Source organism: Camellia sinensis, chromosome 8 (genome assembly GCF_055761805.1).
Source record: "Camellia sinensis isolate YWXY chromosome 8, ASM5576180v1, whole genome shotgun sequence".
Classification (NCBI taxonomy): domain Eukaryota; kingdom Viridiplantae; phylum Streptophyta; class Magnoliopsida; order Ericales; family Theaceae; genus Camellia; species Camellia sinensis.
The window spans coordinates 9365923-9438011 of NC_138968.1; the positions used below are offsets into that span (position 1 = coordinate 9365923).

A 72089-nucleotide genomic window follows, 5' to 3' on the forward strand; every position below is an offset into this window, starting at 1 on the left:
AGGCAGCTTGCGCATGGCGGCGCGCTTCTCGAGACGTTTTACTGTTTTCCTAAATTAGTTAATTTGTTAATTAATTAATTTGTAATATTTAATTAGCTTGCGTAGTTAATTAATTTGTAATATTTATTCGGTCCCTCCGAGCGAGGGCAAATCTGTAATAAGTGTGCGTGAGTGTGTGTATGTCTTCCAACCTCACGTCTTTCTTCCCTTTTATTTACCTGCTTACAATGGTAGATTAAGGCATGTTTAATTTAGCATACCTTATGCTATGCATGTGTGCATCCATGCATTTGTATTGCATGCATTAGGCTCGGTACATCACGCTAATTGCATCAATACTTCAATTCCCAAACTGAATACGTGATAATTGTGCATTTTCACATGACATGTTTAGGATAGCCGAGCCTATTCTAGTAACACTCTGTATGCGATGCATTAGGCACTTCACATGGACTTGGATCATGCATGTTTGCTAACAAGTTCTTTGTTTTGGCACGGAGTACTATGTAAGTATTTCCGCTTTAGCATATCACATGAGTGTGAATGTTACCATGACAGCATGCTTAACATGTGGCTAGATGCTTATGTGTTATAATTGCTTGAATGCCTGTGGGTGAAGGTTGGATTGTTTGAGTTGGAAAAACTCGTTGAAATCCGCATTTTAGTCTACTTGCGAGTAGCAAATTCCAAAGCATTTTCAAACCGAACGGATATGCAATGTTTATTTCCAAATTAGGCAATCTAGTCTATACTTGTTTGCTGCGCGCATAACATAGTAATTCTAGGCTAACAATTGGTTTAAGAACACATAAAGTTTTCAAAAACGGATATCACGGTTAGTAGAGGCCGGTCTTCGGACCGGGCGAAAGGGGGTGCTCATAGCTGACCTTCCCCGATCGTACCCAAGCTCCCGAGCCGAGACAACTCCGGTGATGACGGACATGTGGCCTTCGGCACCGAGTCAGGGTTTCCTAAATTCTCCCATAAAAAATATTTAGGTGGCGACTCTGTATCTGGCAAAGCAGTCCATGTTTGGCGCTACTTTTTCAAAAATCTGTTTCTCAAAACGATTTGCCAGATTTGGACTCTTTGGTTCAGATTTGGAACCGTGACACAAATCGAGTCCGAACTGTAGCAACGAGGCCCACGCGGGCGCTGTTACAGTGGCAAGAGGAGAGTTATGGGACAGTGTATGAAGGCTAAAAGGTGGTTGTAGTGGTGAGATATTGGAGATAGGGGATGTATTGGTCCCAGGGGTTAAGGAGGGAGGGAGGGTGGTGGTGGTGGTGGTGGTGGTGGGTTACTATTGAGAAAAAGGGTTCATAGTGTGAGAGAGCGTCGTTGATGGTAAAAGAGGAAGGGGGTTTCTAGTGTGGGAGGGAGGTTGCTAACAAGGGAGGGGGGGCTAGGGATTGGTGGTAAGAGGTGGTGATTGGGGTGTGAGATTTAGGAATAAGAATATCTATGGAATTAAGGGGACACATAAAAATAAATAAATTTTGAAAAGGGAATATAATTTTTAAAAAGGGCAAATTACATATACACCCCTCCAGGTTTGGTTAAATTACAGATACCCCCCTGAGGTTTCGAAAATTACATCCCGCCCCCTGAGGTTTGTATTTTCATAACAATTTACACCCTGAGGTTTATATTTCATAACAAATTACCCCCTAATTTCTTATGCAAATATAGCATTCAGGGGGGAATTCGTAATTTCTCAAACCTCAGGGGGGTATCTGTAATTTTGTCAAACCTGAAGGGGTGTATATGTAATTTGCCCTTTTAAAAAATAGGTGAATGAAGAGTGTTTTTTTTTTTTTATTGGTGAAAATTGAAACTCCTGGAATGACTAGATGACGTCATTGTGCTTCACCTAGTGGATTGATAAAACACAAATTCCAAAAATGGAAGGAGACAGAAGTAAATTGATACGGGACATCAATTCTAAAACACGGATCACATTCATCCCAAGTACATGTACATGATTAATTCATGTTATAAATTTAATTTGAATGCAAAACTAGAAAATGGCAAGTCATCATCACATTCATCCCTAGTAAAAGTATTTAAAAATAAAATGTATGGTGTTAATTCAAATTTAGTTGGGAGATTTTTTTTTAAATCTTATTTTTAATATTTATATACTAATTAGTTCAAGTTAATTTCTAATAGCCCATTTACTTCTATAGTTATCCAAAAGAACAAAAATCCCAACTTTAGATTTAGCATAAAAAATATAAACTAAATCTATATTTTATGAGAAAATCACAAACTTTAGTAAAAAAAATAGAAACTAAATCTATATTTTAAGAGAAAACCACTTTAGTTTGAATATTTACCCATTTGAATAAGAATCTACATATATTAGGAGAAAATCCTAGAAGTTAATAAATATCCTATTTAAAATCCTACTCTTTTAAAATTATGGAAGCTAATAACTATTCTACTTCATACTTTCACACTTTTTTATAATGTGAAAATTGAAAAATAACGTAATATAAAATCTAAATGAAAATCAAAATACAATCTGAATGTTCACAGTAAATAACAAATATACAACTAATATTCGAAAAAACAAAACACATATCAAAGTACAATATGAATGTTCACAATAAATAATAAATATACAACTAGCCTTTAAAGAAATAAACTTATACCAAAATACAATCTGAATATTGAAAATTTACAATTAACATACAATTACCGTTAAAAAAACTAAATTCATACCAATTCACACTGCAATGTGAAAATATAGAACAAAATTGAAAAAAGTGAAAGTTTACTATTTCGATGGTTCAAAGATAACAAAAAAATGGGACACAAGAATACTAAAGGCTTATTGATTTATAAGTTTTCTAATAGGATTTATAGTTAAATTTTTTTTATTTTTTATTTATAATTTTATTATTAATTAGTGATATGACATTAAATTTTTACAATCTTTGGTAATGTAATCCCAATAGTGGCAGATGTAACAAATCTCTGTATCTTATTTATGATTAACCAACTACATTTAAACCCATCTCAACCCTTCACATTATTGGCAGTTCAAACGCTGGGCAGTGTGTCTACTTTCTTTTTTCTCACACACAGACAGACACACAGATGGGGTTGAAGAAATGGGTAGAGGAGTCAAGACCATTTTTGAGCATGTTAATGGTACAAGTGTTCGGAACGGTGTTGCAACTGCTGATTAGGGTTGTACTTAGTGAGGGTACCTTCATTTTTGCTCTCGTGGCCTACCGTCATGTTGTGGGTGCTGTATGTGTTGCTCCTTTTGCTTTCTTCTTCGAAAGGTATTTGTCTTGTTATATAGTCAGGTAATTATATATCATGCATTGTTTACACTTCCTTTGAATCATGAGGTGAAAAAAGAAAGTAGAGAAATTATTATAAATTTTTTTTTTTTGTGGGGGATGAATACTGATTGAAAGATGCTATATATGTTTTTTTTTTCCCCCAAAAATTATAAAAAAAAATAATTAAGATTTGACTTTTATAACAAAATAAATACTGATTTTTTTATTTTTTCAATTTAAACTCTTAAATTTTGATTTATTTTCAATATGAATCATTTTTTTTTTTTAATTTTCGTTAAGTAAAACAAAGAAAAAATGATATTTTAATCATTAAACTTAATGAAAAATAATATTTTAGATATTTTATGTATACTTATATTGAGTTTAATAACAAAAATATTTTTTTTCATCTGTGTTACTAAGGTTTAAATTGACAAAATTAAAAACTCATAGTTTGTTTTGTTATAATGCTTAAACCATGGGAATTTTTTTATATTTGTCCCTTCTTTTTTTGCTTTATATTTGGAATGGTAATTTTTTTTTTGTAAAGAGTAATTTTGATTTTCTTACAAATCTCATCACTTTTTGGTGAGAAAACAGAACTTAAAAGTTTTAAAAGATTTGTTTTTCTCACAGTTTCTTTTCTTTTTCTTTTTTCTTTTTTTCCCTTTTTACCGAGGCCCTCAATCCAAACAAAATGTTAATATATTTGTTTATTTATACTATTATATAAGTAACAACGTTGTGCTAGCATATTTTTCTTAATTTTAACCATTTGAAAATAAATTTACCATTTGAAATCCTAATCTATTTTTCTCAATTTTTAAAATTTTAAAAATATAAAAATACACATGTCAATGAATAATTGATCATTGGTAATATGATTAATGTGGTAGTATATTTGACATTTAAACTTAACTATTTAAAAACATTTTATATGAAAACTAACTTTTTTGCCAAAATTCAAAGTACCAAATGCATGTCATTACTGTTTCATTGACCACTAAATGTTTTTCGAATTCCCTTAAATCATGATATTTTCTAAAAAATAAGCTAAGTTATATTTTATAGAGGAGGATCCCTTCCGATCCAGATTTTGAATTTGAAGGTGTTGTTTAGGCATGTGGGATTCACTACAGGTTCCATTTTGATGATCCAAATCGGTCCCATTTTGATGATTCAAATCGTTCATTTTGTTATGCACTTTGTATAGCCATACCAAAAAATTGGTCTTTTTTTGGGTGAATAAAAAAAAAGCTAATTAGATCAATTCAATAATTGTAACTTATTCAATTTATTGTGTTTTTAACTAAGAAAAAATTGGTATTTTAAAAATAAACTGTACATTCTTTTTGATTAAAAATGCGATAAATTGAATAAATTACAATTATCGAAACAATCTGATTTTTTGTGTGGATGAAATACACAAAATATCGGACAAAATAAACGATTTGAATCATTGAAACGGGACCCGTGATGGCCCCACATGTCCGAACAGTGCCCCTCCATATTTTATAATCTAAAAATACACATGTTACAAAGTAACAAAATCAATCAATATTATTTTTTCATTATTATTAAATTTTATCAAACATAACATTTTCAATTTTTTTTTTATCAAACATAACATTTTTTTCTGCTAAAATTCATTTATCTATCTATTATTCATTGTCATATTTGGTGATCATTCTAAAAGGATTGCCTCAAATTATGTTGATTCAACATTTTTTTTTTTTTCAAATAGATTGCAATTTTTACTGGACATTAATTAACTATTTTAAACTCCCTTTTAAATCAAATTTCAAGAATTTCTAATTAATATCCGCTTGAACCTGCGATTCTTTTTTCACTTTCAATTCATAAGAAAAAAAATATAATATCATGTTTAACTACATATCATATAATCGCACAAAATAATTATATACCCCATTCTCATAAATTTAATAATGAACATTTTAAAAATATCTTACATTCAATATACCCCACCTAACCTACTAAGTTATTAATTAACTCTGAGTAATGTTAGGTATTTTAAATATTTTACCAATATTTTTATTAGATATCTCACATGAGTATGAGATTTACATGGAATCTATATGGTGTGAGTTCTACACCCATATAAAATATTTGATAAAAATGTTAATAAAACATTTGAGGTCTCTAACATTTTTCATTAACTATATGCCAACTTTTGTTTCATAGTTAATTTTCACACAATTTTATAAGAAACTTTTTTCTAATAAAAAATTATATATTTACTTTTAAAGTTATGTTATTTTTTTGTTAGTCATATTTTAATGGTATTGGCGGCCACGATAATGAAAATGGTAGTAATTGTGGTAAGATACTAGTGACAATGAGATGGTGGTGATATGGTGACGGATAATGATTTGTAATGATGATAATGATAGTAGTGGTGGTAAAAATTAGGACCCCCACAGATTCCCACCCCCACCACCCCCATACACACGTGGGGGTTGGTGAGTGGGGGAGCAGAAAAAAAAAATAATAATAATTTGACCAATCAAAATTCAAAGGGGGTCGTGGGGGTGGCTTTCAAAAGGGGTCGCAGTCTTTTTTCAAATAGTAATAACAATGGAGATTGTGATGGTGATGTCATAATATGGAAGGTCCCTATAACTACCATTGTTGTCATATTCATTGTTATATTGTTATTACATAGTGTGATATTGATAATATAGTTGCGGTAATTGCCAAGATAGTAGTAAAGTGATAGTGGTTGCGATGGAGGCAACAATGTAATGGTGGGTAGTGATAGTAATAGTGATGGTTTTGGTATTGGTTGTGTGGTAATGATGTCGATAGTTGTGGTATGGAGAGGATGGGAGTGTTAATATTATTAGCAACGGTAGTGATAATAAAGTAATAGTGATTGTGGCATTAATGATATTGTAATAGTGGTGTGGCTGGGATAATGATGGTGCCATAGTGATTGTGTGGTAGTGAAGTAATAGTGGCGATGACAGTAGTAATATAGTGGTAGTGATTTTGATAGTGTTGGTTGAGTAATAGTGATACCTCAATACTGACATAAATATAAGAACTTTAAAATTTTACCATCAAATATAAATAAAATATCTATTTTTTAAAATTTAAATCTCTCTTTGAGGATGCAAGAATATAAATAGTACAAATTCAATTATCAAACGCGCTTAAAATTGCGCATTAAATACATTTATCTTTAAATGATAAATTCGATTATTAAACTATTTTTAATGAATAGTGTTATATGCACTAATTAGTGTACTATTAGTGCACTAACACTAATTATGACATTATGATTGAACACATTCATTATACAAATTATAAATACCAAAAATATTTTAAATTATGCCACATCATCAATTGGTACACTAATTAGTGCACTAATTGATGCATATAGCATTAGTCGTTTCTACTAATCTCTTAAAATTATTAGTTGCATTTATTATATAGAAAATATTAAACACAAATATTTTTACGGTAGTGCTACATGCACCAATTAATGTACACACTAGTGCATCAACTAGTGTTATGCCATTATTACTAATTCCACCTATTAATACAAATTTCAAATACCCAAAGACTAATGTTATATGGATCAATTAGTGCACTAACTAGTGTACTAATTGATGATGTGGCACAATTTAAATGTTTTTAGTATTTATAATTTGTCTAATGAGTAGAGTCAATAATAAAGTCATAACTAATGTTAGTACACTAATTAGTATATGTAATACAACTCATATTCAAAATCTCTAAAATTATGCCATATCATCTGATAATATACTAATTAATATATATAGCATTACTCTTGTTAAGATTTTATTTTGTTTAATTTCCGTGCATAAACGAGTTCTCTGCTTACATGTACAAGTATTGAAATGGTGTGTCCTTAATCTAATTGCAGAGGCAAAGGAAAGAAGTTGAGCTGCTTGGTTTGCTTCTGGCTCTTCATGAACGCATTAACTGGGTAAACAATGTATTTTTGAATAATGCTACTATATAAATTAATAAATGTTATATATTTTTTTTAGTTATTAAATATGATACTTATTATATTATTAAATTGAAGAATCTCGTGTTTTGCTAACATTTTTTATTGCATAACACGTTTGAGAAAAGTTTCTAATCTTACAAAAGGAATTACTCCATTTATTAAAATTTGCTACAAAAAGTAATTTATAATCTAGATTCATTTTTCATGTGGGATTTACATAAAAAATAATTACTCCATTTATTTTTCATCCTCTATTGTATTTGTTTATATTAAATATTTTCATTAAACATATTTTTTGCATTACAAGGTCTAAAAATATAAATATAATTTATATATTTTTTTTAAATTTTTGTTAAAAATTATTTGATCAACATTTTATTTTATGAGTTTTATGAATTATTTGTACAATATTTATGACATTACCCCAAACTATTTCATATATCAGGTAATGTATTAATTATATTGATTTAATTTTTATAACTGTTTATTATTTATTCAATCATAAAAATCATTTAAGTATATTTTCTTAATTGTACAAATTATATCAACCAATAAAATTATTTAAAATAACAATCAAACAAATATTACACTATGGCTCTGTTTGTTGCGACGTAAAATATTTTACACAATTTTTTTTTCTTATAAATTGATTTTACACAAAAAAACAGAGAAGCTTTTGTTTTTGTTTTTTGGTGTTTGGTTGATACTTGAAACAAAAATATTTCATTGCCTAAAAGAGAAATTTTAATTCAATAAAGTGTCATTTATGACTTTTTAATGAGTTAAGATACTTATTTAAAAAGGCATTCTGAGAGTCAACTTTGTAACATTTGATTTACAAAATTTTTAAAGGTAATCATTTTTGAAAAAAATATTGCAAAAATATTTTCCTTAAAAAATGTTTTACTTACTTTTTATCCAACCAAACAACGGAAAATGAGTAAAATATATTTGACAAAAATATTTTATATCAAAACAAATGGAGCCTAAGATCCTTTTTTCCTTCTTTTTTTTGGTACTAAGATCGTAATTATATAGCTCAAAATTGTATAATAATTGAGTTAAATTAAAAAAATATTGATATAATTTTTTTTTATTGTTATTTTTCATAATGTTTATCGACATCGCCGATCCTAAGCTTGTGTAAAGGAGGAGGGTTGTGTGTTAAGTAGCTAGCAGTCAACACGTAAAAAAATCCACTCGGATTCTTTATGAATATGAATTCTACTTTGAATCGATTAAATGCTAAGTGGTTTTCTGTAAGTGACGTGTTGCTCCTACTTCTGATAGAGAAGAATTGATTCATATAGTTGATTCCATTTGATAGGACTCAAGCCTTGATTTGGTTTGGTTTGATTTGATTTGATTTGATTATTTTTTGTAATGCTTAGGTAAGAATTTATCATTTTTCAAAATCTTTTTATTCTACCCTAAATTTCTGATTTCATCTCTGTCCTCTCATATGCACTATTTAATCAACATTACCTCCCTCAATGTCTAATGACTTATCGGCGCAACATTAAGATCGATTGCAATAATATTATGATCATCAAATTTAATGGTAGTACAATATGACAATATTAGAAGGATAAAATTTATTACCTAAAGATTTTGTGGATGCTACGGATGATGCAGGATATCAATAACTATGGTATTCTTCTACTATGGATTACGGGACACCACAGCCTCGTACGCGGTAAACTTCCTCAATCTCGTCCCAATCGTCACCTTTCTCTTCTCCATCATTGCCGGGTGGGTAAGATGTTAGTAAATTTAATCTTAGCACATTATTACAGTTTCATTTTTATAACATTTTATCATATAATACAATTTTAAAATCTCTAATAAAAATAGTCTAATTTTCCATCCAATCTCTAAGCCGTCTTATTTTACTTGCATTACAGATGTTTCATATATGTTCCCGGATAGAATTCATAAATTATCTAGTAGGTCTGGTGCATCATGTATCAGTGTGTCCACCTATAATTCCACCATATTGTTTGTTTTTTAGACCATATAATTATTAGACCCCATATTATTATATCGGTACACAGTTAATAATAAATTTTAAGAATACAAGATATTTACTCAAGGGTTGGTTGGATCAGAGGGTGTTGTTCGAGTCTCATTTTGATGATTTGAGCTTAGAAATGGCAAAATTACCAGATTTGATTATCGGGCACGTTTTCATAAATCTCTTTTTACCTACTTATGTTCCACTTAGTTCACATTATTTTCTTATATTTCAATAAGTTCTATGGGTGACATAATTATCAAAATACCCTTAATAATATTTACATTTACAGTATGAATGTTTCGTGATGTGAATGTTCACACCGTCAATATGAATGTTCACATCGTCAATGTAAATGTTCACACCATCAATATGAATGTTAATATGTCAGTGTGAATGTTCATATTGTTAATGTGAACATTCACACATTACCAAATTATTAACCGTTCAAAAAATATTTGTAAGGGTAGAATGTCCATAAAATATTTTAAATATGAGAATTAAGATTTGGTAGATCAATTGTTCAAATAATAGGACTTATTGGAATACAAGAATATCTTATGGACTAATTGAGATACAAACATTTAAAAAAAAAATTCTAATAAATATTCCAAAAATAATTGTCGATTTTAATATTAACAAAACATTTGAGAGAGCATTGATAAAGAGCTAAAGAATAAGGATAAGTAGGTCAAAATTGTCAAGATAATGATAAAATATGAAATTATATCATTAAAGTTAAGTTTAAAATCATAAATACACACCTAATACCAGAACAAAATTAAAACAATAATGATTCATCCCATTAAAAATATCACCACTAATAGCACTAATGCATTAAAAAAGTAAAAAAAAAAAAAAAATACAACTCCAAGACCAAAACATCACATCATTAATGGCGAGACCTACTGCCACCTAATTAGTGCTCCCAACCATTTTTCAAATTAAAAAATAAAAACAAAAATGCCCCTGTTGCCATCCCAATCCGAGCTATTCATTGCATCATTTTTTTATTTTTTATTTTAAATTTTTTATTGATAAACACAATATGATTATCGAATCAACTTAATTTTTTTCATAAATAATAGGGCGAATTAAACTAACAGTCCCCTATAGTTTGGAACTTGTATCACTTTGATCTCTGACTTTTCAATTGTGACACATTTGACCTTGAATTTTGAATCTTGTTTCAAATAAATTGCTCAATTTCAAGGGCAAGTCGTCAATTGATAAAATATAAACTAATTTGACAAAAATAAATATCAAAAAAATATTTTTGAATTTTAAAAAATTATTTTTACCCATCAAAGATAAAATTATGTAAAATTGATAAATATTTTACACATTTATTTATTTATTTATTTTACTAAATTAATTTTTATTATGTGTTTTGATGATGATCATGTAATGGATGATTGTTTTTATTTTTGTTTTTATTTTCATTAAATTAGTTTCTATTTTTACAAAAGTCAAATATGCTGATAACTTTGTGTACGGGGGATAAGTATTCGATAACGCCCGTACTCCTTGCGTCCAAGCTCCGCTTCTATCTGATTAACTTGCGAACACAACGGTGGTGTGTTGTCCGACGGTCAAGTTAGCACACACTCAGAGAGAGAGAGAGAGAGAGAGAGAGAGAGAGAGAAAAGCTGGATCAATGTTAAAGTTTCTCTCACCGACTGATGTTCCATTGCAAGCATGGGGGGCACAGGCATGCTTATATACCTTCTCCGCTTGCCTCTGCATCCATTCGCTGTCTGATGCGTGAACCTGCTCTCCCTTTCCATTTCCCCACGCATCAGCTCAAATTCAGCTAACACCACCTAATTGAACCACCAAATAGCATTGGCACGAATGGACAGCCCGGCGGCCCTAACCCAGCCTCCTACGACCGTGCTACTATGCGAGACGACCAGTGCTCTTCACCGGGCTCCATTACGACCGAGCTTAGTACCACTCCGCTACGGTCGAGCTTGTGCTTCGTTGAATTGATCCGCGGAGGACCTCACTCGCCAATCTAAACGTGCGACCGATGGAGACTAGGCTAACAGAGAATCATCTCGGCTGGATAAGGTCTGGAACTTCAACCGAGCAAACTTTCCTCGGCACAGCCTAGCCCAGCTCGACCCAAACACGCTCGGACCTCCTTCAACTTGGCCAAAACTGTGACCCATGGCAGGATTATGAAATCTCCCTCTCAATTGCCCCTTAATTCCGTCCGCGCAAGCGTGACTGGGATTACATGCTTCGGCCGTGGTCGTCCTCCTGCCCGGCCGCATGCCACAAAACAATAACCGCGTTGAGCCCTATGCCCGGTCTTTGACTTGCTCGGTTAGCGCCTCAACTTACCAACCCGTCTTTTCAATACTGACGCTGTATTCATGACGGACACGCGTTACTTACTCACTGGCCTCGAACGGCCACCCCATGCCGTCTTTTCACACTGGAATTTTGGCGCTCCTTTTTCCTTCTTATAGTCGTTACTTGCCCCTTACTCATTTCTTCTTCGCTATTCATCTCATTCTGTAAAAACCAACCTGCGATCGAGAGCTCTCGCCCTTACTCATTCTATTGAGATCAGAGTGCCTACGCAAGTACGTTCCACACTGCCGTCGCCGCTGAGGGCCTCCGTCCCACTGCTTCGAGTTACCGTCAATGCCCTAACTAGTAAGTTCTCAAACTTCCATTTTTTCTTCATTTGTTACTCATGTCCTCTAGGTCTGCGATTGTCATAGTCGTGTTTAGGGCACGATAGCGAGTAGATTTTAGGACGTAATCCCCAAGATCTATCCTTGTCCCTTCTTCCCCGACTGTTCTTCATTTTCTGTGATGAACACGCGAGGATCTAGGGCAAACCGCGCTCCCCGACCTCATTTGATCCCCAAAAATACAAGAACCGAGCAAGTTTGCAGTCTGTTGGGTAGGAATTTGTCTGACAGAATGCTAGGTCGCTCGACCGGGCTAATATCTGGTCCGCTTGGGCGACTGAGCTTCTGGGTACACAATAGTGACCGAGGTGCTGCTACACTTCCTGCGACCGGGTTAAAGTGGAGCTCATTTGCGCAACTGCGCTGCTACTCACACTTGACTTTTACTGCAGAGTCCTAGGGGGCCAGACACCAGCACTAGGGCTCTCAACGGTCGAGCAGCCAATGCACTAAACTTTGCCAAACCAAAATCGCCGTGCTGAAACAGGCCGGCTTCACATGGGGCGTTACCGCTTCCTCGTTGACACGCCGGTCACACTAGCCGCGCTCCGGGAAGAATATGGCGTCCCTGCAGACGTACATCTCGAGCTCGATGCAGAGGACACCACCTCATGAGGCAGACTAGACCAATGCCCCTTCACCGTGCTTTCCGTAATTGAAGGCGGCCTACGTTTCCCGGTTCAACCCTTAATGTGTGAGTTCCTGAGGCGCACCAGGCAAGCGCTAACACAAGTTTCAACCAACACCTTCAGACTAATAAATGAGGTAACCGAACTGAACAACCGGCTTGGCCTGAACCTAGGATTAGCCGAGATTTTACGCCAGTACACCCTCGGGCATACAGGCGACGGGCTTAACTACTACCTAAAGATACCGGGCAAGGAAAAGCTTATAACCGGCACCCCAGATAAAGATATGCACGACAACGATTTTTTCTGAGTATCAGGGAATTACAAAACAGTTGATGTGCCCAGCTGGTACATCAGCAAGAACTTCGGTTCGACATGTAAGCCGTGCTCACAGCTCGATCAAACTACCTTGCTTTACTATTCTATACTAATGTCTTTTTTCCTTTGCAGCTATCGAAGCCTTGCAAGCGAACTACAACCTAAACGAGGCTGCCATCAGAACTGCCCTGCGGTATCGTAACCGAGATTGCCACAACCTTCTCGGCTATGTATCGAGCTATAGATACACAGCTCCCCGTCGGAGTAGAGTTACAGACTTTCTCCGAGCACTGTCTCCACCACCCGATCCGACACTACCAGTCGTGCCACTAATCTGGTTAACCGAAGAAGAAGAGATGGCCAAACGGAGATGTATCAAAAATCTGATCACCGCCACGTCCACCGAGGTGCCAAGCATACCTCACCGTGCCACTGTTGCCGGTCAAACATCTGGGACGGTGATTGCTTTGGTGTCGACTGCTGCGACGCAGACCAGCAAAGACAGTCGCAGAGCCGAGAAAAGGCCTCGGCCCACTGACCCAACAGCTGAGCTGTCACGACCCAAACCCGCCCCTATGGGTTTAGCACCGTAACCGGCCAATAATCTGTGATTACCGATGGCCTGCTTGACAGTAAAGACAGTAATACAGAGTACAGGGGCTGGCGGAAGCCAAAACAGTAAATAAAAGATGTCCAATGAGCTGTGAAAATCTGAATGCCAAAAGATTTTTCTGCACATATTCATATTCAAAACCATAACAGTATATACATACATCATATACAGGCATTCAGGTTAGGGACCAAATCCCTACCATGACAGTACAGTACAAGTCTCATACAGTCTATACAAAACAGAAACAGGGAGAATCTAAAACACCCCAAAATAACCTTAGCTTGAGCACACTTGGAACCTCGAGGTGAGGCACAATGGTTGGCTTGACAAAAAGGGAGTAAACCCGACACTCCTAGCATCGATCTGGTGCCTGAACACCTACATATAAATATAAACAGTAAGCTAAAGCCCAGTGAATAACAATTGTGTAAAGAGGTTAAGAATGAATGTCATTTTAGTCATTAAACAGTCATATCAGTCATTTAGAAACCATAGCAGGCATATGTGGTACATCCAATAGCAAGACAGTACAGTAGGTCTTAATAGACCGAACAGTCAGTTGATAGCCATCATAACAGTAAACAGTAATGGTTCCAAAAATGGGAATCGACAGAAATCTCTGTAACAATAGCAGTAACAGTACAATAATAGTAGATTGCTATGGATGCCACGAATTCAGTTCATAAGTAGGACAAACATTCATTTAGTAAGAAATATCATTTCAGAAAGTAGTACAGTTGATCATTCAAAAAATATTCATGATTGAACATATCTTTACAACATTGTTACTCACAGAGTACTGGGCTACAGAGACGCTAGTGAGCGTCCTCGGATACCAACTCTACACAGTTACAGAATGAACACACACTAAGTTACACACTTGGGAATCAATGACTTAGTCCCTATCTTGTCTTGGTGTGGTTCTACATCAATATCCTCATTAAGATGCCTTAAACATGGCCGAGGAATGCCTAGGATGGAAAGAGGATGCAAAGATGCATTTTAAAACACTTTTCAAAATTTTCAGAAAACAGGGGTCTCGCTCGAGCGTGGCTTTCTACGCTCAAGCGGACATGCAGACAAAGGATCTCCGCTCGAGCAGACATGCATTCTTTCGCTCGAGCAGACTATAAACTCAAGCAAAAGTACTGGATGCATAAAAATCACGCTCGATGGGCGCTCGATCCACGCTCGAGCGTGAGACTCAGGTCCTCGCTTGAGCATGAACTCTCTCGCTCGAGGGGACTGTAAACATATAAAAAGTACTGGATACACGCATTTCACGCTCGAGCGTTACTTTCCTCTCTCGATCGGGATGCATGTACTCAGAGTGTACGCTCGAGCGTGGAGTCTTACACTCGAGCGTGGGTCCAAAATCTGGAATTTTCAGATTGAACCTCCAAGCTCAAATTCAACATTTAAAGCATCAAATTTGATTCTTTTGAGCCAATTTTCTGGAAAACACTTTAAAACTCATAATATGACATATTTCAAAGATCAATTTGCAAAATCAAAGCCCAAAGGTAGTTCAATTAAACACAAATCCAACAAAACTTCATGAACATAATGTATATGTAACATGCAAGTAATCAATTGAAATCAAAGCTTCAAATACTTGATCAAATGAGTCAATTCACTCAAAAACATGATGAATTCATGAACTATAACCCAAATATGGACATGCATGTGTGGATTCTATGAAAACAACCTTAAAATCCAAGAATGTAAACATGCATGCATGGATTACTACTCAATTCAACATTTTGAACCAATTCTTGAATTAGATCACTAATGACTCATGAACCATGCAAGAACCAACTAGAATTCATAAACTAAAAGATAAATATCCTACCTTAGGTCCTCAATTCCAAGTCTAGAAGCTCAATTATGCAATCTACTCTTCAATTCTTCTAATTCTCAAGCAAATTTTGATGAACTCAAGCTTGCTTCCAACTCTCTAGCTCTCTCTCACGTTTTTGGTCTCTAGAGGAAATGAATGGCATATCAACCATGAGGGAAGTAGAAAAAGAATGGTCTAGGATTGTCCAGTAAGTGGCAATTTGGTAATAAAGTCAAACTAATGTAATTTAACCTTATTTAATCTTATTTAATTGTTCCAAATCAAATTTAAATTAAACCTACCATAAAATCACATAAATTCTAATTAGCATGAAATACCAGTCAATTTCTGATTCGGCCGCCGATAAGGCCTTCAATTTACAGTTTGAAACTTAAAACATGAACAGATAAATCAATGGCAAATAGATAGGAACGCACTAAAACAACATACACACACAATCAGTTCAGAATTTCAGTCTAACCAGTTACTTATCATGTTCAGTCACAGTTTAGCAGTAATCAGTGGCGAGGGTTGTCACACGAGCTCATTGCAGAGCTGAGCACCGAGCAACCTGTAGATACATTTGAGCCAACGCCACCATGGCAGCCGCTGTTGAAGCACCGAGGTAAGGAGATCCCGGCCAACGCCTCAGTCAAAGGCGACAAAGAATATCTCCTGGCTTTTGACCTAACAAAAGCCCTACTCTTGTCGAGTGACGTGACCGGCAGCGACCATGTGCCCGACACCTGGCTCATTAAATCCTCGGTTAAGTCTATGACCCGGGTAAGAACTATGCCTGTTTATTCAAATTGGTCCAAGTGTTTTCACGGTTATTCTTATCCTAACTCTCATCTTGCAGGCCATCCAGAAACAACACCTTGTGATGGACCGCAAAAGGTGACCGACGCCGCCAGCCAGGTCAAATACCTTGAAACCGAGCTGGGACGGTCAAAGGCTTCTTTGGAGATTGCAAACGCTAACAATTGCAAATTCCTTGGCCAACTTGGATCCGCCGAGAAGGAAAGAGACGCTCTCCGGGATGAGCTAGAAGTGTTAAAGCAATCGAGGAAAGCTGAAGTGGACGAGGCAAACAATCTCGGTTTCAAAGAGGTCGAAGACAACTACACCAAGCAGGTCGAGGCCACCAAGGACATATTCTTTAAGTCTGGTTAGAAGGCTACTTGCGAGCAGCTCGGCCAGGGTCCTGAAACCGAGGTATTTACCTCTCCCCCCGCTACCTTTCTCCCGGCTTACATGGTGCCATGTGCGAACGATGTCTTTAATGCTCTACAAGAGGAGGCCAAGGAAGAGGTAGAATATGACGCCAAGGAGAATGCGAAGGAAGCGGGCCGCCCAAAGAAGGCCGACCAGGTTGATTCCGGCGCCCGAGAAACCACCACCATGGTTGACTTTGAGGTAGTTGCGGAGGGCACCGGGGATGACTTTTCCCCCTGGTTTAGTTCTTTCTTCTTTTTTTTTGAAAATGTAACTGGGCTGCTTGCCCCACCTTATGTACATTTCTTCATCAATGAAAAGGTCTCGTTTTTCTTGTACTCTTGCAATGTTTTGCTGTTGTTAATTCTGCAAGCCTACTATTTCTTCTCGGCATGAAAAACATCTCGGCCAGAATCCTGACCTCATTACTTGACAAAAATTGCTGAAGTTGAACCCACCAACCGATTAGCCGAGATAAAACATCTCGGCAAAATGTAATAAAATAAATCCACTCGATTTTTTGAGATAAAACATCTTGGCAAAAATGTTGGAGTTGAACTAAACATTAACCCGATTGACCGAGCTAAAACATCTCGGCGAAAATGTTGGAGTTAAGCAAATCATCAACTTAATTAGCCGAGACAAAACATCTCGGAGTTGAGCAAGTCATCAACCCATTTAGCCAAGATAAAACATCTCGGAGTTGAACAAGTGATCAACCCATTTGGCCGAGATAAAACATCTCGGAGTTGAACAAGTCATCAACCCATTTAGCCGAGATAAAACATCTTGGCAGAAAATTCAAAGAACTAATCACTAGTCTTTTAACCAGGGTAATTCATCTCGGTTAAAAATTCAGAGTTGAACAAATCACCAACTCTTATAGCCGTGGTAATTCATTTCGGCTGAATATTTAGAGTTGAACAAATCATCAACTCTTTTAGCCGGAGTAATTCATCTCGGCTAAAAATTCAGAGTTGAACAAATCACCAACTATTTTAGCCGGGGTAATTCATCTTGGCTAAATATTTAGAGTTGAACATATCATCAACTCTTTTAGCTGAGGTAATTCATCTCAGCTAAAAATTCAGAGTTGAACAAATCATCAACTCTTTTAGCCGGGGTAATCACCTCGGCTAAAACGTGAAGCAAAAATGTCAAAAATGAACTTTCACAGCAAAAATAATTCACTTTTATTACATTTTCGAATAGAGTATTACATTCAGAAGTAAAGGGGAACAAGTCCTTTCACAAAAAATTACATATGAAAGACAAAAACTAAAAATAGTACATTTTGAGGTTGGCTGCATTCTATGACCGAGGTATGCTTTTGCCATCCAGGTCGTCTAAGTGGTATGCCCCCTTGCCCGCCAGACTGAGTATCCTGTACGGCCCTTTCCAATTTGCCCCTAGTTTGCCTTCGCCCGGCACCAGAGTGTTGCCCATCACTTTCCTTAAAACCCAGTCCCCGACTTTAAATGGTCTGGGGTGCACCGTCTTGTTATATTTCCTGGACAACTCTTGTTGATATGCAGCCACGTATCTCATTGACGAATCGGTTGGATGCTGTGGCCTCGAGGCTTCTTGCCCTTGAGACCTCGACAGCAGATCGGTTCAAAGACGTGCTATCAGATGTCCTAGCCATTTCTGATTCTTGGAAAGACAAGTTTCAAGAAATTGTGGATGAACAGTCCCTTCTGAAGAAGGCCATCTGTGGGCATACGAATTCTGAAAAGGCTCATTCGAAAATCAAAGGGTCAATTTCTGTTTCAAAATTCTAGCCTGTAATGGCACTAAGTTGGACACTTAGTCTCAGCCAAATATATGAATACACACACACAAAAGTGCTATAACAAATAAGAGAATAGGCAACAAGTGATTACAGGAAAAACTCCCAACCTTTATTAATTGTACCAGCAATACAAAGGATGCCTATGGAAACTCTTATCAACACTTAGTTCATTTTCGAGTTCCATGGCTTATGCCTAAATAGGCTTACAATCAGTTTCAACTTACAACCAGCATTACAAGGAAAGCATGCCAAGTGGCATGGCAGTTGACACCCCCAACTGCCTAGGGACTTAGGAACATTTCTGGAGCATAACTGCTCTTAACTGCTGCTATGTTTCAGCCTTGGTTCCATATGTCCAGACTTGCCTTGGCTTTGCCCATCATGGATAACTGCTGCCAACTAACATGCATAACTGTTAGAAACTGCCATGTTGTTTGGCTCATCAAGTCAGCCACAAATTTGGTTGTCTTGGCCCCCAGACCAAGTTTTGCCTACTGATTGCTTTGAACCCCCAAACATGCTGCAGCCCACATTCGGGTCATGTTAATGCCTTGCATCTGTGCAACGGCTGCACATACTTTGGCCAAGGGTTGTGCTGCTGCCTCAGCACTTTGGACAACGCTTCACCTTGCTATCTTGGCATGCCACCATCATGCCTTGGTCTTGGTTGGTCATGGGCACAAGGTGCTGCCAATGCCAACCATGCAGCCTTGAAGTAGAAGGTGCTAACAAACCACCCCCACCAGAAGAAGCCGACGTCCTCGTCGGTAAAGCCTCTAAGTAGTCCGTAATTTGCTTCTCAAACTGCCATAGAGTCACATTATTTTCCCAACTTGCATCCGCTTCAAGAGAACCCTTCCACTTAACCAAGTAAGTTTTCTACAGCAAATCATCCTCAGACGGATGGACAGACCGAGAGAATGAATGCGTTGCTAGAAGAATACCTCTGACATTATGTGACTGCAAGTCAGAGGAATTGGATTGACCTGTTGGATAGCGCACAATTTTGTTATAATCTGCATCGGTCATCTGCCATAGGAATGAGTCCATTTGAATTAGCCACGGGGCAGCAACCCCTCACTCCGCATGAAATGGCAAGGACTAGCTCAGGAGGTAGATGTCCCGCAGCATACCGGTTTGCAAGAGCTAAACAAGACATGCTAGATGAAACACAAGACAGTTTGGCTAAGGCAAGCAAGCGGATGAAAAAGTATGCTGACAAAGGGCGAAGACCCTTGGAATTCAAAGTGGGAGACAAGGTGCTGCTGAAGCTTACTCCACAGATTTGGAAAAAGATAAGTAGCAAGACAGTGCACCGCAGCTTAGTTCCAAAATATGATGGACCCTTTGAAATTCTAAAACGTGTGGGAAATGTTGCTTATAGGCTGAAATTGCCTGACCGGTTGAAGATACACCCAACAATCCATGTTTAGCTACCTGAAACCTTATAACGAGGATCAGGCTAACCTAACACGGACGCAAACTCGACGCGCCCCTCTGGTGATCAGGAAATAGTTTGACAAAGAGGTGGAACAGATTTTGGATCACAAGACAGAGGGGCAAAGCAAGAAAAATCGAAGAATTCATTACTTGGTTAAGTGAAAGGGTTCTCCTGAAGCGGATGCAAGTTAGGAAAAGGATGTGACTCTATGGCAGTTTGAGAAGCAAATTACGGACTACTTAGAGGCTTTACCGACGAGGACATCAGCTTCTTCTGGTGGGGTGGTTTGTTAGCACCTTCTACTTCAAGGCTGCATGGTTGGCATTGGCAGCACCTTGTGCCCATGACCAACCAAGACCAAGGCATGATGGTGGCATGCCAAGACAGCAAGGTGAAGTGTTGTCCAAAGTGCTGAGGCAGCAACACAACCCTTGGCCAAAGTATGTGCAGCCGTTGCACAGATGCAAGGCATTAACATGACCCGAATGTGGGCTGCAGCATACTTGGAGGTTCAAAGCAATCAGTAGGCAAAACTTGGTATGGGGGCCAAGACAAACAAATTCGTGGCTGACTTGATGAGGCAAACAACATGGCAGTTTCTAGCAGTTATGCATGTCAGTTGGCAGCAGTTATCCATGATGGGCAAAGACAAGGCAAGTCTGGACATCTGGAACCAAGGCTGAAACATTGCAGCAGTTAAGAGCAGTTATGCTCCAGAAATGTTCCTAAGTCCCTAGGCAGTTGGGGGTGTCAACTGCCATGCCACTTTGGCATGCTTTCCTTGTAATGCTGGTTGTAAGTTGAAACTGATTGTAAGCCTATTTAGGCATAAGCCATGGAACTCGAAAATGAACTAAATGTTGATAAGAGTTTCCATAGGCATCCTTTGTATTGTTGGTACAATTAATAAAGGTTGGGAGTTTTTCCTGTAATCACTTGTTGCCTATTCTCTTATTTGTTATAGCACTTTTGTGTGTGTGTATTCATATATTTGGCTGAGACTAAGTGTCCAACTTAGTGACATTACAGGCTAGAATTTTGAAACAGAAATTGACCCTGTAACAATTGGTATCAAAGCACAGTTTTGCTCTAATGGTTTCTGCCATGGATGCCTTAAAAGACAGGGTAACTCGGTTGAAAAATCTTGTTGGTGACCCTGCTGATGAGAATATCTCACTAACGGATTAGTTGGATGCTGTGGCCTCGAGGCTTCTTGCCCTTGAGACCTCGACAGCAGATCGGTTCAAAGACGTGGTGTCAGATGTCCTAGCCATTTCGGATTCTTGGAAAGACAAGTTTCAAGAAATTGTGGATGAACAGTCTCTTCTGAAGAAGGCCATCTGTGGGCATACGAATTTTGAAAAGGCTCCTTCGAAAATCAAAGTTCCAGACCCTAAAGCTTTTGGTGGAAATCGGAGCGCGAAGGAACTTGAGAATTTTCTGTGGGATATGAAGCAGTACTTCAAAGCTGCTCATGTGCCAGAAGGAGAGAAGGTTACAATCACAAGCATGTACCTTACCGGTGATGCAAAACTTTGGTGGCGTACTCGTGTCGGGGATGATGCTCAGGCAGAGATCTCAACTTGGGATACTCTTAAGAAGGAAATGAAGGAACAATTCCTTCCGTGCAACACATCTTGGGTTGCAAGGGACGCCTTGAAACGGTTGAAGCATGCTGGATCGGTGAGGGACTATGTGAAAGAATTTAGTTCTTTGATGCTGGACATCAAGAACATGTCGGAGGAAGATAAACTCTTCAATTTCATGTCTGGGTTGCAGAATTGGGCCCAGTTAGAACTTCGAAGACTCGGTGTCAAAGATTTGCCCTCTGCCATGGCTGCTGCAGACGAGTTGCTTGACTACAAGTTAAGCAAGGAACCCACTACTGAAACCAGCAAATCTAAGAAGAAAGGAAAAGAGAAGACGGGAGAGAAGAAGTCTGGTTTCAAGAAAGGGAAAGAGGGTTCCAAGTACAAACATAAAGGGGATTCTTCTCAGACCAACGGTGGGAAATCTAACAAAGGGTGTTTCATCTGTGATGGACCCCATAGGGCGAAAGACTGTCCCAAGCGTGAGAAATTGAACGCTATGGTCGCAGAAGATGGCAAAGGGGAGTCGGATTCTGAGGGGCCGACTAGGGTAAATCCCTTACAATTGCTCAATGCAATTCATGTGGACAAAGCCCTCACTACTGGTCTAATGTACGTCAAGGTGACATTGGCGGGTACCGACATTGCTGCAATGGTAGACACCGGTGCCACGCATAACTTTATGTCAGAAAAAGTTGTGCAGACCCTCGGATTACAAGTTACCCAAAGCGCCAGTCGAATCAAGGCCGTGAACTCAGCGGCTCAGTCGGTACAAGGAATGGCTTCCAAAGTACCCATCACAGTTGGAGATTAGACTGGACGGGTTAACTTGATGGTGGTTCCTTTGGATGATTTCGATGTCATCTTAGGAAATGACTTCTTTGTGACTGCAAAAGTGGCATAAATTCCATATTTGGGTGAGATACTTATTTCGGATGAAGACAAGCCTTGCTTTGTCGCTGGTTGCAGTAAATCAGACAAAGGCAAGGGCACAAAGAGGAAGACGGAGACCCTCTCAGCCATTTAAGTGCACAACAGTTTGAAAAAGGGCGCAGAGACTTATCTTGCTGCCTTGGTGGAAATCAAACCTGATCTATTAGTAGAAGTGCCGGATGAAGTGGTAGAAGTATTGAGGGAATTTGAGGATGTGATGCCTCCAGAGTTGCCAAAGTCCCTTCCTCCTCGGCGTGCCACTGATCATAAGATAGAGTTGATTCCGGGTGCTAAGCCTCCAGCAAAGGCACCCTACAGAATGTCCCCAATGGAACTTATGGAGTTGCGAACGCAATTGACGGACTTATTGGATGCTGGACTGGTTCAGCCATCCAAAGCCCCTTACGGTGCCCCAGTGCTTTTTCAAAAGAAGCAAGATGGAAGTTTACGCATGTGTGTGGACTATCGGGCTCTCAACAAAGTGACTATAAAGAACAAGTATCCGGTCCCTTTGGTAGCAGACCTGTTCGATCGACTGTGCAAAGCCACTTACTTCACAAAATTGGATTTACGTGCTGGCTATTGGCAAGTTCGAGTGGCTGAAGGAGATGAGTCAAAGACCACATGTGTTACGAGGTATGGGTCTTTTGAGTTCCTAGTAATGCCGTTTGGGTTAACTAATGCCCCTGCTACATTCTGTAATCTTATGAATGATGTGTTCAATGATTATGTCGATCAGTTTGTTGTTGTTTATTTGGATGATATTGTAATATATAGTGAGTCCCTCGAGGATCACTTGTCCCATCTTCGGAAGGTGTTCACTCGGTTCCTGATCACCGGAGGGGCGCGTCGAGCTTGCGTCCGTGTTAGGTTAGCCTGATCCTCGTTATAAGGTTTCAGGTAGCTAACATGGATTGTTGGGTGTATCTTTAACCGGTCAGGCAATTTCAGTCTGTAAGCAACATTTCCCACACATTTTAGAATTTCAAAGGGTCCATCATATTTTGGAACTAAGCCGCGGTGCACTGTCTTGCTACTTATCTTTTTCCAAATCTGTGGAGTAAGCGTCAGCAGCACCTTGTCTCCCACTTTGAATTCCAAGGGTCTTCGCCCTTTGTCAGCATACTTTTTCATCCGCTTGCTTGCCTTAGCCAAACTGTCTTGTGCTTCATCTAGCATGTCTTGTTTAGCTCTTGCAAACCGGTATGCTGCGGGACATCTACCTCTTGAGCCAGTCCTTGCCACTTCATGTGGAGTGAGGGGCTGCTGCCCCATGGCTAATTCAAATGGATTCATTCCTATGGCAGATGACCGGTGCAGATTTTAACAAAATTGTGCGCTATCCAACAGGTCAACCCAATTCCTCTGACTTGCAGTCACATAATGTCGGAGGTATTCTTCCAGCAACGCATTCATTCTCTCAGTCTGTCCATCCATCTGAGGATGATTTGCTGTAGAAAACTTTAATTCGGATCCCATCAAGTTAAATAGCACAGTCCAAAACCGTCCCGTAAAACGGGTATCCCTGTCGCTAACAATATCCTCGGGCAAACCAAAGTATTTCACCACATACTTATAAAAAAGGTCTGCCGTAACATCGGCGGGACAAGCATGAGGAGCAGGGATAAATACAGCATATTTAGAGAAACGATCAACAACAACCATAACAGAACGCATACCGTTCACCTTTGGCAACCCGGATATGAAGTCCATGGAAACAGACACCCATGGCTTCGTTGGAATAGGCAACGGTTGCAGCAGTCCAGCGGTCTTCTTTCTTTCTGTCTTGTCCAATTGGCACACCAGGAAAGTTTTGACGTAGGCTTCTACATCTTCCTCCATTTTTGGCCAGCAGTAGGAACGAGACAGTAAAGCCATCATGCGTTGTTGTCCGGGGTGACCCGCCCATTGCGGATCATGAGTTTCTCTAAGCAACTCCAATCTTAGTCCACCAACACTAGGGACATATAGTCTATCTCCTTTGCCGTGGAGTAGATCATTTTCCAACCAATAGTGACGCACAGTGCCATCTTTCACTTGCTGAACCAGCCTTCGATATTCAGAATCAATTGCAACACTTGCCCGAATTCTTTCCAACAGTTGAGTTTCAATGTTTGATATCGCAGCAACGTAGTCCACAATTTCCTTCCGACTCAAAGCATCAGCAACCTGGTTGTGGCGTCTAGGTTTGTGTCGCCATTCGAAGTCATACTCCTCAAAGAACTCTTGCCATCTGGCCTGCCTTGGAGACAACTTCTTTTGTGTTTTGAAGAAGGTATTTGCCACATTATCCGTCAATACCATGAATTTGGTTCCCAGCAGGTACACTCTCCAAATCTGCAGACAATGCACAACCGCTGTCATTTCCTTTTCATGGGCAGAATAGTTCTTCTCTGCATCATTCAGCTTCCGACTTTCGAATGCAACCGGGTGCCCCTCTTGCACCAACACACCGCCAATAGCCTTATCAGAGGCATCAGTATGTAATTCGAATGGAAGTTCAAAATCAGGTAACCGCAAAACCGGTTCACTTGCAACAGCCACTTTCAATTTGTCAAAGGCCGCTTGACAATTTTCATCCCACTTCCAAGGTCTGTCTTTCTTGAGCAAATCTGTTAGAGGTGCTGCCTTCTTTGAGTATCCCTCAATAAATTTTCTATAATAGTTGGCCAAACCCAAAAAGGAACGCAACTCAGTCACTTTGCTTGGTGCTTGCCAATCCATGATTGCATGCACCTTTTTGTTGTCCATCTTTACGTGGCCTTTGCAAATTACATGCCCTAGGAACTTAATCTCCCGCTGGGCAAACTCACATTTTTCCTTCTTGACATACAACTGGTGTTCTCGTAACCGAATGAACATCTTCCGAAGATGGGACAAGTGATCCTCGAGGGACTCACTATGTATTACAATATCATCCAAATAAACAACAACAAACTGATCGACATAATCATTGAACACATCATTCATAAGATTACAGAATGTAGCCGGGGCATTAGTTAACCCAAACGGCATTACTAGGAACTCAAAAGACCCATACCTCGTAACACATGTGGTCTTTGACTCGTCTCCTTCAGCCACTCGAACTTGCCAATAGCCAGCACGTAAATCCAATTTTGTGAAGTAAGTGGCTTTGCACAGTCGATTGAACAGGTCTGCCACCAAAGGGATTGGATACTTGTTCTTTATAGTCACTTTGTTGAGAGCCCGATAGTCCACACACATGCGCAAACTTCCATCTTGCTTCTTTTGAAAAAGCACTGGGGCACCGTAAGGGGCTTTGGATGGCTGAACCAGTCCAGCATCCAATAAGTCCGTCAATTGCGTTCGCAACTCCGTAAGTTCCATTGGGGACATTCTGTAGGGTGCCTTTGCTGGAGGCTTAGCACCCGGAATTAACTCTATCTTATGATCAGTGGCATGCCGAGGAGGAAGGGACTTTGGCAACTCCGGAGACATCACATCCTCAAATTCCCTCAATACTTCTACCACTTCATCCGGCACTTCTACTAATAGATCAGGTTTGATTTCCACCAAGGCAGCAAGATAAGTCTCTGCGTCCTTTTTCAAACCGTTGTGCACTTGAATGGCTGAGAAGGTCTCCGTCTTCCTCTTTGTGCCATTGCCTTTGTCTGATTTACTGCAACCAACGACAAAGCAAGGCTTGTCTTCATCCGAAATAAGTATCCGGTGTCTACCATTGATTCGACTGAGCCGCTGAGTTCACGGCCTTGATTCGACTAGCGCTTTGGGTAACTTGTAATCCGAGGGTCTGCACAACTTTTTCTGACATAAAGTTATGCGTGGCACCGGTGTCTACCATTGCAGCAATGTCGGTACCCGCCAATGTCACCATGACGTACATTAGACCAATAGTAGGGGCTTTGTCCACATGAATTGCATTGAGCAATTGTAAGGGATTTACCCTAGTCGGCCCCTCAGAATCCGACTCCCCTTTGCTATCTTCTACGACCATAGCGTTCAATTTCTCATGCTTGGGACAGTCTTTCGCTCTATGGGGTCCATCACAGATGAAACACCCTTTGTTAGATTTCCCACCATTGGTCTGAGAAGAATCCCCTTTATGTTTGTACTTGGAACCCTCTTTCCCCTTCTTGAAACCAGACTTCTTCTCTCCCGTCTTCTCTTTTCCTTTCTTCTTAGATTTGTTGGTTTCAGTAGTGGGTTCCTTGCTTAACTTGTAGTCAAGCAACCCGTCTGCAGCAGCCATGGCAGAGGGCAAATCTTTGACACCGAGTCTTCGAAGTTCTAACTGGGCCCAATTCTGCAACCCAGACATGAAATTGAAGAGTTTATCTTCCTCCGACATGTTCTTGATGTCCAGCATCAAAGAACTGAATTCTTTCACATAGTCCCTCACCGATCCAGCATGCTTCAACCGTTTCAAGGCGTCCTTTGCAACCCAAGACGTGTTGCACGGAAGGAATTGTTCCTTCATTTCCTTCTTAAGAGTATCCCAAGTTGAGATCTCTGCCCGAGCAACATCCCCGACACGAGTACGCCACCAAAGTTTTGCATCACCGATAAGGTACATGCTTGTGATTGTAACCTTCTCTCCTTCTGGCACATGAGCAGCCTTGAAGTACTGCTCCATGTCCCACAGAAAATTCTCAAGTTCCTTCGCGCTCCGATTTCCACCAAAAGCTTTAGGGTCTGGAACTTTGATTTTTGAAGGAGCCTTTTCAGAATTCGTATACCCACAGATGGCCTTCTTCAAAAGGGACTGCTCATCCACAATTTCTTGAAACTTGTCTTTCCAAGAATCCGAAATGGCTAGGACATCTGACAGCACGTCTTTGAACCGATCTGCTGTCGAGGTCTCAAGGGCAAGAAGCCTCAAGGCCACAGCATCCAACCGATCCGTCAATGAGATATTCTCATCAGCAGGGTCACCAACAAGATTTTCCAACTGAGTTACCCTGTCTTTTAAGGCATCCATGCCAGAAACCATTAGAGCAAAACCGTGCTCTGATACCAATTGTTACAGGGTCAATTTTTGTTTCAAAATTCTAGCCTGTAATGGCACTAAGTTGGACACTTAGTCTCAGCCAAATATATGAATACATACACACAAAAGTGCTATAACAAATAAGAGAATAGGCAACAAGTGATTACAGGAAAAACTCCCAACCTTTATTAATTGTACCAACAATACAAAGGATGCCTATGGAAACTCTTATCAACACTTAGTTCATTTTCGAGTTCCATGGCTTATGCCTAAATAGGCTTACAATCAGTTTCAACTTACAACCAGCATTACAAGGAAAGCATGCCAAGTTGCATGGCAGTTGACACCCCCAACTGCCTAGGGACTTAGGAACATTTCTAGAGCATAACTGCTCTTAACTGCTGCTATGTTTCAGCCTTGGTTCCAGATGTCCAGACTTGCCTTGTCTTTGCCCATCATGGATAACTGCTGCCAACTGACATGCATAACTGCTAGAAACTGCCATGTTGTTTGCCTCATCAAGTCAGCCACGAATTTGGTTGTCTTGGCCCCCAGACCAAGTTTTGCCTACTGATTACTTTGAACCCCCAAGCATGCTGCAGCCCACATTCGGGTCATGTTAATGCCTTGCATCTGTGCAACGACTGCACATACTTTGGCCAAGGGTTGTGCTGTTGCCTCAGCACTTTGGACAACACTTCACCTTGCTGTCTTCGCATGCCACCATCATGCCTTGGTCTTGGTTGGTCATGGGCACAAGGTGCTGCCAATGCCAACCATGCAGCCTTCAAGTAGAAGGTGATAAATAAAATTAAGTGTCAAATTAGTAAGCATATTTTGATCTAATAGTAGTTGTATTTTATTTAAATTAATGGAGAGATAAAATAAAATAAAATAAAACAAAGGGCATTTTTATCTAGGGTCATTTATGTTATGTATAACAAAGAAAAGAAAAGAAAAACCCTCGGTTCCTAATACATTCTATAGCAGCAGCCACGGGGAGAAAGAAGTTGAGAGAAAAGAAGAAAAAAAAAAGGGGTTTGCAAACAAGGAATAACATTTGGGTGTGTGGTTGGCCTCTGTCTTTCTTCTTTTCTTTGTTTTTGTTCTTTATTCTTACTCTATTATTATTTAGTTCATTGATGAAGAGGTTGTAGGTTTATGTATTTTGTATATATACATACTGTTAAGAAATCTAAGGAGTTAAATTCATGTATAAAGAATGGTGTAATTCTTAGTCCAAAAATTCTGCACAGAATCACAAACTTTAAAAATCAAGAAACCATATCAAACGGATGAATTTTATTACTAAATTTTTACAGTAGATTAATTACATATTGAATTGCATATCTGAATTTTTTCATAATTTTTGGGAGTCAAAATCCATATAAATTGAGGTATTCAAATCTGTCCAGGAAACCAGTCCGAAACAGTAAATTCGGGAGTGTTGTTCTCTTTGGGTATAAATCCAAAAATTATCAAATTAGTGTCATTAGAACCGGTTACGAGTCTAGTTTCGTACGTTTTTGGCCTTGTATTGATTGCTCTTGTATATCAAGAGAACCGTCAATTTCTTTAAAGTGCTGCCTTTTCTCGGCGCTCGTTTGCTAGGTCCAATTCCAGGGCAATGGCTTCAGAGTTCAGCTCGGACTCAAAATTTTTGCTGCGGATGGTTAGCATACCGATCTCCAATAGGATGACTGCCTCCATACCATATGCCAGGGAAAAATGGGTCTCCCTAGTCGAGTATCTCGGTGTTCTCCGATATGCCCAGAGGACAGTAGAAAGCTCCTCGGTCCATTTGCCTTTGGCCTTCTCAAGCCTCTTCTTCAACCCATCTAGAATGGTCCTGTTCGATGTTTCAGCTTGGCCGTTGGACTGAAGGTAGGCTAGGGTGGAATTGTAGAATTCTATCTTTAAGTCCTCACAAAATCCTCTAAACAACCGTCCGTCAAACTGGGTGCCATTATTAGATACCAAAGCCTTGGGGACGCCAAACCGCGTTATCACGTTTTGCCAAACAAACCACTTGACATCCTTATCTTTGATGGTCGCTAAGGGTTCGGTTTCAACTCATTTGGTGAAGTAATCTGTCATCTCAATGAAGAACTTCTGGTTGCCTGGTGCTGTTGGGAGTGATCCCATTATGTCCAGTCCCCACATTGCGAAAGGCCAAGGACTGGTGAGGGGAAGGAGTTCTCTTACCGACTGGTGAATTTAGTGAGCGAACTTCTGGCACCTTTCACATTTTCTAACATATTTCTGCGTGTCTGCTTGCATACACGGTCACCAGTATCCTTACGAAATAGTGCGGTAAGCCAAAGATCTCCTCCCGATGTGACTTTCACACACACCTTTGTGGATCTCATACAGGAAAGCTTCCACGCTGCTCGGATGCACACACTTGAGGTACGGACCGGTGAATGACTTCTTATATAGAGCGCCAAATGGAGAGAGTGAAAATCGCTCTGACTTCACCCGGACTTTGTGTGCTTCGTTCTTGTCGGCTGGAAGGGTCCGTTCTTTCAGGAAGAGGATGATAGGGTCCATCCAAAAGGGACCAAGCTCTGTGTAGAATACTTCTGTCTGTTCTGAGCCCTCAATACTAGGTCTTGGAAGAAACTTGATCAAGAGAGGATTGGGAGTTGAACTATCAAACATGAAAGCCAGACCGGCTAACTCGTCTACGCGACCGTTTTCTTCAAGGCCAATTTGTTGCACTCTTATCGCTTGGAATGCCTTGATGTGTTCTCTCATTAGAGCTTGGTACTTGGCCATTCTGTCATCTTTGGCCTCGTACACTCCAGATACATGGTTGACAACGAGTTGGGAATCGCTGTATACCATCAGCTGGGTTGCGCGCAACTGGAGCGCGCTTTTAAGTCTGGCCAACAATGCTTTGTACTCAGCCTCGTTGTTTGACACTGGGAATCCAAGTACGATAGAGTGTTCGATGGTTAGACCATCCGGCGAGATCAAAACTATACCCAGTCTGGTGCCGTGCCGAGCTGATTTGAGGCGCCATCTACGAAAAGTTTCCACATTTCACCAATGACATGTTTCCAACATTCTGACGGATCTTGGGAAGCTTGAAGGTTGATGAGATCAAGATCACTTGGCTGCCCGGCTATGCCTGCTGCAAGCTCGCCGCTGATCATCTCAACATATCAGTCTTCATCCCCCCTCGGCGACGCTGCGCCGGACCCAACAAGTTAACCTGTAATGCCCGAGTCCATCGTCGCATCGCCGGTCTGAGATAGGCTTTCGACTGAACGTGGTGCGAACGGGCGCGCAAGTTTCGCGTCGCCAACATCATTCCGTTGTGCAATCTCCGTTGCTTTTACACTTGTTACCTCGGCTGCCACGGTAAGATCCACCAGGCACGCTGGGTGAACTCCAGGCAAGAATTCGGCAACAAAATCGGCCAATGCTTGGGCTTTGATGGCGGTGCAGGGTTGAAACTTGATGTCGAATTGCCCCAATTCAACCGCCCACTTCAGAATTCGGCTGGAAAAGTCTGCCCGTTCAAATAAGTCTTTTAGAGGGAATTCGGTCAACACCATGATTTTGTGAGCATGAAAGTAGTACGCTAATTTCCTGGACGCCATCATTAGTGCCAAAGCGAGTTTTTCCAGCGGCAAGTACCTTGATTCTGCTGGCAGCAGGGTTTTGCTCACGTAAAAGATAGGGAGGTGCTGGATGCCTTTTGCCTGGACGAGCACCGCACTAATTGCATGTTAAGAGACAACAAGATAAAGGTAGAGCTCTTCGCTGGGCTTAGGTGTTACCGATAGTGGGTCGGAAGACAAATATGCCTTGAGCTCACCCAAGGCCTTGTCGCATTCTTCATCCTATGAAAACTTGGACTTCAAAGCTTGAAAGAAAGGTCGGCAACGATCTGATGACCGGTTTATGAATCGATTAAGCGCGACTGCCACACCAGCAAGATGTTGCACGTCCTTTGCTGAGTTGGGCCGCTTCAATCCTTGTATGGCTCTGATTTGTGAGGGGTCCGCTTCGATGCCTCGGTTGGTGACTAGGAAGCCAAGAAATTTCCTTGATCTCATACCGAAGGCACACTTGGACGCATTCAGGCGAAGCTTGTGTTGCTTAAGAATGGGGAACATCTCGGCTAGGTCGGACAAGTGGTCGGCCTGCTGCTTGTTTTTGGCCACCATGTCGTCGATGTAAGCCTCCATCGTGCGTTCTAGCAAAGGGGCGAACATCTTGGTCACCATCCTCTGGAAAGTTGCCCCGGCATTTTTCAAACCAAAAGGCATGACTCTATAGCAGAACAATCCCCTTGGAGTCGTGAAAGAAGTTGTCTCGCGCTCAGGTGCATGCATGGCAATCTGGTGATAATCGCGATAGGCATCCAAGAAACTAAGCCTGTTATGTCCGGCTGTAAGATCCACCAGCTGGTCTATTCTAGGCAGAGGAAAGCTGTCTTTAGGGCAAAAGCTCGATTGACTATCTTGTAATCAACGCAAACTTGCCACTTCTCATTCTTCTTGGGTACTACGACCGTGTTTGAAACGCATCGAGGGTAGTGCACTTCCTGGATTGCCCTAGCTTTTAACAAGTTCTTGACTTCCTCCGGGACTACCTCGGCGTGGTGAATGGCTGACCTCCTCGTTCTTTGAATAACAGGACGTGCGTCCAGGAAGACATTGAGTTGGTGGCAAATAAAGCTTGGATCAATGCCAGACATGTCGTACGACGTCCATGCAAAGACCTCGATATTCGCCACCAAAAACTCCACAATCTCGATCCTTTCTTGGGCGATCTGGCTAGATCCCAGCAAAAAGAACCTATCAGGTTTTTCTGTGTCAATTCACACCTCCACCAATTCTTCAACAGCCTTTTCCTTGGCCCTAGTGCCCACATCATCCAGGATACTTTGGTTTTCCGGACCTTCAATCATTTGCACGAAGCCTTTGGCAGCTCGGCTCCCGTTCAAACATGACTTGATCGCCTTAAATCTCCTCAACTTCCCCCGTAGCCGAGAGGAACCTCATAACATGGTGGTAGGCTGACGCTACCGCCTGCCTAGCGTGACGCCATTCCCTACCCAAGATTAGATTGCATGTGGACGGCACCTTCAATACCCAGAATTCCACCTGATTGAAAACAGATCCGGCTTTGACCGGTAAGATTATCTTTTCCATCGGCCACTCCGATTGTGAGTTGAAACCAACTAGTGGTGAAGTTGCCGGAGCCAAGTCTGTATCCCAGAGTTTGAGCTGCTTGAAGGCGTTGTTGTACATGATCTCAACCGAGCTACCTTGGTCGATTAAGATGCGCTTGACATTGAAGTCCTTGACGCAAAGAGTGACTACTAGGGCATCATTGTGCGGGGCTTGAATGCGTTCAAGGTCCTTACTTGAGAAGCTAATCACATTTTTCTCCTCGTTCTTGCCCATTTTGATTGCGGGCTGGACTGACAAAACTTCCCTCATATGTTCAGCCTTTTTTATCATCCCTCGGAGCTCGCAAACCCGCGTCGGCTCCACAATACCGTGGATCACATTAACCACTCCTTGAGGGGGTGCCTCTAGGTCATTCGAACCACTCGGTTCAGCCAGGGTGTTGTGCGCGGCTCTAATGCCCCCGTCGATGTAAAGGTCTAAATGACCGGCTACGACTAACTCCTCCAAGTGTTGGTTTAAGGGCAAACAGTCCTCCGTCCCATGAAATGTGTAGCAGTACCGCGGATTAAAGCCCTTTTGCACATCGCCCAACTTAGCGGGAAACCGGACGTAATCCTCGTCGTGGATTTCACTAAGTATGCGATAGATTGGAATCTTAAATACCGTGGTGATGCTCGTCCGAGCGTTCAATTTTCTGTTTGCATCAGCTGTGTCATCACGGGGATATTCTTCTCGGTTATTGCGGCGACCTCTACCCCAGTTTCTACGATTTGGACCACTGTCAGATTCCCCCGCGTGGTCATTTGGATGGTTCGTCTCCTGTTCGACAGCATGTATCTTGCCAACTACCCTTTTGTCTGTTGCCACCGGATTCGTCTTCGCGGTGGACGCCGCCACATCATGCTCTATTCAGATGTATTCATTGATACGTTGCATTAGTTGTCCCATGGAAGTCGGTTGATTCATCGTGAGTGAGTCCCTCAATCTATGTCCAACCGGGAGACCACGCTTATATTGGGTGATTGCCAGGTTGGTTGGGCAATCTAAGATCTCGTTGAAGGTTTCCCAGTACCTGACATTGTATGCCTTGAGAATGTCGCTCGACTCCATCTTGACGCTCAAAAGATGGTCCACTTTCTTTGGCGTTTTGGTGTTAGTTTTGAAACGAGTGACGAATGCTTCCGCCAACTGCTGCCACCTTGCAATGCTTTCTTCTGGAAGCCTCTCAAACCATTTCAAGCCCAGCTCGCCCAAACTTGATAGGAAAATAAGACACATGAGAGCATCATTACGCCTGTGTCTAGCCATGACCTGCTAAAAGTGGCTTACATCCATGTACGGATCGCTTTTCCTGTCATAAAGCGTAAGCTTCGGCTAATGAAAGCTCGCTGGGAGTGGTGTGGTCTCTATCTCAAGAGAGAAGGGGATGACGCTCAGCCTTGCCAAGTCTTTGTCCTGCGGGACAGGCACGGCTAAACGAGGTGATGGCATCATGACCTCTTCGCTGGCGTGACCTCCGTAGATAACCGTTGAAGCGCCAGCACCCTTTGAATCTCCCATCGGCGAGCTCGTTCCTTCAAGACATCCCTCAAGTCCTCTAAACGAATGGATTAGGAATATCTCGATGTCGTCGACGGATGTGAGGGATGGTAGGTATTATCTTGCACGCTAGACTTCTCTGCAAGCGTGTCTGAGTCTCCAACCCTGTAGCTTCTGGTGATGGAAAGGGAGGGCGTGTGCCGCTGGCTCTGGTTGCCTGAGTGGCGGAGTTGGGTGCGCTCACTGTGGTCTCCCACTCCAGCAGCACCTTTCCCTTTGACCTGCCGTTTGAGAGCTTCCATCTCTACCGTCATTCTCTAGATGAAGACGTCTTGGTCCGTCAACTTGTGCTCCAAGCGTCGGGCGTGCGACTCTCTTTGCTGCTGGTGTCCGTCTGGGCTCCGCGAGTGACCAAAGCTTCTGGCGCACCTATCACGTGCATCTCTTGGAAGACCTCTTGGGGAAGCCTCTAGGTCCACCATATTCGAAATGGCAGGAAGTCCGTCTCTCCGTCGGACTGACTCCGGGGTGACACCGTCGATGGTAGACAATGGCACTTCGTCGTTGTTCGCCATGAAGAGTGATCCGACGAGCTTGGAAGGTAAGGTTGTGTCTACTCAAAACTTTCCACAGACGGCGCCAATTGTACGAGGGATAAGTATTCGATAACGCCCGTACTCCTTGCGTCCAAGTTCCGCTTCTATCCGATTGACCTGCGAACACAACAGCGGTGAGCTACCCGGCAATGTGTTACCGGAAAATCCCTTCGACGGTCAAGTTAGCACACACTCAGAGAGAGAGATAGAGAAAGAGAGAAGCTGGATTAATGTTAAAGTTTCTCTCACTAACTGATGTTCCATTGCAAACATGGGGGGCGTAGACATGCTTATATACCTTCTGCGCTTGCCTCTGCATCCATTTGCTATCTAACGCATGGACCTGCTCTCCCGTTCCATTTCCCCACGTGTCAGCGCAAATTCAATTAACACCACCTAATCGAACCGCCAAACGGCATTGGCGCGAATGGGCAGCCCGGCGGCCCTAACCTGACCTCCTACGACCGTGTTACTATACGAGACAACCAGTGCTTTTTTCCGGGCTCCATTACAACCAAGCTCATGCTCGGTTGAATTGATCCGCGGAGGACTCACTCGCCGATCTAAACGTGCGACCGATGGAAACCGGGCTAACAGAGAATCATCTCGCCCGGATAAGGTCTGGAACTTCAACCAAGCAAACTTTCCCTGGCACGGCTTGGTCCAGCTCGGCCCAAACACACTCGGACCTCTTTCAACTTGGCCAAAACCGCGGCCCAAGGCGGGATTATGAAATCTCCCTCTCACTTTGATATTATTATTAAATCAATCCATTAAATCAAAAAAATCCAAAACTAAAAATATTTTATATATTAAAAGTCTAACAACCACCCATGACATGATCATCATCCAAACACATAATAAAATTTAATTGGGTAAAATAAATAAATAAATAAATGTGTAAAAAATTTATCAATTTTACATAATTTTATCTTTGGTGAGTAGAAAAAAATTTGAAAATTCCAAAATATTTTTTTTAAATTTATTTTTGTCAAATTAGTTTATATTTTATCAAATTGACAATTTTACCCTTGAAATTGAGCAATGATGTCTTCAATTGTTCTTATTTGGAACAAAATTTAAAATTTAGAGTCAAATATGTCATAATTAAAAAGTTAGGGATCAAAATGATACAAGTCTCAAACTATAGAAACAGTTAGTATAATTCACCCTAGATAATATAAGCCAAAGTACCTCTATGATTTAAATTACCAAAACAGAATCTGTGATTGACCTAGACCCGGACAACACTCTCCAATCTTTGGATTGGAAGGAAGCCGCCCATTACTTAATAGAATATTGGAGAAATTACAATTCGGTAATCTTTTGAAAAAATGTTTAGAATTTTAATTATGGAGAATTTAAAATTCAGTGGTAACCTTTTTTTTTTTTTTTTTTTTGTAGAAACATAAAAAAATACACCATTTTAATTATTAAGATTTATAAAGTTTATCACTGATTTATAATTTTTTTTTCAATACTTACACTCTGCAGTTATTTTATCTTTAATTATTAATATTTGTAATTGTAATTTTATTTTATTTTTTTAATTGTAATTTTCCTTGAAATATTTTGTTCTACGGTTGTAGGATTGAGAAACTGCAATTTGGTACAAAGGGCGGAAAGGTTACGGTGGTGGGGGCAATCCTGTGCGTCGCGGGAGCACTAACCATCAGCCTCTACAAGGGTAAAGCATTCTATATTGGACATCACGCCACACATCATCATGTGGTTATCCAAAAAGCTAAGCCCAACTGGACACGTGGCACTCTATTTCTGGTGTCTAGTTGCATATCCTGTGCTACGTGGTTCCTTGTCCAGGTATTGACTGACCGACCATTTTTTTTGTGTGTTCACAATCCATGATTCCATGCATCCAACGGCTAGGAATGTCACACTAAACTTTGGAGCAATTTATATAAGGGACGCAACTTAGGGATCAACCTGAGCAACCTGAGTTCATTTTGAATTTTTTTAAGTTGAGGTAAAATATTTTTAAATTCGGTATGAGTTTAGATAAAAATTTAGAAGACTAAATTAAATTTAAGCTGGTTTGAGTAAAGATATCAACCAATTTGAGTAATCCTAAACCCGAAATATATGGAAATATATAAAAATACATAAAAATTATTAGTTATTTGATGATATTATAGTAATTTAGATCGTTAGATCATCTTAAATATATATTATATATAGCAGTAAATAATACAAAATCTTACTCTTTTTTTGCTTGCTCATAAATTGTAAAGAACACCATAGCAGAATCTTTCTTACATTATATAAATTATTTATTTTAATATTATTAATGATTTTATTAAAAAATATAAATAGAGTCTAATTTTAATAAATTATTTAACTTAGATACACTAAAAAAGAAAAAAAAAATTGAAATTTATGTACAATTCATGCAATCCAAACAACTCGGGTTTAATTCGAATTGGGTTGGACAAATAATCTTGGGTTACAATTTAGACTTGGATGGGCCTGGACAATTCTTAGCACAATTTGAGCTGAATTTGGACAACCTCTTAACCCGTCGAAGAATTACACCCCTAGAAGCTCTTGAACTTTATACTTTTGCTTTTATTAAGTCTCTAAATTAAATTGGTTTAATTTATACATTTTGTTGTATTAGGTCCACTTTTGACAATTAAGTATATTGTATAGGATCAACTTAAAGGAAAAATTTATCCACCCAAAAAAAACTTAAAGCAAAAATTGATAATTATTCATTTTCTTAGGGTAAAAAAAAAAGGGTATGGAGCCAACTGGACTATCCTATCTGGCTTACTATGGGTCTATTTTTGGCCCATCTTGATAAGTTGAATCATTAAATTTATAGAGTTTGTTGAGCAAATTATTCATATAAAAAATTAAGAGATCGGATATCAATAACTATTTGATCAGAAAATAAATATGATCTCGATCATGTGGTTACCAATATTCGATCAATCCTATTTTTTATATGAATATCTTCTCGATGAGTTTTATAAAATGAACAATTTAAATTGTCAGAAATAAACCCAAAATGGGCCGATGATGGGCCCAACTGGACGGCCTATTGGTGACGATCTAATCCCATAGCTATATGTTATCAACCTAAGAAACGTGTACAAATAATGAAGGAAGGAGTGATGGTTCTAGTATTAAGAAAATGATATTGTGATTAATTTTACCAATTTTCTTTCATCCAAGTTCATATTAGGGGTGAGCATGGTCCGGATTGGACCGGATTGGGGTAAAACCAAGACCAATCCGTTATTTACGGTTCCTGAAAAATTGGAACCAATCCAATCCGTTTAAATCATGGAACCAATCCGAACCAATCCATTTAAATACGGATTGGATCGGTTTAGGACCACGGATTCACATAATTATATAACAAATATATATATATATAACACTTGAATTTCATAAAAATATAAACATAGCGCTATATTAGTTCCATAATAGCAACATGTTTTTCTATAATAATGACATACTGTTCTAGAATTTAAACAACCATAAGAAAACTGGTTTCACCATAAGTATTTAGACCATTGCAAATTAAAACTTAAAACTAACAAACAAAAGTAATAAAAGAAGATATTATACGGTTTTAGGTTTGAGTTTACATTTTACATAGAATAAGAGAATATACTATAGGGGAGGATGTATAATAAAAATATAGACTATTTGTATACGGTCCGGATCGGTTCCAATCCGGAACCGTGGGATTCAATCCGGAACCAATCCGTGAACTACGGATTTTTAATTCTTCAATCCGGAACCGAACCGCGGATTCAAAAAACCAATCCAAACCTATCGGATTGGACTGGACTGGATTGGATTACGGATTTCACGGATTCCTTGCTCAGCCCTAGTTCATATAATGTATTTAACAACAAAAAGTGAACTTTAATTGAATAAAAATAATAATTGAAGAGATTAGTTGAAAAAAATACCCAAAGTTCAAGATCTTTTGGCATGATTTACTCTAAATTTTGATAAAGTCTTATTTTAACTAATTGATTTCTTTCTTCTTTTTGTCAAATTTTTTTTTTTTTTTTTTAAACCAAACAGGTTAAATTGTGTAGGTTATTTCCATATAAATGTTGGACAACAATGCTAACGTGCATAATAGCAACAATGCAAGCGACAGTGGTAGGGTTGTGCATGGATAGAAGCAAGACTTCGTGGTGGTTAGGATGGAATCTCCAACTCATTACTATCATTTATTCGGTAAGAAATTGAAATTATCATCCTTCACACTACAAGTTTCCCAAAGTAATAAATTTTATAAAAAAATAAAATTACTTATAATATGACATATAAGGGTCGACATAAGCCCAATGGCCTACCAAACTTGCCTGAACCCGCCCATTATTATTTACAAGGTCTGTGATTTTAGTTTTGGACCAATTATAATATGAATTGGGCATGGGAAAAGTGTTTTAGGTCTAGCTTAGTGTTGCCCAACTGGCCCAAAAACTATATTATACAATATAATTATATTTATATGTATGTTTTTTATTTTGTTATAAGTATACATTATATTACTAGTTATGTAAAGAATTAGTTTTAAAATTTGAACTACTAGCCTTGAATAAATTAAAGAGCCATCCAAATGATTAAATTAATTATGATTTTTTATTTTAAAATATGAAAAAAATATTTATATTAAACAATATCGGAGCTACATAGGTGGACATGAGATTTTTTAATTTGTTTTTGGACAAATTGAGAATAAAAGTCCGATCTCAAACTAGGTCAGGCTTGGAAAATGACTTCAAGTGTTATTCTGCAATATGGGCATGACCTTGGTGAAACCCATCATATTATTCAAGTGGGTTATATTTCAAATTTTTAAATTTTTTTATTACATAAATTGTTAAAACTGACAAAATAAATAACTCAAATCATTTAAGTAAGACTAGTGATAAGCATGAGTAAAAAACTCCAATATAACGGTGATTGTCGAGTTGTTTTGGAAATTGGAACAGGGAGCATTGGCTACAGCTGCAAGTTTCTGTTTAATATCATGGACAGTTGCAAACAAAGGACCAACCTATGCCTCAATGTTCAACCCTTTGTCTCTAATTTTTGTGGCCATAAGTGAAGCTCTCTTTCTTGGTGAAGCCATCACTGTTGGAAGGTATTCTTACTTTGTTATCAGTTTCAGCAATAAATTTATTTTTCATTCATTTATAGACATCACTATTAGAGCATTTAGATATTGAGTTTTTTTTAGTTAAGAGAATTTATATTTTGATCCTTTGAATGGGATTTTTTTTTTTCCCAACCTTTGTGATTAAGAGTATTTAAATAGATATGGTGTATTTTTTTTAGATCTCAGTGTGTGTAAATCATTCCTGAAAAAAAATTATATTAGTGTCCCCCCTCCAAAAAAAAAAAAAGTTTATTTCAAAATCATATATTTTTTTAATCTATTTTTTTAAAGATAAAGGTGACAAAATCAAGTGGCTACATTTATTGAATCAATGAAATTTTTCTCAAAAATAATTTGCACACTAAGATTTAAATATGAACATAATAGACCCAATGGGTTAAACTAGAGTCTACTAATCCGGTCCTTTTATTTTTATTTTTATCTGTGTCTCTCTTTACAATTGAGGAGATTTTTAGACAAAAAAAAAACCTTTATTTTATCTTATTTTACTTTTTTGCTAGGTCTAAAGAGAAGATTTTTGGTCAAAGAACCTTTATTTTATTTTATTTTACTTTTTTTTGCTAGGTCTTGACATAAGATTTTTTGTATGGCTTTGGACAAATAAAGTATTTTTGGTTGAACTTTGCAGCTTGGTTGGAATGTTTGTGATTATTGTGGGGTTGTATTCATTCTTGTGGGGAAAGAGAAAGGAGTTCAAAGTTGCAGCAACTGAGGCATCAATATCAGAAATATCCAATGTTGAAGATTTTGCTGATCACAAGAGCCAAAGGAACTTAATGGGAGTATAGTACACCTATTCCAACTAGCGCCCTCTTTTTTAAAAAAAAAGAAATATCTGTCAATTTTCATCTGAATAAAACAAAAACAGTGGTGCCAGAGATAGTTCTTATCATCAAGTCAATGATACAGTTTAATTTAAGATAATAGAATGGTGGTGGTAATTGTTTATACCGCTATTCTCTTCTTGCCCATTTTATACAACACCCTAATTTAAATAGCCATTCTTTAAATATTTTTTGATACTTCCAGAATAGCATTATTTTTCGTACGAGGTAGATCTGAAATTTTTTATTTTCAAATTTCTTTGTCCTTTACCTCAAAACATTCACATCTATTAAATTGTTTTTTAATATTAGTGCATCTCTAATTTTTTTAAAAAAAACTACCTAAGTGAGAAAAGTTAAAACATTTGTGATGTGTGGTGTTGGTTATCGATTGTTATGATTATGCTACCCACATTGTTGTAAGTTGTATTAGACATGCCAATTTTAATAATAATTTTATTAAAATAAAAATAAAAAAAAATTATGGATTTGTCAAACGAGTTTGACTTGGAAGAAGCATCCGACAAAATGCCACCGTGCATAGGAATGGCAACGGGGCGGGGCGGGGCCGGGGATCACACTCCTCGTCCCCGATCCCCGATGGTTGAATTTTCCCCGGCCCCGGCCCCGATCCTCGACGGGGATCCTATCACTGCCCCCACCCCCGCCCCCAACGGGGATCGGGTTTCCCCGACCCCGAGCATTCCCCGGCTACAAAAAAAAAAAAAAAAAATTCAGATGCCTCACATACACAGATCTGAAACAAAAAATACTATGTTTTATCATCATCAACAACAACAAATACAGATTTAAACTTTAAAAAAAAAAAAATTTTGATCTAACACAGACACAGATCAGATCATCACTCACACAGAAAAAAAATTGATCTAAAAAAAAAAAAAACTGATCTGCGACAGATCTCGCACACACACACAGACAGATCTCACACACACACACAGAGACAGATCTCACACACACAGATCTGAGCGACGCCGTCGGTGGGTTCGATGGTGGTGACACAGATCGAGATCGAGAGTGGCTGGCGGTGGCTGTGGGTTCGGTGGTGGTGGCAGAGAGACAGACGTTGTGCGGCGGTGGTGGTGATGTCGCCGTCGGTGAGAGAGAGGGGGAGTCGGGGCCAGCGGTGGTGTTGACGTCGCCGTCGGTGACCGCAAGAGAGAGAGTTGACAGCGAGATGAACGACAGAGTGGGAGAGAGTTGAGATGAGAGTGAGGGAGAAGAGAGTTAGTTTATTATTATTATTATTATTATTATTATTATTATTATTATTATTATTATTATGATATATATATAAATATATAAATATAAGGGGTATAAAAGTAATTTCACTTCGGGAAAATTCGGGGATGGGGTCGGGGACGGGGCCGGGGCCGGGGATCGGGCCGGGCCGGGGATCAAACACTGATCACCGTCCCCGGCCCGTGACAGATCGGGGATTAATTTTCAAATACCGTCACCTCCCCGTCGGGGGTATTTTTCGGGGAAAAACCGCTTAAATCGGGGTCGGGATCGGGGATCCCCGTCGGGTCAGTTTCAAATTGCCATCCCTAACCGTGCAATGCTTAATAAGACAGTTGCCGACAAAATTTCGCGGTTTGCATACTCTACAAATTTTATTCAAAGGATTAACCAACAACATATTTAAAATTAAAAATAAAAATAAAAATAAAAAAATTGATTCCTTCAAGTTCATATGGAGTGAAGGTTCTGATGGTACTACTGGTCCTTGATGGATGGGTCGGGCTGATTCACGCCTCCCACACCATTGTCCGGTTGCTGGGCTCACTGAGATACCTATACAAAAGTTCAACGGGAAACGGGAGTCCCTCAGTGAACCCTCCGACGAGCAAGTTAAAAGAAAGAGATTAATGGAATGTAAAGATAGGGTGATGATAGGGAACTTAACATTTTTTTTGTCTTAAAAACCTGCTTATATCATTTATTCATCATTTCCTTGTCCACTCCAACCTGTTATGTTGGCCGAAAGTCTATGTTTTAGCCTGTCTTGTTCATGGTGAGACTGTTTTGTTCCGACGTGAAGGGGTTATCGTATTAAATGCTGCAAGGGACCTCATGAATGGCTGATGTATGGTGCAATAACTCTGCAGGATCTTTATCTGCTTACGTAGCTGGTTCTTCTCTTGACAAGTGTTTAGATGTCATTGGTTCTTGGTGCAGTGATGGGTTCCAGTAACATTAGGCCTTAGTGTTTGAATTGTGCATTGGGCTCTAAGTAGTGAGCCAAAAGCCCCTATGGGCCCACCTATATCAATAGTCCTCCATTCTCAAGTATAGTTCCAGTCCAACGAAGGGAATAAGGAAAAAGACGGGGGTTGTGGGTGGTCGAGTGAGAGAAGACCGACTGGGAGGAGGGTCGACCGCGAAGGGTGACCAAGTGGAGAGACCGATTGGGAGAAGGGCCGACCACGAAGGGTGACTGAGCGGAAAGACCGACTGGGAGGAGGGCCGACCGCAATGGGTGACCGAGTGGAGGGACCGACTAGGAGAAGCGCTGACCGCGAAGGGTGATTGAGTGGAGAGACCAACTGGGAAGAGGGCCAATCGCGAAGGGTGACCAAGTGGGAAAAATGGCGGCACACGGGGCTCAAGGAGCGGCGGGGCACGTGGTGATGTGAAATGGAATAAATAGGGAAGAAAAGAGGGTAGTGGATCGTGGTCGTACATGTGGCATAATCCCGTAATAAGGGAGGTGATGTGTTAGCGGGAAGCGAAGGGGTAGGCTAATATACGGCGTCAAAAAGGCGGGGGTGGAAGTTTTGGAAAATTTTCAGACTGGAAAAATTTAATCTCAATCCTTGGAATATAGGTAAACCGTGGGCATTTGGAGTTATTTGCTTTACTTACCTTTTCGCAAAAAACCAACACATCCCAGAGGTGAACTCATTTGTTTCGTATGACATTCCGCTGCAACACTTTGCGAATTTCCTTGTGCCAACGTCCGAAGCTATACACAGACACGTAGGAAGAATGGCTCGAGATGAAGTGTCAACTGTGAAACTAGACTCATTGCGAGAAGACAACACAGTGGAGTTGGTGGAACAGTATAAAGTAGAGAGGAGGGAGGGGAGGGGAGCTGGGCAAGCGGCGCGGGCTCGTTCGGCGACGATGATCATAGCCGCTAGGCCAATTAGCCTAGTGGAACCAGACCACTGGCACACCAAGGCCGACAAGTCCACGTTTACAGCGGAGGAGTTGGAGGAGGTAGAAAGGAAGTACCAAATTCTGGCAGAGATAGAGTTGACGTTGCCCACGTCTAAGGAGAGGGCATTGGATGCACGCCCGATGGGATTTACGCTGTACGAGGAAGCATTGTGGAGGGGGCTAACGTTGCCAATCCCTCAAGTAGTGGTAGATGTGGCGCCGGGGCAGTTGATGCCCAACGCATGGAAAATTCTAATGGCCTGCGCGATCGCATGGCCACGGGCGATCGATGGGGCGACGATGACAGTGGAAGAATTCTTTTCTTACTATAAAGTGTCCAGTCAACAAAAGACGTGGGTGACTTTACAGGCGGTGGCGGGCAGGGGGTTAGTAGCCTGGTTACCATTGTCGATGAAGGGGTGGAGACCGAGGTGGTTCTATGTATCGGCAAATGGTGGGAGGGGAGTGCGTACGACATGGAAGGTCCCCATGAAGTCAGTGGAGCTGAAGTTGGGGGCGGAGGCCGAAGGTAAGGTAAAAAGGATGAAGGAGTGGAGGGAGAAGGAGGGTGTGAGATGGGACGACCTTGTCCGTCTTTCAGCTTTGTATGCCTTGGGTTTGGGACCGCAGCCGACAGAAGAGGATCCCGCACTAAAGGAGTTGGAAGCAAGGCGAAAGGCGGAGGATGCGGAGGAGCGGAAGACCTTTACCAAGGCAGAAAAGTACAAAGCGTCTCAGCTGGGGCTGCTCCTAGGTTGGTGATGAGGAAGAGTCCAACCGCGTCCCAAGCCGTTGGGAGGCAAAGAACTAATTGACTTTTCCCTAGTGCCGCCCCCAGTAGACCCACTAAAGGAGAGGGGCAAACAGGAGGTGGATGCAGTGTCAAAGAAAACGAAGAAAAATAAGGCGGCGACAGAGGGGAGTAAAGATGCCCCTATTTTGAAGAAGATGAAGGATGGGAGGGCAGAGGAGGCACCAGGAAGAGAAACTGCCCAAGTGGCGAAAGAAGGCATGGGCCCAAGTGCTAAAAGAAGACATAGGCCCAAGTGCCCAAGCAGAGGCGACGGTGGGACCTATGGTAGAAGTATCTCCTAGTCCTGGTGAAAGGGAAGGCTAGGATTAGCAAACTAGAAACGAGTGCAGCGCTGAAGACCGCCATGTACCATGCGCACAGGTTGGCAGGTCGCTCAGCAGAATAAGGGGGGGAGGCCAGGGTCGCAGCCAACCGCCTCGTTGGAGTGGTGGAGGATGCGACTGTATAGTCGATGGCGTAGTTGACGGAGGCCGACCTCCTGAGAGGGGTTTGCTCAGCCCAGATGGAAACAGCGACCTTAGCGGCTGCCTTGATGAATAAAGCAGCGCGCTCGAAGATAGAGGTAGGAACGAAGGAGGGGGATGGGGGGGCTGGGCCGTCGGGAGTGGCCGCTGGAGGTAGGAATGAAGAAGAAGTGATCCAAAGCTTCTAACGGTCAGACTTCTACAAGCACGAGATGAGCCAGTACTGGGACAGTGGCTGGATGAGCTTCAAGTATAAGGCACAAGAGCTGTTCCCAGGCATGGACTTCAATCTCGTGAAGGTAGGGGAAGACGACGTTGCCCAGACCCCCTTGGACGAGGGGATTGAAGAAGAAGATCTTGCCTCCAGCAAGGGAGAGTGATCTTTGTAACTAAGTGTAAAAATTTTGTTTTTGTTTGTTTTGTTTTTTATATATGTAATTGCTGCTACGAATTGTATGAAAGCGTAAGTTTGTTAATAAAACAATGAGTTCTCTTATTTATTGTTGTTGTCGTTATGTCTCTGATTTGTAAATTTGGAATAATGAAAATAGTTGAGCAGAATTCAATAAAAAGTAGGTGTAAAGATGAAACTTGGGCGTAAATTGTGAAACTTGTAAGTAAATTGTGATGTAAAAATGGTAAAAATGGGTAATTAGGCTACCCTGTATGTTCACATTTGGGAATATGAAATTTCGTGAGTAAACCATGATGTAAAAATGATAAAAATTGGCAAACAGGCTGACTTGTATGATTAGTGAAAATGGATGGTCATGAACTTGGATTTTAACTAAGTATGGTAACAGCTGAGACTAGCTTTGATTTAGACTGGGAGAATTCTTCATGCTAGTTCTGACTAAGACTTGGAGGGCTCTATCGGGCTAAGGCTTTAATTAACTAAGTCTGGCTGAGCTCTTCATGCTTAGTCTAGCTGAGGCTTTTGTTAACTCAGTCTGGCTTAGCTCTTCGTGCTCAGACTAGCTGAGGCTTTAGTTAACTCAGTCTGGCTAAGGCTTAAGTTAACTCAGTCTGGCTGAGCTCTTCATGCTCAGTCTGGCTGAGACTTTAGTTAACAAGTTGTTATTGAATCACAATGCATATAATGGAGATATAAAGTCATTGTCATTTAAGGCACTGCCTGTTTATCACAAGTTTACACCATGTATGGAAAGGGCGAAAATGGACAAGTGTACAGATCGGCAAAAGGAACATACAACAATGGAATAGTACAAAAACAGGAGACACCATTTCATTGGAAATAACGCTTCAAGTGCTCGGCGTTCCATGGATGGGGGAGGTCTCTGCCCTCTATATCTTAGAGTCGGAAAGTGCCTGGGCGGGGTTGGGTTTTGATAATGTAAGGTCCTTTCCATTTGGCTGCTAGCTTGCCCTCGGTAGGATTTTTAGTGGCAAGGGTTGCTTCGCGCAAGACTAGGTCCTCCATCGCGAACTCTCACGGTCGAACTTTGCGGTTATAATGTGTTCTCATTTTCTGCTGATATGACGCCCGTCTGTCATCAGTTGTCTCTCGGAGCTCTTCAATCAGGTCCAAGTTAGCCCGACGCAATTCTTCGTTGAATTCTGGATCCGGGTGCAAAACCCGAGGGGTCGGCAGGCCGATCTCCACTAGGATGACCGCCTCTGCACCGTACGTTAGGCGAAAAGGAGTTTCGCTAGTAGGGGTGCGAGCAGTAGCTCGATAAGCCCAGAGTACGTTTGGTAGCTCCTCAGCCCAGAGCTCTTTAGCGGCTTCCAACTTAGTTTTGATTATCTTCAGGAGGGAGCGATTGGTGACTTCGACTTGGCCATTGGCTTGGGGATGGCCTGGGGAAGAGAAGCATGGTCCAATATGGAGCTCTACACATAATTTCCTGAACTTGGCATTGTCGAATTGTTTGCCATTGTTCGAGATGATGGCTTGAGGGATTCCAAATTGGTACACGATCGACTGCTAGATAAACCTGGTTGTGTTCCGCTTAGTGATTGTAGCGAGGGGTTTCACTTCCACCCATTTAGTGAAGTAGTCAATGGCAACAACAGTGAACTTGGTTTGGCCCATTCCGGTGGACAATGGACCAACTAAGTCGATGCCCCACTTGGCAAAAGGGTAAGGGCTGCAGAGCGTAATCAGTTCTGTTGGTGGGGCATGAGGGATGTTGGCAAAGCGCTGGTATTTATCACACTTAAACACAAAATCAGTGGTATCTTGGTGGAGAGTAGGCCAGAAGTAACCGGTGTGGAGGATTTTGTGGGCCAAAGATCTTGCACCCGAATGATTACCACATACGCCCTTGTGGACTTCCCTCATCACATAAGTTACTTGAGCAGGACTAAGACACCTGAGGTATGGACGCAAGAATCCGCGTTTGTACAGTAGGCCGCTGATGAGAATGTAATTGGACGATCGGGCTCTGATTTTGGTGGCCTGCTGTTTATCGTCTGGTAACTCCCCACTTGTCAAAAACAGAAGGATGTCTGCAATCCATGGGATAGGTTTGTTTTGAAGGAAGTGAACCTCCTGTTGGTTTGGCGAAGTAGCAGGATGGGCCAAGTATTCAAGGTGGATGCCATGGCTGAGGTCTAACTGGTCGGCCGAGGCTAATTGGGCCATTTCGTCTACCTTGGAATTTTTTGACCGAGGGATGCGCTTGATATGGAAAGTATTGAAAAGGCGAACAAGAATGAGTGCAATGTCCCTGTAGGCCCGCATCATGTCTTCATTCGCGTCGAATTCCCCCGTAATCTTCCTAACGATCAATTGGGAATCACTGAACACTTGGAGATGGCTGACACCAATGTCTCTGGCTAAGTGAAGACTTGCTATCAAGACCTCATATTCGGCTTTATTATTGCTTGCGTTGAACAGGAAATAGAGGGCACACTTGAAATAACCGCCCTCGGGAGTGGTGAGGATGCGACCAGCCCTACTGCCTTCCTTACGGAATGATCCATCGACATTGAGGGTCCAAGAATGGGGGTCTTCTGCCTCAGTATTGAATTGCCTTGACGGAGGAGGCGCGGTTGGAGTGGGGTCGGTGAATTCCAAGATAAAATCGACGACGGCCTGTCCTTTGATTACCGTTCGAGGTCGGTAAGAAATTTCAAATTGGTTAAGCTCGACGGACCATTGCATAAGTCTGTCGGACAGCTTTGGCTGTTGCATGACCTTCTTCAAAGGTTGATCAGCAAGGACCATTATGGAGTGAGCTTGGAAATACGGTCGGAGTCGCTTTGAGGCTATGACCAAGACAAGTGCCATTTTTTCCAGCAGAGGGTAGTTCTGTTCTGTCCCCTTGAGTGCTCGGCTAATGTAGTAGACCGGACGCTGTACTGAGTTGTCTTCCCTGATAAGGGCCACACTGACTGCGGTGTTTGATACAGCTAAGTAGAGAAAGAGGGTTTCACCTGAAAATGCTTGAGAGAGTAGAGGGGTTGGTCATGCACTACTTCAATTGTTGAAAGGCCTCTTTGGATTCGGTGGTCCACTCAAAAGCCTATCGGAGGACTTTAAAAAAGGAAAGGCACTTGTCTGTTGCGCGAGAAATAAAACGGTTGAGGACGGTGACTTTGCCGGTAAGCCGTTGAACCTCTTTGACTGTTCTGGAAGACCGCATTTTTATCAGGGCCTTGATCTTTTCGGGGTTGGCCTCAATGTCTTGCTGACTGACCATAAAGCCCAAGAATTTCCCAGATCTTATGCCGATGGCGCACTTCTCCAGATTCAGTTTCATTTGATACTTACGTAGGGTTTCGAAGGTCTCTCGTAAGTCTGTCAAATGATCAGAGGAGAGTTTGCTTTTGACAAGCATGTCATCAACGTAGACTTCCGTGTTCCGGCCTATCTGGTGGTGAAAGATGGCATTGACTAACCGTTGGTAAGTTGCTCCGGCATTTTTCAATCCGAACGGCATAACACAATAGTGGTAAGTTCCTTTGTCTATGATAAAGGAGGTGTGTTCCTGGTCAGCCGAGTGCATCAGAATGTGATTGTAGCCGGAGAAGACGTCCATGAAACTGAGCATCTGATGTCCAGCAGTGGCGTCGACAAGTAAATCTATGTGAGGGAGAGGATAACTATCTTTAGGGCAAGCTCGATTAAGGTCGGAGTAGTCGACGTAAAGTTGCCATTTACTGTTGTTTTTACAGACCAAGACCACATTTGACAGCCATCTGGGGTAGTCTACGTTCTTGACGAACCGTGTCTCTAGTAGTTTGTCTACCTCAAAGGCAATAAGGGCATTGCGTTTCGGGTGAAAGACACGCTGTTTCTAGCGGAAAGGTCTGAAGTGGGGCTCGATACTGAGACGATGAGTGATGAAGGAGGGATCGATACTTGGCATGTCAAAATGGGTCCAGGAAAATACATCATTGTGCTCGGTTAAGAGGGCTGTAAAGTCGACCTTGGCCTGGGAGGATAGTTGGCTACCGATCTTGGATGTTTTTGTTGGGTTGGTAGGGTCAATGGGGACTTCAACAAGTTCTTCCACTGGTTCCCCTCTAACTAATTCGTCTTCGTCTTTGACGTCGAGTCCTTCGATGATTATAGCCTTCTTCAGCTTGACCTCTTTGAGTGAAGTGATGTAGCATTCTCTGGCCACCGTTTGCTCTCCCTTCATGGTGCCGACCCCGAGGCCAGTGGGAAATTTCACGGCTAGATGGTATGTGGATGTGACAGCTTGAAAAACGTTAAGGGCTGTTCGGTCGAGGATTATGTTATAAGCAGAAGGACAATCGACGACAAGGAAAGTGAGTAACCTGGTGGTCTGCCGTGGATACTCTCCGATGGTGATGGGAAAATTGATGGAGCCTATGGAGGTCACCCGATCCCACGTGAAGCCGACCAGTGGGGTTTGAAGAGGGGACAATTTTTTTCTCTGACCTGGAGCAGGTGATAGGCGTTCAGGAAGTTGATGTCTGAAGAGCTGCCGTTGTCAACAAGCACCCGTCTGACTTTGTAATTGGACATGAGAGCGGAGATGACAAGGGGGTCGTCACAGGGGTAACGGATGCCTGTGCAGTCAGCCTCCGTAAAGGTGATAGGTTGCATCCACTGTTTGGGGTGTTTGAAGGGGTAATCTGATGTCGCGACTTCTTTGTCGGAGCCCTGTCTGATTTTCCTGAGTTCGGCACGCTGGGCCGAACGAGATGGTCCTTTGCATGCAAGCCCGCCAACGATGACTCTGATCTCTCTGACCAAGAGAGCAGGGTTGCCTTGGGGTCCGGGCTGTAATGGGGGTCTGTCGTTATCTCAGTTAGGTTGTGGGGGTTGTCGGGGAGGGGTTTGTCGGCGGCGGCCTCCGGTGGGTTCGGTCCTTGGCCGTTGTTGAGGGCGGGCTACCGTGAACTGACTGAGGCGACCCTGGCGTATCAGATTTTCCACCTGGTCTTTGAGGTTGACACATTCTTCAGTGTTGTGGTCGTGGTCCTGATGGAAACGACAGTACTTGGATTGATCTCACCGGCTGAAAGGAGACCATGAGGTTTGTGGCATTTCAAGTTGTAATATCGCTGGATCTGGTTCAAGACTTGTTCTATGGGGGAATTGAGGGGAGTGTACCGCTCGAACCGACCGGGCGGTCAGGTAGGTGTCGATTGGTCGGATCAAGTAGTTCGGTCGGTATAATGAGGTATTTGCTGTGTATATTGGGTGGTTCTGGTTTCAGATTCCTTTCTCTTCTCCCTGGGGGTTGGGTTTTTAGTTGTAGTGTCTTGGCGGGTTGCCAGAAAATCTTCGGCGTTCATATATTTTTAGGCTTTGGAAAGGAGGGTAACCATGGAGGTTGGAGGGTTTTTGGAGAGGGAGAAAAGGAAGTCGGATGATCGTAACCAGCCATGAAAGCTGTGAGAATGACCTTGTCGTCGTTTTTCGCCACCTGTAAGGCTTCGGTGTTAAAACGGGTGACGAAGCTACGTAGGGACTCCCCCTCCGTCTGACAGATGTTGAGGAGCTGAATCGCCGGGCGCCGCTGGCGCTAAGCACCAATGAAATGGCTAAGAAAGGAATCACTTAGGTGTTGGAAAGTAGAGACGGAGTCCGTCGGTAGCTGACTAAACCACAGTCGAGCCGACCCCTTAAGTGTTACGGGGAAAGCCTGACACATGATCTCATCAGGAAAAACATGGAGGATCATTAGGGTCCTGTAAGTCTCCAAATGGTCAACTGGGTCCGTTGTGCCATCGAAAGAATCGATCGAGGACATTTTGAATTTAAGAGGTAGGGGTTTGTCCCTGATGGAGGCGACAAACGGTGAATTGCCTATTGTGGAAGGTTTATTCTATATGTTCTGCATGCCTCCTTGAAGCTGAAGTTTCATGACTCGGAGTTCCGCATCCCAGATAGGAACGTTGTCACCACCAGAATGCAATGGAGGCTGGACACTAATGGCCTCTTCCTCGGGAGCAGGTACTTGGACTAATAGATGTATACCCCGAGGTGGCAGATTGATATCTTGGGGTGGGGGTCGCAAACCCTCCAAGTTGGAGAGGTGGGCTTGTTGGAAGGGATGGCTCGGGATTCGTTCTCGGTTAGACGGGATATCTTGTGGTGGTGGAGGAGGCATATGGAGGTCTCGCTAAAGCAAAGCATTGATCAGGGCTTGGTTTTGTTCGGCTAAGCGGTTGATGCTGTTGATGAGTTCTGTGAAATACTGAGGTAGGTTGTTTGGGTTAGGAGGGTCGGCTTGGGGGTCGGCGACGTTGTGTTAAGAAGCCATAGATCTTGTTGTGACTATCCACCTTGGTGGGTGGCAAGGAGGAATCATCGGGAATGGGTCTTCGGCAACAATGAGCACAATTGTCACGCGGAGTGAAAGCTTCCCACAGATGGCGCCAACTGACGATACTACTGGTCCTTGATGGATGGGTCAGGCTAATCCACCCCTCCCACACCATTGTCCGGTCACTGAGCTCACTGAAATACTTACACAAAAGTCCAACGGGGAACGGGAGTCCCCCAACGAACCCTCCGACGAGCAAGTTAGAAGAGAGAGATTAATGGAATGTCGAGATAGGGTGATAATAGGGAACTTAACCTTCTTTTTGTTTTAGAAACCTGCTTATATCCTTTGTTGATCATTTCCTTGTCCACTCCGACTTATCATGTTGGCTGAAAGTCTATGTTCCAACCTGCCTTGTTCATGGTGTAGCTGTTCTGTTCCGACCTGAAGGGGTTATCGCATTAAATGTTGTAGGGGACCTCATTAATGGTTGATGTGTGGTGCAATAACTCTACAAGATCTTTGTCTGCTTACATGGCTGGTTCTTCTCTTGACAAGTGTTTAAATGTCATTGGTTCTTGGTGCAGCAATGGGTTCCAGTAACGTTGAGCCTTAGTGTTTGAATAGTGCATTGGGCTCTGAGTGGTGGGCCAAAAGCCTCTATGGGCCCACCTATGTCAAGTTCAATTGAAGCCATTGTGAACTCACATTGAATTTATTTTAGTTATTTAAATTCATATTGTTGGATTTATTGTATAAAATAATTATATAAAAATATATTATTTAAATTTAAATAAATAATTGAATTATATTTATTTTTAAAAAAAATTAAAAAATTATTCTTGAAATAACCCTGATTGTTTATTTTTAAGACAAATATAATCAAAATATGTGAGTATTAATATTTGATTAATCTTATTTTTACATTAATCATCTATTTGATAGAACTTATAATATAAACAATTAAAATTACTGAAATAGATCTAGAATATACTCACAATAACTTCAATTGGCCTCCAATGAATTGGAGGGATAGTTTATTCCTCAAAAGAAAAGTCTTTTGCCCTTTGCCCTGTTCTTGGCATTGCCCAACCTTTTTAGATTTTTTATGACTCAATTCACAGTTAACTTTTGACTTTTTATCAAGTTTTTTAGTTTAGTTTTTTTAGTAAAAAGTTATTTTTTAACTTTTTGGTATAAAATTTGTTTATGGTGTCACATAACATTAAAATGATCAAAATATCCCTATCCAACATAGGAAATTTACTTTTTGACCCATGTGATTGTTTGAACAATTTTTTGTTAACATAGAGGGTAGTTACGTAATTTCACAACCAGCATTTTTAGCACTTAATTGCCAAATGGTTGTGTTTGCATTTGTATGCTACTTGTGGCTTTTTTCTGATGCTGCAAAACTCAGTTTCTACTGTCTTTCCAAATGACCACATAGAAAGGGTTCACTCAAAGAGAACGTGACCCCCTATTATTCAAATTGTATAATTTAAATAAGATAAATAGATTCATGATTATTAAGTTAAATAATAGAACATCAAATAAATCCATATTACATTCAAGAGCATAATATAGAAATACATATCACACAATATATTGAAAGACGGGGAATCAAACCAAATTATGTATGATACCACAGTGTCCTTAAAACAGATTAGTTGCCTCACCGTGGGTGCTGGAGGAACATCGACTTCTGTCTCCTAGGATAAGATGGCTTAGACCAGCTAACGCAGAAGCACCTTCTGTTAGTTTTGGCTAACTAACAATGGCAACACTCTCTCACACAGGAAGAATATTGTAAGAGCAAGCAAACTGACTATATGATTAGAAGACAGAAATCTGTAGCAAAACCAAGAGAGATGGGTCTTCTTTTATATACCATGGAGGAGAGAGGAGGAGCTTGCGGCCATGAAGGCTAGCAACTAATACCGAAGGATGGCAACTAATGGTCATTACTCCTGCGAAACTGCTGGGGTAATAAACCAAAATTAATGGGACAATAATAGGAGATATATATTCTGTATTCACAAGTGTGTATATTTGTGATAGACTTGGCCTAAAAAGTTTAGGTTGGTGGACCACCAATCCGACCCAGCCCAAATCTAACCCATTCCAACAAGTCTCAAGTCTCAAGCCTTAAGTCCAAGTCCAAGCCCAAGGCCCACGATCCACGATCCACGGATCACGAACCACGGACCCAGACCTGAACCTGGCCCCGGCGAACAGGCGGCGCCCGCATTTGCACGTGTGGCATTTTTTCCATAACCAACTTGGAACATAGTCTTGGCCCAAGCCCATCCTTGAAGCATTCATACCTCCCTTCCTTCAAAAAATTTGGATGTCCCAAAGGGCTCATGCCCTTCTCATAATCTTGAGGTTTAAATACCCATCAAAGTTTTCATCTACAATCAATATGGGATTGATAGCTATACATAATTCCCAATACCTTATTTATGAAGCCAACTTTATGAGACAATTTCTCATTCAATTCTTAATGGTTTTTGGTCATTATTTTTATGGTGTAAAGAATTTGTTATAAAGAATCTAAATCCATTTAATCCCACATCAACTAATGGTTGGGACCTACTTTAATTTCATATTAAAGTCACCAAAAAATCATTTTTTCCAACAATCCCCCACATGAATAAAAATTGACTGAATAAAGAAAACGGACAACGTTTACAACAAAGACTCGGAGAGAGAGCACAGAGACTAACCCTGCATCAGGAAAGGTAGATGTTGCCTTGAAACTTTCGTAGTGAAAGTCTATCGGATTTACTGGCTGACTAGTGAAGGTGAAGTCTTGAATTGTTCTGCCGTTTGTGTAAACCAAGACAATAGACCTCACATAGGAGTTAGTCCAACCATTGTTCTTGTTCTCACTGGTGTGTCCAGTATGGCCTTAGAACACTAATCTGGTTCAGTGAGTGGCTTTAATGAATTCAGCCTTACCAATTCTTAAAGAAGCAGCCCACTGCGCACTCACATAGGTGACCTACATAAGGTTTCTCATTATACTACGATTGACTATTCATATCACTTAGGTCATTAAAAGCATTTAGCTTAACCTTCCACCCCCACCGCGTATCACTGTACAAAAGGAATGGGCAAGAGGTGTTACTTCTTCAGTGACTCACCCATTACACGATTTGAACCTAGATCTTGGGATCTCCAGTCAACTAGGTTAGATTTTCCATTCCAGTAACATTACTAAAAGCCTTAACCCCATTCTTCTTGATAACGTTTCTACTAACTCTTGAGTTAACCCTTTAGTTAACGGATCCGCAATGTTGTCCTTAGACTTTACATGGTCTAGAGAGACAACTCCATCAAAGAGTAGTAGTCGTATGGAATTATGTCTATGACGGATATGTCTAGACTTTCCATTATACATATGACTCGGCGCCCGTCCAATCGCCGGTTGGCTATCACAATGAATACAGATAGCAGGCACAGGTTTCGGCCAACATGGAATATCCTCAACAAACTTGCGAAGTTATTTAACTTCTTCAGTTGCTTTATCCAAAGCAATAAATTCATATTCCATCGTTGATCTCGATATACACGTTTGCCTGGATGATTTCCAAGACACAACTGCGCCTTTGAGGGTAAACACATAGCCACCAGTGGATTTGGAGTCTTTTATATCAGATATTCAATTAGCGTCACTATACCTTTCTAGTATCGCTGGGTATCTGGTATAATGCAGTCTATAATCCCGGGCATAGTGTAGATAACCTAACACCAGCCTAATGCCTCTTCAATGAGTGGCATTCAGATTACTTGTGTATCTACTAAGCCTACTAACCGAGTAAGCTATATCCGGTCTTGTACAATTCATCAGATACATCAAACTCCCAATGACCCGAGAATATTCTAGCTGAGAGACGCTCCCACCATTATTCTTGGTCAAATGTAGATTCACGTCTACCGGTGTCCTACACACACTTGTATCTGATTTACCAAATTTCTCAAATATCTTCTCAACATAGTGAGATTGAGAAAGTACAATACCACCAGATGTTCTAGTAATCTTAATATCTAGAATGACATCTGCAAGGCCCATATCTTTCATGTCAAACTTGGAGTTTAATAATCTGTTGGTAGTTCGAACCATTTCATCATTACTACCAACAATGAGTATGTCATCTATGTATAGACACAAAATGACATAACCTCTGTCAGTGTCTTTAACATATACGCACTTGTTACACTCATTGATTCTAAACCCATTTGTCAACATAGCGTTGTCAAACTTCTCATGCCATTGCTTAGGCGCTTGTTTTAAACCATATAATGATTTGACAAGCTTAAAGACCTTATTTTTCTCTGGAGTTGAAAACTGCTCGGGTTGTTCCATGTAGATTTCTTTATCTAAATCTCTATTTAAGAAAATTGCCTTTACATCCATTTAATATATCTCTAGACCATGTAAATCGGCTATCGCAATCACTATGCGAATGCATGTAATCCTTGTCATAGGTGAATACATATCGAAGTAATCTAAACCTTCTCGCCGCCTGTATCCTTTGATAACTAGCTTAGCTTTATACTTATCAATTGACCCATCCGCTTTCATCTTTCTTCTAAAGATCCACTTACTACCTAAGGTTTTACTATCTGGTGGTAGGTCAACTAACTACCAAGTATGGCTCTGTACGATGGAGTCAATTTCACTCTTAATTACTTCTTTCCATAAAGGATTTTCAAGTGAAGTTGTCATGACCCAAACCCGCCCCTATGGGTTAAGGACATGACCGGCCAGTAATCCTGTGATTACCTACGGCCTCAGACCGATACAGACATAACTTGTCAGAGAAAAAGGGTCAAACGGAAGCAAAAATTTAAAAACTTTGTCCATAGAGCCGTGCTTATATGCACATCAAACAAACCATGCTCAGATACGTTAATAACCCACGTCAAAAATACAGTTTCACAAAATTCATTACAGACAGGATCATCTAAACTGAGTCAACCCATATCACAACTACATACCGATATACACAAGATCCTTGCCAACAAGACAAAATGGAAATACATAACAGAATGGCAAGGTTGAGTCTCGTGCGTGAGACATAAGGCTGACTCTCCAAACTCATGTTATTCCTGGCAGACTTCACTGGGGCTGGGTTTGAACTTCTCTTGGCTCACCTACAAAGACATGAATGAGCGTGAGCGATAGCCCAATGAATAATATCAAATATGATAGTTACATCACAATATGTAGAACAACATGCTTCAAACGGCCTTGGGCCCAATTCATACTTCTAATTAGCAAATATATAAGACTATACGAAATGCAAATCAAGTAACTGTAGTTCCAACATTCTGGCCTTTGGCCCATTTGGGTTTCCATTCATGGCAAAACGGCCTTCGGCCCATTCACTTATGTCGAAACGGCCTTTGGCCCATTCATTTTTGTCAAAATGGCCTTCGGCCCATTCATTTATGTCAAAACGGCCTTTGGCCCACTCGTTCATGTCAAAACGGCCTTCGGCCCACTCACATGTGTCAAAACGACCTTTGGTCCATTCATTCATTTCAAAACGACCTTTGGTCCATTCATTCACATCAAAACGACCTTTGGTCCATTCATGCATTCATATCAGACTTACGTCCACAATCCCAATTAGCAATTCATAAAGCTTAAAAGGGAGTAAACAATTGGACATTCGCAAGCATTCAAATATTGATATTACTCACAGTGATCGGCTTGTGGATTTGCCCTGGAGCTTGACCCTACACATTCCATGCACACAAAAGGGTCATTAACAATTCAATCCGTCCCTTAATTCACATATTCCTCTTTAGGTTTTATTCTTATCTCATTAACTCATTTATAATGTTTAACATACGCCTAAGAGTGATTACAAGTGAAAGAGAACGGAAAACGAAACACAGAACGCATGAACAAAATTCCAGAAATTAGGGTCCCCGCTCGAGCGTCAATTTACCCGCTCGAGCGGACCCTCAAGGCCTGCAAAAGTACTGGTTGCATGAAAAATACGCTCGAGCGTTAAATAGGGCGCTCGAGCGGAAGGCCTGTCAAAATAGCTCCCACGCTCGAGCGTCGACTTCCACGCTCGAGCGGGAACCATGTCTGCAGAAAATGCTGGGAGCTCGATTTCTTTGCTCGAGCGTCACTTAACCCGCTCGAGCGGACATCAAAAATCTGGGTTTTTCCATATTGAGTTCTTGAGCTTCATCTCGACATTCAAAGGCTCTAAATGCATGATTTCGGCCCAAACTTCACATAATCATATACTAACATGGTACAAACATAGAACTACAACATATTGAAGCTCAATTTCATAATTTATTTACATGCATGGCTCATTTTCCACCGACTCATTACCAATGTAACCATTTCATGCATTCAAAGCTCATATCTTCTCAATTTGTACATGCATGTGATGGATTAGCCACATTCTCAACTTAGATAACACAAATGGTGATCAAGACATGAGTTTCCTTTAATATCTCACATGGGTTATACACATTTGTGCTCAAACATGCAAATTTCAAAGTATTTCTTACATGCATGCACATATTAAGCTTCAATTCAACAAACACAACTCAACTTCATTACAATCTTGTTCTTGATCACCAAGATAGCTTGGACATGCACAAAATTACAATTATAATCCAAGAATCACTCACCTAGGAGCTTGATCCTCACAATCTATGATCAAATCTTGAATTAGACTTCCAATCTCCAAGTTTCAAGACCAAAGTTGCATAATCCCTCTTTCTCCCTACCTATAGTCGGCTCTCCCTCTTAAATTGAGTTCAAGAATCAGCCAAAATAAGCTAAGGGAGAGGAATAAGGTGTAGTGCTCAAATATATTAAGTCCCACTAAGTCAATATAATAATATAAAATAATGGGGTACTTAATTTATCATTTCAATCAGTTTAAATTAACCAGAATAAATTTTCAATTAAATTTCACCGTAGGCTCTAAAAATTATGCCAACTACAATGGCGTAATCGATTTCGGGTTCTGTGGCCGATAAGGCCCTCAATTAAATTTCCAAAGCTGATTATTCAAACAGATATTCCTACGGTGAACAGATAGAACTTCAAACCACATATTTTCACATAGTGGAACACAAAATCATATCAAAATACATAATCACATCATGTTAAGGACCAATTAACATATTACGGAACAGGGGTATTACAGTCTTCCCCCCTTTAGGAAGTTTGGTCCTCCAAACTTAATTTACCTGTAGCCGAAAATAATTCGGAATACTTTCTTATTCAACGGTTTCATTTCTTTTTGATAGCCATTTACTTAGCCCCAAAGTCAAACAAAACTCAGTTCTTACTCAGTCAGAGACTTACCTTTTCTTCCATACAAGGCCTGTATGGTGCCATACCGAAACTAGAGTGTAAGCCGTCGTCGTGAGTAAGGTCTGCCAACGATGAATAGATCTTTCCAATTCCTCGAAAATCTAAGGTACACATTTGGAGCATTTCTCCCAGAGTCTAACAAGTTCTTTCTGATCATACATCAATTTGCGGATGGAAAAACAGCGCCGAATCATAATTCAGTTTTGTATCAAATTCGTAATTTGTCCAGATCATATACAGAAATCATAAGTCATGATTAAGTTTACGTGACACATCCATTAGCATTAACAGAACAGAACAGAACGGAACAGAACAGAACATATACGCGTGAGGTTACGAATAACCAGTTTCATAAGGGAACCTTTGGGTCCGGATAACATAACAGAACAAAAGCTGAGCCCCCATTGCCTCTTGAAGGCTTTTCAGAATTCAAACACATTTTAGAATTTCTGCCTAAACAATAGATATTGGGACCCTATGCAACCGAGCGATCTTATCGATGTAAACAGTGGCTAGTCTACAAGCATCATACAAAATTTTATAGGGAGAAATGGGCAACTTCAATAATTTTACCTACGATAGCCCAAATGGGACTTACACCTTGGGTACTCAAGGTAGCCCCACAACGAAACTCGTAGCCACATATTCCCATTTCCATTCCAAAATGGGGAGAGGTTGAAGTAGTCCCGCCACTATCTGAAATTCAACTTCGACCTGTTGGCACCGAAAAATATTTAGACATATTCACCAACTGACCTCTTCAAGGTAGGTCACCAACATATTTATTTCAATGTCAGCTAACTTTATCACAGAAGTTCGGTCTATTCCGTGTCACAAAAGTTCAATTCATTCTTCAATAATTCCCCAATTCACGATCTGATTCGGTATTTAGTCCAGTGGCTCATCACAATTATCCAAGGTCAATTAAAAGTCTTCAGGAATATAAGGTGGATCCAGATACTGATTCCTGAAACAACAAAGGTAACATCGAAGTAATTACCCACACAATACACATAGTCCAGACATCCCCGTAATACTGATTGTAAAGTACAATAACATCGAAGCAGGCAATTTCTGACATAATACACGTGTTCTCAATTCATTCAACAGTTTACAGTTCACAATTCAGTTTAATATTTAATTCCCTGTTCTATCGAGTCTTTCCACATTATCTGATAGTCATCAAAAGCATAAGGCAATTCATATATAAACCTCCATAATGGCAAAGGTAGTATCAAAGGAGTCAATCACATGTTAAGCACAATTTACACATCCTTAGGGCCCCAATTACAGAATATAATGGCACTGGGCAGGCGTTCACAAGGTGTACTGAATTCGCACACTTATGGATAATCAGGATTTTTCAAAGCTTCTTGGATGTCTGTAACATCTGCATAATACCAAAGGATGACATTCCGGACAAAACAAAGGAATAATCGTCTCGGAATCAAGCACACCTGTTCACAACCGTCGGTGGCCGACTCGAGATCGATTAGTCAAACCCACCCGTACGAAACCGTCGGTGGCAAAAGGTATCTCGATCAAAGGTGCTACATAGGCTTAACGTCCCCTAGCACGAAAGGACGCCCCAAGAATGTCATCAAAACAAACATAATACCACTCATCGTAACCTGATCTTCCAAAATCCGATAACACTGAAGCAACCACTCTCCCATACACAACATATTATGATCAGTCAAGGACAACTGTTCAGTACTGCTTATAGTCAAATCAATCTGCCATCATCAGTCCCCATAGCATCAAACCAACCAGGATGGGACAATACACAAGCATCGTTCCTTAAGACACCCAATCACGGGATTTGTACAATTCAGTTCATCTATAACACATATGTCCTCACTAGTTGAAGGTTGGTTCTCAATGGTGTTCATAGGTAGATCAATCTATTGATAACCCACAAAAGGTCTTTCAAATAAGTCAAGCACTCCAAACGGATTCAAGTTTTGGGTCCATCAGTTTTCCTGCCAATAATAATCTGGTCATTTATTCATAGACAATTCTTAACCCCCTTTTACAAAATCAACTTTGATAGAGGTTCTTATCAATCAACCAAAGCAAAGGTCTTGTCAGATTAAATCAAACAAAGGTCCCGTCAAATTATATCCAATGAGGGTTCTATCGGGTCAATTCAGACAAAGGTTCTATTGGATCAAGTCAGATAGAAGTTTTCTCAAATAGGGTACATTTGATTCTGTAAAGCTCACTTCGTTTGTTTAGGCACATGGCTGATAGTTTCACAACTACCCTAAATTTATCAGTTCTCAAGGTCGTATCAGAATCATTCATCACAACTGTTCATATCAAAGTATTTCGAATCACGTACAATACGGTATTGTCCACATAAGTTCAGGTATAGTTACATAAGCATGCAAGTGTTCATATCAAGAGGTACGTATCATAATCAGTATAACAGTTCCCAAATAAGTCTTATATACAAGAACATGGTGCACAGTAATACATTATACAAAGTTCCTCGGGTACACATAGTATGGGATTGTTACGCAAAGGTTCCAAATTAGTCACATCACCCAGTCAACTTTCTACCAATCAAAATATATGGTCTCACAATTATAGAGTTCACCATTTAGGGCGCTCAACTTGGTCACACGATTACAGAATCATAATTCCAGTGGTTTAGTCATTGAAGACGGTAACATAATAAATCACCCTGAGCATAGGTGTAGATATATATATGTGCATGTGCAGAGTCAATCAATATCTCAAAACGTATTTCACAAATTTCCCAAACGGGGCATATACCTCCAAAGAATACAGTCTCGATCATGTGGGTCTAACCAATCTAGATACACATGCAGCAGATATGAAATATATGCCGATCTGAATCAAATAATATCCCAAGCGAAGATGTACAAACGTACTAATTCAGAATCAATCAACACATAAGCATTCATTTGTAAACAGTATAGATACCTGGGATAATGGTTACAACATTCTGAGTGCTTTCTGGGATGAGTGTGATTACTCCATCCTGAGTAGCAATTCCTACCACTGGTACGGATTTAGCCAAGGCAGAGGATTCATTCACATTTCGTTCAATCCGGGGACAGGTCCTTGCCGTATGGTCCATTTTACCATATCTATAACGAGCCCCAGAAGTCAGATAACAAACTCTTCGGTGTTTCTCACACTGGTGGTGGCAAAGGTTCTTGCCGTAGCGGCAACTGACGCTGTTGTCTCAAGATCTCTGCCAATTCTTGTACTACTTTTTCCAGACTATCAAGTCGGGCTGTGGAAGAACCTTCCAACCCGTATGCCCTTAATTTGCCCATACTCTACACAAATTCTTATCAAGCTTTACCAAATACTGGGATGCCCAATACGAAATTAAACACAAAATCACATGAGTACATTCGCACATAGGCACATTGTTATATTCTTCTTTCACATATCGTACGCAATTAATCAATTACGTAACAGATAATTGCATATTTATCAAATATCGCATGCTAAACATTTACTAAGTAATTATACACTCAAATCATGTTCATATTCCACATAGACACCCATTGGCAGAATCGGATGCACATAAACAACCTTTCGTGATTCATATATTCATGTATGTGCATTATATCAAAACAAACTTGTTGTACACATTAGTGTAACAATTCATATCTCATATTCCAATCATGTGTGGTACTTCCTTTAGCATAACATAACATATTGGTCAAGCATAACAAGTTCCATAATGGAACCTCCGGTACTGAGTAACAGATCTCATACATAGGCCACGGTATTGTTTCCCCCGAGCGAGGGCCTCATGACCATAAGCCACAGTATTATGTCCCCTGGGCGAGGGCCTCCGCTAAGGATACCACAATTATGTTCAAAGAGAATTTGAGCAACCACGTATACCAAACATAGCATCTCAGAGAACTTGTCATTTCATATCATCAGGAAATAATTGAGGCTAAACACAACCTTATAGAGTTCTTATTCACTATCTGATTAAACTTGCATTATACTCTATACAAAAGATTCACAAGTATGCATATACAAAGGAGTACATATATTTAGATAATTGCAATGCGAGTAGTTCACAAACTTATATTACATAATTACTCAAATCGAAACACTTAAGCATATTCTTGATGCTTTCTAGGTTCATATCAAAATAGTTAAGCATTATTATCAATGCTTCCAATTTCATGTTAATGCATCATAGATCTCATCAAGACGCTTATTGCTCTTTTTGGACAAGTGTGTGAGTTATTAACTCATACTCTGATACCACTCTGTCACGACCCAAACCCGCCCCTATGGGTTAAGGACATGACTGGCCAGTAATCCTGTGATTACCTACGGCCTTAGACCGATACAGACGTAACTTGTCAGAGAAAAGGGGCCAAACGGAAGCAAAAATTTAAAAACTTTGTCCATAGAGCCGTGCTTATATGCACATCAAACAAACCATGCTCAGATACGTTAATAACCCACGTCAAAAATACAGTTTCACAAAATTCATTACAGACAGGATCATCTAAACTGAGTCAACCCATATCACAACTACATACCGATATACACAAGATCCTTGCCAACAAGACAAAATGGAAATACATAACAGAATGGCAAGGTTGAGTCTCGTGCGTGAGACACAAGGCTGACTCTCCAAACTCATGTTATTCCTGACAGACTTCACTGGGGCTGGGTTTGAACTTCTCTTGGCTCACTTACAAAGACATGAATGAGCGTGAGCGATAGCCCAATGAATAATATCAAATATGATAGTTACATCACAATATGTAGAACAACATGCTTCAAACGGCCTTGGGCCCAATTCATACTTCTAATTAGCAAATATATAAGACTATACGAAATGCAAATCAAGTAACTGTAGTTCCAACATTCTGGCCTTTGGCCCATTTGGGTTTCCATTCATGGCAAAACGGCCTTCGGCCCATTCACTTATGTCGAAACGGCCTTTAGCCCATTCATTTTTGTCAAAATGGCCTTCGGCCCATTCATTTATGTCAAAACGGCCTTTGGCCCACTCGTTCATGTCAAAACGGCCTTCGGCCCACTCACATGTGTCAAAACGACCTTTGGTCCATTCATTTACATCAGGACGACCTTTGGTCCATTCATTTACATCAGGACGACCTTTGGTCCATTCATTTACATCAAAACGACCTTTGGTCCATTCATTCACATCAAAACGACCTTTGGTCTATTCATTCACATCAAAACGACCTTTGGTCCATTCATTCATTTCAAAACGACCTTTGGTCCATTCATTCACATCAAAACGACCTTTGGTCCATTCATGCATTCATATCAGACTTACGTCCACAATCCCAATTAGCAATTCATAAAGCTTAAAAGGGAGTAAACAATTGGACATTCGCAAGCATTCAAATATTGATATTACTCACAGTGATCGGCTTGTGGATTTGCCCTGGAGCTTGACCCTACACATTCCATGCACACAAAAGGGTCATTAACAATTCAATCCGTCCCTTAATTCACATATTCCTCTTTAGGTTTTATTCTTATCTCATTAACTCATTTATAATGTTTAACATACGCCTAAGAGTGATTACAAGTGAAAGAGAACGGAAAACGAAACACAGAACGCATGAACAAAATTCCAGAAATTAGGGTCCCCGCTCGAGCGTCAATTTACCCGCTCGAGCGGACCCTCAAGGCCTGCAAAAGTACTGGTTGCATGAAAAATACGCTCGAGCGTTAAATAGGGCGCTCGAGCGGAAGGCCTGTCAAAATAGCTCCCACGCTCGAGCGTCGACTTCCACGCTCGAGCGGGAACCATGTCTGCAGAAAATGCTGGGAGCTCGATTTCTTTGCTCGAGCGTCACTTAACCCGCTCGAGCGGACATCAAAAATCTGGGTTTTTCCATATTGAGTTCTTGAGCTTCATCTCGACATTCAAAGGCTCTAAATGCATGATTTCGGCCCAAACTTCACATAATCATATACTAACATGGTACAAACATAGAACTACAACATATTGAAGCTCAATTTCATAATTTATTTACATGCATGGCTCATTTTCCACCGACTCATTACCAATGTAACCATTTCATGCATTCAAAGCTCATATCTTCTCAATTTGTACATGCATGTGATGGATTAGCCACATTCTCAACTTAGATAACACAAATGGTGATCAAGACATGAGTTTCCTTTAATATCTCACATGGGTTATACACATTTGTGCTCAAACATGCAAATTTCAAAGTATTTCTTACATACATGCACATATTAAGCTTCAATTCAACAAACACAACTCAACTTCATTACAATCTTGTTCTTGATCACCAAGATAGCTTGGACATGCACAAAATTACAATTATAATCCAAGAATCACTCACCTAGGAGCTTGATCCTCACAATCTATGATCAAATCTTGAATTAGACTTCCAATCTCCAAGTTTCAAGACCAAAGTTGCATAATCCCTCTTTCTCCCTCCCTATAGTCGGCTCTCCCTCTCAAATTGAGTTCAAGAATCAGCCAAAATAAGCTAAGGGAGAGGAATAAGGTGTAGTGCTCAAATATATTAAGTCCCACTAAGTCAATATAATAATATAAAATAATGGGGTACTTAATTTATCATTTCAATCAGTTTAAATTAACCAGAATAAATTTTCAATTAAATTTCACCGTAGGCTCTAAAAATTATGCCAACTACAATGGCGTAATCGATTTCGGGTTCTGTGGCCGATAAGGCCCTCAATTAAATTTCCAAAGCTGATTATTCAAACAGATATTCCTACAGTGAACAGATAGAACTTCAAACCACATATTTTCACATAGTGGAACACAAAATCATATCAAAATACATAATCACATCATGTTAAGGACCAATTAACATATTACGGAACAGGGGTATTACAGAAGTCATAGCTTCATAAAAAGTTTAAGGTTCTCCTTCTAACATATAAGTCAAGAAGTCTATACCAAAGGACTTGGCAGTCCTAGCCCTCTTGTTCCTTTTCAGCTCATCTACTTCCTCATCTTGATCATCTACTTAATTATCTTCAAGTTCCTTCTCAGAACTTTGATCTTCTCCTCGAGTTCGGCAAGAAAATACGTCTTCAAAGAAGAACACATTCCTTGACTCTATTATGGTATTCTTGTGGATATCTGACATATCAAACTTGTGCACAAGAAACCTATATATACTACTATTATGTGCATAACCGATGAATATACAATCCATGGTTTTCAAACCTATCCTAACCGCTTGAGTGTAGGTACCGCCACTTTTGCAAGACACTCCCACATTTGTAGGAAATTATAAGAAGCCTTTTGGCCTTTTCTATAATTCATATGAAGTCTTGTCTACTTTCTTTCGAAGGATTCTATTTAGAATGTAATTCGCAGAGAGAATTGCTTCTCCCTACAAGTTTTGTGGCAATTCAGAACTTATCAACATTGCATTCATCATCTCCTTTATCGTCATATTTTTTCATTCAGTAACTCCATTTAACTGAGGAGAATAAGGCGCCGTAGTTTGGTGGATAATCTTGAATTAAGCATAAATCTCAATAAACGGTGATTCATACTTACCACCACGATCACTTCTTAAAGCCTTAATCTTGAATACTGATCACAGAGATAGAAAAACTGATAGTTCCTAGGAGGTATTAGACTACTAGCGACACAGCTATGACATGCGGAGAAGTTAATGATTCCTAGAAGTAGAAAAGTCTACTGACCACATACTGAGAAATTAGTGATTCCTAGTCATCTTCAATTTCTTTGATTCCTCGTCTTTCAATATATTATGTGATATGTATTTCTGTGTTATGCTCTAGAATATAATCTGGATTTATTTCAAGTTCTATTATTTAATCTAATAAATTATGAATCTATTTATCTTGTTTAAATTATATAATTTGAATAACAATCTTAAAACTGATTCACCGCCTCTCGATGGGTGCTGGAGGAATGTCGACTTCTGTCTCCTAGGATAAGATGGCTTAGACCAGCTAATGTAGAAGTACCTTCTATTAGCTTTGGTGAACTGACAATGGCAGCACTCTCTCACACATGAAGAATATTATAAGAGCAAGCAAACTAACTATATGATTGGAAGGCAAAATCTGTACCAAAACCAAGAAAGATGGGTCTCCTTTTATACACCATGGGGGAGAGAGGAGGAGCCTCTAGCCATGAAAGCTAGCAACTAATGCCCATGAAGGCTGGCAACTAATGGTCATTACTCTTGCAAAACTGCTGGAGTAATGGACCAAAATTGATGGGACAATAATACGAGATATATATTCTGTATACACAAGTGTGTATACCTACAGCCGACTTGGCCTAAAAAGGTTGGTGGACCACCAATCTGGCCCAGCCCAAACCTAACCCATTCCTCAAGTCTCAAGCCTCAAGCCCAAGCTCTAAGATCCAAAATCCACGACCCACGGATCACGAACCCAAACTCGGCTCGGCCTAGACGACACGTGCGTGCGTGCGTGTGGCATTTTTGCTATAACCAATTTCGACCATAATCTTAGCCCAAGCCTATCCTTGAAGCATCCATACCTCCCTTCATTCAGAAATTTTGGATGCCCTAAAGGGCTCATGCCCTTCTCATAATCTTGAGATTTAAATACCCATCAAAGTTTTCATCTACAATCAATGTGAGATTGGTAGCTATATACAATTCCTAATACCTCATTTATGAGGCCAACTTTATGAGACAATTTTTCATTCAATTCTCAATGATTTTTTGTCATTCTTTTTGTGGTGTAAAGGCCTTGTTACAAAAGAATCTAAACCCATTTAATCAGTGGTAGAGGGAGTGAAGGGCCAAGGGGGTCACGTGCCCCCTTTGGATTTTTGAATTTTTTTTTTTAAAATTTTGCAAACATAAGAAAATATTTTAAATAAAAAATTACAAAAATATTATTAGAGTGAAATGTCAATGACATTTTAAAAATTATGAGAACAATAAAGTTTGTTTTAATTGAAAATGAAGAGACTATTATAAACCATATTATCTATGAAATTTTTTAAATGTAACGGTGATGTCATTATTATTGACATGCAAGTATAAGTAATCTCACTATAAAGATATAAAATTTATTGGATTGTTGGTTACATTTGACATGTGAGGTTCACTCTCTATGTGTTTATATACTATTAGTTGATGATATCACATATCAATGATGACGTGGTATTACCATTATATTCAATTTTTAATAAAATTTTGTATAATTTTTTTTTATCATTATATAATTTATTTTAAGACTTATATCTATATTTTTTTGTATTGTCTATGATACACTAGTTACAAATAACATTATTTTTTTGATATTTCTCGAAATCAAACTTGCGTGAACTATTTTTGTAAAAAATTTTGATATTGTAATTAATAAGTGTCGCATTTAATTGAATTTCTCGTTCCGTCACTACATTTAATCTCACCTCAATCAACAATTGAAACCTACTTTAATTTCACATTAAAATTACTAAAAAAAAACCATTTTTTTCAAGGGTATGGCTTCTGTCCAGTCCGAGATATGACTGGATCGTGCTGTTGGGCCCGTTGGGGCCCACCACGGGTCCCGTTTTAATAATCTGAACCGTTAAATGTGTAGAAATCGTCGAGTACTATATGCCAGTAAAAAATCACGTTGATCGGATATCGATACCTATGTGATGAAATCAGTTTCGTATTAAAGAAATTGGACGGTGAACAAATTAACGGTTGACAAAAAACTGTTTTGATCACATAGCTATCGATATCCGATCAACGTGATTTTTTACAAGCATATAATACTCGACGATTTCTATACATTCAACGGTTTAAATTATCAAAACGGGACCCATGATGAATCTCCACAAACCTAACAATTCGATTCAATCCGATCCTGAACTGGACAGAAGCCCTACCCTTTTTTCAACACCCCCTACTCAACAATATCTCACTGCTGGAACGCCTCTTTGTTGCGACAGTAATGATATTATTCAGATTGCAACCAAACCTGCCGTTAATTAGCGTACTAATAATAAACGAAGTGGTTCTACCTTGTATATATATATTAAAAAAAACAAAGGATGTTTTACTCGCCAGAAGTGTTTGGATTAAAACTGTAAAAAATCTGATTGAAACTAGTGACTTCTACCAAAAAATTGACAAATCAAAAACTGACGTACAAACGAATGAGAATAAGAAGGCGATAAAACAATTGGTTCAATCACCGGACCGAGGCTTTGGAAATATATCTCTGAGTCTAAAGTTGCATGCACAATTCTTTATTATAGAAAATGAAGTGTAACCATTGGAGAGGATGGCTGTTGACTCATTATTTTATTTTTTATTTATAAAAGGAGAGATTGATCAATAAATCTCCTATTTTAAACTTATAATTTATATAGTCTCATATTTTTTCTTGTCATCTATTTAGTCATTTTGAATGTATAATGACTCATTTATCCGTTACATTGGAGTGTCACATTTAGAAAAAGTCCATTAAAAAGTTTTTAGTGTCACATTATACCTGCCACGTTAGAGTGTCATATTTGAAAAAAGTACACTAAATTTTTTAGAGTATTGCATCATACCAACCACGTTGGAGTGTCATATGTCACGTTTGAGAAAAGTACACTAAAGAGTATTTAATTTTTTTAGAATGTCACATTATACTCGTCACATTGTCACGTTTGGGAAAAATATACTAAATTTTTTTTTTTGAAATCTTACATCATACCCGCCACGTTGTCACATTTGGAAAAAGTACACTATAGGATTTTTTTTTTTTTAAAATGTTACATCATACCCGCCACGTTGTCACGTTTGAGAAAAATACACTAAACAGTTTTTAATTTTTTTTAGAGTGTCATATCATACTCGCCACACGTTGTCACATTCCATGTTGTCACGTTTGAGAAAAGTATACTAAGAAATTTTTTTTTAAAGTGTCACATCATACCCGTCACGTTGTCACGTTTGAGAAAAATAGAGTAAATAGTTTTTATTTTTTTGAAGTATCACATCATATCCGCCACGTTGTCACATTTGAAAAAAATACACTAAGGAGTTTTTATTTTTATTTTTTTGAATAAAATTTTTGAAGTGTCACATCATATCCATTACGTTGTCATATTTAGAAAAAGTATATTAAAGAGTTTTTAATTTTTTTTTTTTTTTGGACCTTCACATTCATACTTGCCACATTGAAGTATCACACCATACTTATCACATTAATAAAATGGTATAGTTGTCTACCAAAACACTACCAAAATAACAAAATAGGACCATACGGAAAGAAACTCTCCAGTAATAGGACTTAACAGATCGATAGAAAAAATTTGAGACTAATTAAATTATTTATTTGTGAGATGAGATTTATTGGTAAATATCCCTTATAAAAATCAAAAAACATGTTTTTGTTTTCTTTTTCCCAATTTATTTATTTATTTATTTTTTAAATCTTTAATAAAGATACTTTCCAAGTATATTTGGTAACAGGTGACCGAAGGTGCTAGTGAAAGATGGTGGAAAAGACCAACAAGGGTTGGTTTAGTTGGTAAGGCTTTGTTTTCTTCGCCCATTTAGCTTAGATTCGAGTGCCGCTGTCGGCAGTCCTTTGTTGATGGGCGATATTGCGTAACGCTTTCCCTGACCCTGGAATGGGGTAGCCTCCCCTCCTCCTCAACTTTTTTTGAATCAAAAAAAAAAAAGATGGTGGAAAAGAGAGAGAAACTAATGAAAATCTATTTTAAAAGTAATTATACTTTTTTAAATCCGTATTTTGAAAATTGTTACTACTTTTAAAAACAAAAAAATAGTTCCAACTTCCAAAACATATTTTTGTTTTGAACTTTTAAAAGAATTTAGGATTAATTATACTAATAGTCCCTATAGTTTGGGACTTGTGTCAATTTGGTCCCTGACTTTTCAATTGTGACACATTTGATCTTGAATTTTGAATCTTGTTTCAAATAAGGACAATTAAAAATATCATTAGATTTTTCAAGGGTAGAATCGTCAATTTGATAAAATATAAACTAATTTGACAAAAATAAATGTCAAAAAATATTTTTAATATTTTTAAAAATATTTTTACCCACCAATGATAAAATTATGTAAAATTAATAAAAATTACATGATTAATTTTTTAAAATTAATTATACATGATCATCATCCAAACACATAATAAAAATTAATTTGGTAAAAAAAAAAAATAAATGTCTAAAAGATTTATCAATTTTACATAATTTTATTTTTAGTAGGTAGAAATAATTTTTAAAAATTCAAAAATATTTGTTTGACATTTATTTTTGTCAAATTAGTTTATATTTTATCAAATTGACAATTTTACCCTTGAAAATTCTAATGATATTTTCAATTGTCCTTATTTGGAACAAGATTCAAAATTCAGGGTCAAATATGTTACAATTGATAACTCAGAGATCAAAGTGATACAAGCCCCAAACTATAGAGACTATTTGTGTAGTTTACCCAAGAATTTAAAAACAAAAACATTACCAAAAGAGTCCTTAGCAACTTTCATTGTTTAAGCTCCAAGGTCACATGTTTAATTCCCCTCTCTCTTGGGCCAATCTTCTAGGGCGAAGCATAGTTGGTTAGGAGGTTGAATCTCAAGTTGTCTAATTAGCACTTGGCGTATGTTCAATTCTCCCCCACTGTGCGAGTCCTGACTTAAACGGAGCTTGTCTTGGGAAGTCGGGACAATTTCCCAGGTTATAGTCTTCTTGCTCGGAACGGCTAACAGGACACTTTAGTAATCTCTGCAAGGGGCGCTGCCTTGAACCTACGAAAGGGTAGAAAGGATTTTCCTGCAACAAAAAAAAATAAAATAAAATAACTTTCATTATTTACATGAGTCCTTGTAGAATTATCTATTTGTCACGATAATTTAAAGCTCAAACAATCTT

The 72089-nt window shown here is 39.9% G+C and overlaps 2 protein-coding genes across 2 annotated transcripts; one reads left to right on the forward strand and one right to left on the reverse strand.

Annotated features, from left to right (window-relative positions):
• The first annotated feature begins 3105 nt into the window (after nucleotides 1-3105).
• LOC145796812 (WAT1-related protein At5g64700-like) lies at nucleotides 3106-40744 on the forward strand. Its single transcript, XM_082882017.1, has 7 exons — nucleotides 3106-3296; nucleotides 7210-7272; nucleotides 8935-9051; nucleotides 36235-36466; nucleotides 38708-38866; nucleotides 39628-39779; nucleotides 40444-40744. Exons 1-7 carry the CDS (start codon nucleotides 3106-3108, stop codon nucleotides 40601-40603), a joined length of 1074 nt encoding a protein of 357 aa, XP_082738143.1. The 3' UTR covers nucleotides 40604-40744.
• A 6304-nt stretch (nucleotides 40745-47048) lies between these two features.
• LOC145797543 (uncharacterized) lies at nucleotides 47049-48293 on the reverse strand. Its single transcript, XM_082884922.1, has one exon. It carries the CDS (start codon nucleotides 48291-48293, stop codon nucleotides 47049-47051), a length of 1245 nt encoding a protein of 414 aa, XP_082741048.1.
• Between the last annotated feature and the right edge of the window lie 23796 nt (nucleotides 48294-72089).

Coding starts and splice junctions, on each gene's coding strand:
- LOC145796812 (XM_082882017.1), top strand. CDS start 3,106: ATGGGGTTGAAGAAATGGGTAGAGGAGTCAAGACCATTTTTGAGCATG. Junction 36,467..38,707: donor CTACGTGGTTCCTTGTCCAG/GTATTGACTGAC, acceptor TAAACCAAACAG/GTTAAATTGTGTAGGTTATT. Junction 39,780..40,443: donor GAAGCCATCACTGTTGGAAG/GTATTCTTACTT, acceptor TGAACTTTGCAG/CTTGGTTGGAATGTTTGTGA.
- LOC145797543 (XM_082884922.1), bottom strand. CDS start 48,293: ATGGTCCTTGCTGATCAACCTTTGAAGAAGGTCATGCAACAGCCAAAG.